The sequence below is a fragment of the Vulpes vulpes genome, chromosome 8 (genome assembly GCF_048418805.1).
Source record: "Vulpes vulpes isolate BD-2025 chromosome 8, VulVul3, whole genome shotgun sequence".
NCBI lineage: Eukaryota > Metazoa > Chordata > Mammalia > Carnivora > Canidae > Vulpes > Vulpes vulpes.
The window spans coordinates 57,206,183-57,267,130 of NC_132787.1; the positions used below are offsets into that span (position 1 = coordinate 57,206,183).

The window sequence follows — 60,948 nt, forward strand, 5'->3', positions numbered from 1 at the left end:
CCCCAGCCCCCCTCATGGTGGGTGGGCTCCTCCGGCCAGCCCGCAAACATTGGTCTCTTTCTGGCTCCCACAGGAGCATGTCAGGGGGTCGTCTTGGGTTTTCCTCCAGGGCCTACTGAGCCCATCCTGTAGTGATGATGAATGACTGACGGACATAGACTCACTGGCCCTGCTCCAGGGTATTTGAGGTGAAGCCGCTCTTTTTAAGGCTTTTTGAGGAGTTGGGCAGAAACCTTGTGCCTCTGGGGTGGGGTCAGCTGTATAGGAACTGTGGAAATCCCTGCTCCTGCTCCCACTTACCCAGCCTCCCAGACCTGGGGAAGTCCAGTTAGCGCAAACACTCCATAGGTTCCCGGTGTTCCCTTTATTCAAGCCTGGGGAAAGGAAGGCACGTGGACTCCCCTCTCATGGACCCCTCACTTCAATCAAGATGCCTTGAAGAAAGGTAATTCGCCCAGAGTTGCAGTTCTTAATTAAGAACTTACGATGTGGGGGAGCCTGGCTGGATCAGCGTGAGTTCCTTGATCTTGATCTTGAGCTCATGAGACCCCTGAGATCTTGATCTCAGGGCCATGAGTTCAAGCCTCACGTTGGGTGTAGAGATTAGCAAAAATAAACTAAAAAAAAAAAAAAAAAAAAGAATCCAAGGTGTGGGCCTGGCTCTGGGTGACTAAAGATCTCAACATTGTTAAATGCCCGTCTCCCCTGTGGTCTCCCTGGTTCTGCCTTCCTGTCCCGCATCCTCCATGCCTATCCCAGCCGCCCACAAGCCAACACTGAAATCATGCGGCTGAAACAACAGGGTGCGAGCGAGAGAGCTTTTTTTTTTTTTTTTTTTTTAATTTATTATTTTTTTTTTTTTTTGCGAGAGAGCTTTATGCCTTAAGAACTTCTGCCTCCTTGGAAATCTGAGTGCTGGGTAACATGTCAGAGATCGGTCCTTCTAGCCCACTCACCCTGCGGCAAGAGCTCCTGGGCAGTGTCCCTGGGGTGTGAAGGTGCCTGTGAGGCGGGCAGGGCCCAGCCTCTCCCCCTTGCTCCGAGAAGAAGCCTCAAGAGGTCTGAGGTCTGCCCACCCGGCCGGGCTGTCTCAGGGGCCCGGGGCCAGCTCAGCCCTCGGTGACAGACTCAGCGCCCGGGCCTCCCGGCCTCCTGGCCTCCCGGCCACAGAGGTGAGGCCCTCGGCGTGAGTCCACACCAGCGGGGGCCGCCTGTGTGTGAGCATCACCTGCCCCGGGGCTGGGGACTGGGCCTCCCCGCCTCCTGGCGGGCCCTGACACTCTGAGCCGTTCCAGTCCTTTCTCAGGTGGAGATCAATGGCCATCCCCGAGCTCCCTTCCAGAGTCGGAGGCGAAGACGTGCCCTGCACGCAGGGGCCCGGGCGGCTGTGCCCCCCCCCCCCCCAGCAGGTGCAGGCTCCGGAGGCAGCCCCGCGGCCGGCCTCCCCGCGGCTGGGAGCGGGCCAGCTGTGCCTGCGGGGACTTGTGCCCGGCAGGGCAGCCGCTTCCTCATACCTGGGCCGGCCCCGCCGCCCCACTCCCGGCCGAGCGCTATTTAAGGCGGTCACCGCGGAGCGGAGCCGAGCCCAGCCGAGCCGCGGAGCCGGAGCCGGAGCTGCGGGGAGTCACGGCCCAGCAGCGCGGCGGCGGCTCCTCGCACCCCAGCGCCCCCCACGCCGCGAGGGCGCTTCCCCTGGCCATGGCTTCCCCGGGGCAGATCATCTTCTGGAGGTAGCGTTGCTTGTCCGGCTTCACAGTCGGGGGGAGGTCTTTGGGGGCGCTGAGGACTGCCGGGCTGCAAGAAGCCTAGCCAGACCAGAGCCTCGCCAGATTGCACCAGCAGCACACCCCGGCCGCTCAGGGCCCTATGCAGGGTTGGGCTGGTTTCCACCAGCGGGGGCTGGCACCTGCCGGGGCAGCTCCGGATCGGGCAGTGTGTGGGGGGGCTGAGAGCATCCCGAGCCGCGGAGGCTCTTGTGGGGCACCCAGCATGGTGGCCTGGAGCTGCTGCTGGGGCGGAAGGGAACCGGTGACCGATGATGGGTAGGATGCAGCAAGTGCGCTGTTGTCCCCAGGATGAAGCAGGTGAGCAGCTCTGACCCTTCTGTGCGGGTGTGACTTCCCGGTACTGCTGCCTACCCCAGCCAACACCCTCCCACCACCCCCAACTCCAGGATGGGGTCCCTAGTTCTCCCTGGAGACGAGAGCCCTGCTGCTGGCTGCTGCTGCTGCTGCTGAGGCCTGAGTCTGCCCACCCTGGGGTCTAGGCCAGGGGAGGAAAGGACGCAGGAAGAAAGAACAGGGAAGGCGCAAATGGCAGGAAGCTAGTAGAGCTGAGAGGATGGAGAGCCCAGAGCTGAGAGGAGGGGTGAGCCTAACCCCCCTGCAGGAGGAAAGAAGAAAGCCTAAGCCTTACATTTTGCTCCTCCCACTTAGCTACCTCTAGTTGCTTATTCTTCCCTCAGGACATCACTTCCCTTTACAGAAAGAGATGGAGGGTGAAGGAAGGGTTTTCCCCGAGAGGGCTGGTGATTCAATGTCTGACACAACTGATGACGGTTTTAGGAAGACGGGTACCTGTCAGGTCTCAGGGTTGTTTGAGAGATCAGTCCTCTAATTTCTAGATATCTTTTCCAGGGAGAGGAAAAGAAGGGAGTGATGGAGGAAAGCTCAGGTTAACAGTGAAGTTTGTGAAGAGGCTGAGGGGATATGACTTCCCAGCAGCAGCCTAGAATATTCTCTCCCTTAAAACAAAATAGCCGCTCCCTCACTTGTGTCCATCTGCAATAGCTAGTCCTGCAGCAGGGGTTGGCAGGGACAGGGTGAGGGGTGGTTTCTGGTGGCCAGTAAGGGTGTTGGGCAGCACTCCCCTTCCTGTGGCTCGTGAGGACACTGCTCCCAGGAGCAGCAGCAGGTAGGGCTTCCACTGGGGCTTTTCTGCCCTGCAAGAACGCCCAAGGAAGCACCGACGTCAGAGGAACTGGTGTGCCAGCACCTTCTATCTCCATGCCCTGGGCTAGGTAGGTGCTTTACAGAAGTCTCCTTTAATCCTCACGGTAGCCTGTGAGAGTTCATTATCACCTCAGAGAAGTTAAGTCACATGCTCAAGGCCACACACTGTGCAAGCAGGGCAGCATTTAAATCCATTCTATCTCTGAAACCCAAGCTCTCTCCTCTGGGGCATGCTCGCCCCCACTCCCCTCCTTGACCTAGACTCCCCCTCCCCCAGCCCCCATTCCTCCATTCTGGTTCCATAGATGGGAAACACTCCTCAAGCAACAAGTGGCTCTGTTGTTCCAAGGATGGATGTGTGGGCTTTCTAATAATACATTATAACCAGCCTGACTGGTTTGGTGGGAGGATTAGCAGGAAGTGGGTGTTCAAAACGCATATTCCCCCACCCTTTAGAGACCAAATGGAATCAACAGAGGCTCTTCTTGTTGGCCCTAGCATGCCTCATTAGCTATTCATACTCTGCAATTGCAAAAGCAATGACAAGCCACAAGGGCGGCAGATCTTTTGTGCAAAGAGGCCACCAGGAAGAGGGTCAATGGGCAGGCTTGGTGGGAAGCAGGTCTGGAGAATTCATCCCAGAGAGCCACGAGAGCCCACCTAGGGGAACCTAGTATCCACTCTTGGCCCTAACAAACCCTCTTTATTTGCCATAATTTTCCCAATTCACAATAATTCCTTTTATTGAGGTGATCATTACCGTTGGTGATGCAGGAGAGCTTATGAGAGGGCCTGCCATGCTTCACAGACCCGCTAGTGCATTTACTCTCTTAATTACCAGAGAGCTTAATACCTTCAAGTCTCATGCTCAAAAATGTATGCCACTCAGACGTGGAATACTGTTTCTACTGTGCCTGACCTTCTTGGTATATTTAAGTACCATGTGATCAGAATTCTCCTCCCCTCTTCCTATTATGGCTGTCAACGAGAACAGCATTTGCCCATGGAACATTTGTTGAGTACCTGCTAGGAGTGCAAGTCATGATCCCTGCTCAAAGAGGTTATATTCTGCTCAACACTAACTGAGTATCTACTATATGAAGGGCATTAGACCAGGCACTGGGGCAAAGGCAGCTATGATATTGATGAAATTATAGCCTAGTGGAGGAGAAGGCCTCCCAAACAGATAATTCCAACCTGTTGTTCATTAAGTCAAGAGATAGTAAGGGCAGGAGGCAACAGCAGCCTTCCCTAACCTGAGGCTTTGAGGAAGGTTTTCTGAGCCGGGTGATGGCTGGGCTAAGTCTGGAAGGATGAGTTAGTGTGATCCAGGTGAAGAAGGGTAGGAAGGACAGACACTCTATGCAAAGAATAGAATAGAATAGAATAGAATAGAATAGAATAGAATAGAATAGAACTCATGAACCAGCATCGGGTGTTGGAAAGCTACAAGCTACTCTCCTATCATCATTAAATTATGAGCATGAGGCAGGGAGTGCTAGGATGAAGCCGGATAGGCCGAGTCAGGTCATGCTGGGTCTCATCTGCCAGGCTCGAAGTTAGGGATTTGTTGTTGTGATGAGGAGCCAAAGAAGGCTCTCAACCAGGGGGATCTTGGTGGTTTTCATCTTAGGTGGGTAACTCCAAAGGTAGCATGAGGATAAATCCACTCTATCCCTGAAACTCCAGGGCATTGAGCCTGGAGGTCAGGAGAAATAGTAGGGAAATAGTTGCCATCAGAAGGGTAGAGAATAATGAGGACTTGAAGTAGAGAATGATAGCAGGGATCTAAAGGGGAAAATAAATTCCAGAAACGTTTAGAACTTAAAATCAGTAATATATGATAACTGGATGGAGGGGCAGGTAGGGTGGTGCAGAGTAGGACTAGATGAGGCAAAAGGCAGAGCCTGGAATGATCCCCTTGTTTCTGGATTGGACAGAATGAGTTGGGGAAGAATGAGGAGAGATGAGAGCTAGCTAACTCTCATACATGACGAATTTGAGATTCCCCTGGGACCTCTAGTTGGAGATGCTCAACAAGGAGTGGAAAGCATGAGGCTGAAACTAGAAGAAGTCAGGGCTGGAGATAGCAATTGAGTGTCAATGACTCACAGGCAGGAAACAGTCACCTCAGACGTCTTCTGAGGAAAGCACATAGAGAGGAGCAAGGAGCAAGGAATGGGAAGCTAAAGGAAATCAACTTTTCAAGGTGGGCAGAGGAAGATGAGTCAAAGAAAGAGCTGGGAGTACGTGGTGGGAGAGGTAGGAAGAGACCAGGATGGACAAGTCTCAGGGATGTCAACAGAGCAAAGTTTCATAGAGGTCACAGGGCTGGAGGAGGTGTCATTCAGGCTCAGTAAGGTCTGGTGCTGATAGAGAAATCCAACCCAGGTGAAAATAAGGCCTATGCAGCATTTCAGGAAACTCACATGGCTTTGCCCAGAAAATGAAGGCCAAGTAGATCCTGTACCCAAATGAGGCCAAGAAGGGACAGGGGTGTCTCTGAGTCTAGCTCATGAGTGCCTCGAGTGCACACAGTCGGCAGAGAACACCAGATAGCTAAAACATCTGGTAGCTCCTCTTCCTGAAAGCAAAGACACAACTGTAGCAGAAGTGAAGCCCAGCTGGCACAGATTTCAAATTATTATTCTGCGTTCCTTCCCTCCATCCTTCTCTCCCTCCCTCCCTTCTTTCCTTCCTTCTTTTTCCCTGGGTTCTTCATCTATCTTATTCTGACTCTTCTATCTGAGGTGAGTTCTTTGGAGCATTAGCATTTAAGACTGGGAGGAGGTCACCAGCAACAACGGGATGCATGAAGACCTGTCAAAGGAAGGAAGTTACTGGGTGGAGAGGGAGCAGGAATCTTTTTACCAGAAGAAGGTGCATGAAACACAAAACGAGGGAGGCTAGAACATGAGCAGTTCAAGGAGCTTTGCTCCACAGTCCTGGTTCCTCAGGAAGGAACCTTCCTTGCCCCTGAGTTTTCAAGCTGCGGCTGGCTCAAACACCCCAGACATCAGTGGCCAGAGCAAACAGGGCTTGGCAACGCACAATGAAAGTTTGCCTGAAAATCATGAAAGGCCTGGCTTGGGGTGGATCTCAGCACAGGCTACAATGATGCTTGAAACCCCACTGAGATAGGAGATGGGCCTAACTTTTGGATTCTCTCAGCCTATCAGATCTAAGACTTCGGGGCCTCTGGGGCCCATCCTCATGAACAGGACAGGAAGTTTAGAAAATGAGATACAACTGCACCTTGGAAGAAAGACTTAAACAGGTTGTACTTGTGTTCCTGCCCCTATCAGAGGTACATCATCTTCTGAGCCTGGCCCTGTTTCCCCATTTCTACCTCTTCCAATGCCACCCCTCTCTCTCAACCTTCAGCTTGAATGGCATTTCCACTTTGAAGTCTTCCTGGATCTTTCTGGTTGCAGTTAATTGCTCCTTTTATGTTCATAGTTGGCCACGTTGGTGGATTTCTGTTCCTGGTGCCCATCTATTTTCCTCAGTAGGGTTAGCCTTTTGGGGTTCTGGCCTTTGTCCCATTCACTGTTGTATGGAGGCAGTGTAGCACCACGGCTACAATCTGGGCTCTGGAATCAGACTATCTGGTTCAAATCCTTCTGCCGTCTTGAACACTTACCCTCCATGAGCCCCAATTTCCCTATCTGTACAATGGGGACAACAGTACCTAACTCCTAGGGTTATGTGAATGACATGGGATGATTATGTGCCTGGCACATCCTAAGACCTCTATACATGTTAGCTATTGCTAGAGTCATTATTTGCAATTCTACAATGCCCAACACATGACTAGCTCTCTGCAAGAACTTATTAACCTCAACTCTATGACCCCACTGGCCCTCCCATCCCTTGAATAGATGTTCTCGTGAAACTATACTTTGGATAATTGCCAATGGGGTCACCTAAAGATAGTTAACTCTAACAACACTCTGGAGAATAGTCAGAGTTTTCTAGATTCTTGTTTTGGAAAAAAAAAATCACCTCTATTGTTTATGAGTCTGACACTAATCCATCTCTCAACCCGAGAATGACTATAGTTTAGAATAAATGTCTGGCTCTGCCAGTATCAAGCATGAAATCAGATGAAGTGAGTCAGGAAGATCCTTGTGTGTATAAGTTCAGCATCTCGATCTTTCTGATGAGGCACTTGTGGCATCAAGAGCCACAACCTCCAGGGGGCAGTTGGAGCTATGGAGATCTGACCAAGCACTAGGTAATGGCTTAATTAGCTAAACCACCCCACACTCCTAATTATCTCCATTTCCCAGATGCAAATATTTAGGCAAGACGACTTGCTCAATGTCTCCCAGCCGGCCAATGGTAGGAACCCGCTAGCTCCCACCTAGACCTTCATACTGACTATTACTAGAAAAGAATCTTTCTAATCAGCTCTCTTTCCTCTCCTGTCACTTGAAGCAAAACCCATCTCATTGCTGGCAAAATTCACTTCCTCTGGGACAAGTGACTGCCCGGGTTCTTAACCACTAAGGAAGGAGCTGTCCCCAGAACAGGCTAGAGCCTTTGGATTATTGGCCCCTGGTTTGCAGTATTTCAAGTAGCAAACAGCTACTTGAGCTCTAGATAAGTGAGCTCAGGAGGAAAAAGTGACTGAAACTCAGAATTACATACTTTCAGAACTTGAAAATTCAGATAGTACACCCCCTCATTTTTATTGCTGAGACAATGAAAATAAATTGTGTGCCTTGCCCAAGGGTCATGCAGCTTAAAAATGAGTACAACAGAGCTCTTTCAATAATTCTATGTTGCTCAGTGTCCCCAGCTAAACAGTGTGCTGGATCACAGCCAACCACGATTTACCCAACAGCAAGGGCCCCTACATTGGAGGGACTGAAGCTTCCTTTATATTTGCCTTTGACACATGAAGAAGTAGAAATAATGTTGGTCCTGGAATTAATCTGACCTGTGTTCATATTCTAGGTCTTTACTTCCTAGCTGGGTATTTTACTCGACTCCTCTGTGTCTTCATTTCTTCCCCAGGAAACTGGGATTAATAACAGTACCTACTTTATAGAGCTGTTGTCAAGACTAAATGAGTTAACCCACAGGAGATGTTGAGAGAAGCACCTGGCACCCATAGCACTTCATGTAGGAGTTACTCTTATTCAGTTACTCCCACCCGCTGTTTTTACAGAATAACAAAGTGATTTGGAGGGAGGGAGGGGAAGGACGAGTCCCACAGTGGCAGCGGGGGCTGAAGGGAGCTCAGCGTTGAATTGTTCTGGGGCTTCATTCAACTGGAGATACCTTCTTTTCTAGTCCGTGTTGCAAGAGATCTGGGAACATCCCTGGCCCCCTAAAGTGGCAATACCATCTACAACACTTCAGAGTTCAATCTGACAGCAGCACCAGTAGCACCACCTGGGGCTGTTAGAAATGCAAATTATCACAGGTACCCCTCCCCCGAAGACCCACTGAATCACAACAGGAGGCAGGGCCCAGCAACGCATTTTGGCAAGCCGTCCAGGTGATGCTGACGTCTCTCAGGCTCCAGGAGCTCCGTGTTAGCATTCTCTCCGCGCTCCTTGGTTCCTTGTGGAAAGCATGAGGATTTCATCCAGACAGAGATAAATTTCACTTGGGATCATTTATCATCCCACATTTCTCCTTAAGAAATGTTCTAAAGAGGGACAGATGGGCCTTGATGAAAACAAAGAGAAAAACATGAAGTTGCTGCAGGTAAGAGGCCCAGGTCATATTTCTCTTTATATTAGTTTTCCGCAATCCCAAGCCATCTGCCTGGAACGGTTCAGATTTACTAGCCCATCACTTCCAAATGTATTCCTACTACTCCCAGCACAGCAGTAATGGGAGAAAGGGCAGACGGTTTCCCCTCTTTTTCTGCAGGTTTAGAATGAAAAATTTCATCAAATAAAAACCATGAAAGATTTGAGAAAGGGAGAGAGCATCCATAAAATTTAGGGGTATTGTCTCTTTTAGCTTCCTATGCGCTCCTCATTGTGCTCTCTCACCCCCACCCCCACCACGAAACAGCCATTTCCTACCTCTTCAGTCCTCTTGCAAGGCTGCCCGTCCTCACCTCCCACCCCAGCCTCAGATGATTATCTTGCTGTATCCTTCGCTGAGAAAATGAGTCTGCAGACAGGTACTCCTTCATCTTTCCACTTCCAAAACTACCTGCTACACTCACTTGCGCCCTTTTTCTTTGCCTTCTTTCCTGGTATGGAGGCAACCCCTCTGTGCCCTGGATCCATGGGATCCATCCAATCTTGCCTGCTGTTCCAGAACACCTCTGCCAGCCAGCATCCACAATCCTCCCTCTGCTCTTCTTTCGTCCCCGTCACCATGCAGCCCACAGTCAGTATTTGCTATCTGCAAGGGAAAACCCTCTCTCAGCCTTCATGCTTCTCCAGCTTCCACCTCATGTGTCTTTTCCCTTCTCAACAAACTTGCCAAAAGAGCTGTCTGGAGTTATGATCTGAGATTTGCAGCATCATGGAGGGAGTAGGATGTGGTTCCTAGCACAGACTGGAGCCAGGCTGCCACTTTCTAGCCTTTTGGACTTGGGCAGATTATTTATTCTCTTTGTGCCTGGATTCCTCATCTACAAAGTGAACATGATATTAGAATCTGCATAATAAGACTGTGAGAATTATGTGAATTCATACACGTAAAACACTTAGCAGACGCTTATTGTAAACCATGATTTTGTCCCCACTATGCCAAGGTATTGCTCCTGTCAATGCCAAACCTAATGTGGACTTCTCTGTTTCTATTTTCACAACAGCATTCAGCACAGCTGTCCCACTATCTACTTCTTGATTTCTTTTCTTGGTTCCCATGATACTAGACTCTCCTGATTCTGCCCTCTGCCCCTGTGACACTGGTATGGTCTCTTGGGGTTCACCTCTGCTTCTCTATGCCTGGTCCTGGTCTGGATATAGCTACCCGCTCCCCACTCCCCACCCCCGCCTCTGCTGCCCCACATAATTGGAAGTGAACCAGGATCTTCCTCCGGGAACCTGCTCTGGTATGAGGACTTTGATTCATTTCCTCCTATATTTGATGGTTTGCTCTACTCTGCTAAAAAGCCTCAGGATCCAGAAACAAAATATAACAGTAGAGGGACAATTATCCTTTAAAGGGGCTGGCATAAGCTTCAGGGTTGGGATATAGTTCCATAAGGATGCTAGGGTAAGTCACGAACTAGCAAGTGCTGTGTAGGAGGATGGCCTCATTGGGCCACCCTTCGTGGAAACAGCCTCAGTGCCTAGCAGGATTCTCCCATCTGCCTGCTTCTTATTCTACTCAACCCATTATCCTGTTGCATCAAAGCATCATGGAGTCCAAGTGACATGCATGATTCCAACACCTTATAATCTCTGTATTTAAGTACCTAAGACAGTGGTTCCCAAAGTGAGTCCAAAGGACACTGATACTGCAACAAAATTTTCCCCAGATGAGTTCTGTAGTCAAGCAAGTTTGGAAGTGTTGAATATTATTGTGTTGGACCATATGAAATTGTCAATGTTCAATTGTTTCTGACCTACAGAAATGGTCATTTCAAATGGCCCAACCTAAAATGTACTCTTCTGGGACATTCACTTAGGCAAATTAGCATATTAAAGTCCTAAAGGTAAAGAAATCCGTTTGATTGTGATGGATGCAATGTTATGCAAATGTAATCCTTTTAAAAATTATTAATTTAATGCTTATTAATAAACATCAGGACACACTTCAGAAGACTATGGGCCAGAGTAATTAGGAAAGAACAGAAGTCATGCATAGAATAAAGCACATTAACGTGGGAGCCTGGGAACAGGATCAAGGGCTGAGCAAATGCATGGGAGGGAAAGAACAGGCTGGTATTTTCCATCCTGAGAATGCACACCCATCTTTGATACCCAAAGTCATATTCTTCAGACCTTCTCTTTGTACTGTAATTCTTCCTTGATCAACCTTCTTCCAAATAGACTTTTTTTTTTTTTTTGTAACTGACTTCTGCCCTTTTTTCCCTTCAAAAGCATAGGGAGGATTCATGAGGTGACATCAGTGACTTACCCCATATTCCTCAAATGACAGATACTAAATAAACAGGAGTATTATTTTGACTGCCCTTTCATTAGTATCATTATTAATTAGTTCATCTTTTCTGGGAATTATCATCAACCCAGTTCATAGGTGTTCATCTAATTTGCTTACAACTCGGAAATAAGTTCAGCTAATCTGGATGCGGTGCCTCAGGGAGCATCTCACATATGCTCTATAAAGATGTGGGCACATGGCCAGATTTGAATTTGTTGCTCTGCAGGCACCAGAGTCAAATGTCCATGACAGAGCATGAAATTGGATGGGGTAGAATCAGGTGGAGGAGAGTGAGACAGGGGCTTGGGCAGGACTAAATCCTCAGTGCTTCCACCCCCCCCACCCCCCACCCCCCACCATCCCACTGTCTGGAGTTCTTCCCACAAGAGAGCCTTTAACAGGTTTCTCTGTCATTCACATGCTGGCTAATGGCCATCACTGTGACAGACCCTCTGTGGAGTGACTAAACATTTTGACATCATTCAGCCCCTCTGGTCACCTAGCAGGTGTTAGGTGCGGGTAGGTATTATCTAGTACTCTGGGGAAGTGGAGGATGAGGATTGATAGGTACAGTTTGCTTCCCCCTGAGAGCACAGAGTTAATTAAAGTTGTTAATAGTAGTCTGGTGGGACTTAAGTGACATTAAATGGGGCCTTGACCATTTTGTGTCCTGCAATGAAAGACACTGCCCAGAGTGAGCATGCTTGCAAAAGAAATTCTTAGCCTTTCAGGGGCATTGCTACAAACATTCAGTTGCCAGGAAGAGTAAAAACAAGCCCTTTCTTTCTTTCTTTCTTTCTTTCTTTCTTTCTTTCTTTCTTTCTTTTTAGAATTTATAGTCCACTTTATTTTTTTTTGTATTTTTTATTGGAGTTTGATTTGCCAACATATAGTATAACACCCAGTGTTCATCCCATCAAGTGCCCTGCCCAGTGCCCATCACCCAGTCACCCCATCCCCCCACCCACCTCCCCTTCCACTACCCCTTGTTCGCACCTTTCTGATTTCTTATGATGTAAATGAAAATAAAGCCTTTGACTTAGGGATGCTGAAAGAGCAAACACAGATAAGCCTTGAACACACCACATCATCTTTCACATCTCATTTGTCTTCTCCGTGTTAAAGTCAAATAATCTTCATAATACTTGGAGAGCTCTGAGAGCAGCAGGAAGGGAAGAGGGCATGGATATTGCCCTGTCTATTCAGCTGCAAGATAGCTGGGGGAGAGGGTAGGATTTGGCACCAGAGGAGCCTGCCTTGACTTCCCCTTCCAAATTTATATTATATAATATGCCAGTCACTTAATTTCTCCTGTTTAAGTAAGGACAATAATGGACCCAAAACTGCCCTGAGGTGTGAAAGGCACAATAGATAATCATGACAGTGACATTAACGGCAACACATAACTCTCTTACATTACTTGGTATGTCTACATCTTTAATTGAGAAGCTGTCTCACCCATTTGAAGAAAATAACTTTTAAAAAGCACCAAGACCCATATACTGTGGACTTTAAAATAGAAGTATTAAAAGCATTAAATATATGGCCATATATGTCCTATTTTCCATTTCCCTTTGAGTCTAGCTTTCAGAGGGTCTGCCCATATCAGAGATGTAGCCCCACATTTTGGATCTCTCAGACAACTTATGTCAATTCTGGTGTTGGCTCTCTTGTGGGATCACTTACAGTCATACATGGCCTTATATATTGTGGGACTGTATTGTAGAACAGTTCTACAAGTTCTGCATACAGTATTGATTTATTTAACACATATTTACTGTTTTGTTTTGTACCTGGCAACCGAGATCCTAGGGTTGCAGTCCAGGGATAGAGCTTAACATTGTTCAGAGTACAGATGAGAAGAAGAGATAGATAAGTAAGAACACAATTATAATACAGTAGGCTACATGCCACTGCAGGCCAGTTTCAGAATGCTTTGACATCAGTCTCTAATCCAGTGTTAGTAGTAGTGATGGTAGTAGTTGTGTTGGTAGTAGTTGTGGCAGGTGATTAGAGAGTCTTTTTGAAGGAGATGGCTTCTGAATGGAGATTAGTAAAGCAAGAATAAATGGGAAGAACATCTAGCAAAGTACAAAGTCTATGAGGCGGGCAGGATGGGAAGACGAGTGGGAAGGCAGAGCAGAAACCAGAGTGGTATCTGGAGAGATCAGCATGCTGGATTTAATCTTCTCAACTACGGAAGAAGTTGGGTTTTATCTTCCCATTTTGCAGCTGAGTTAAGACTTCGGTGCTGTGAGAAAGTGAAGGGAAATGTCTGGGAAAGATTAGAAGATGTGCAAAACTAGCGGAGGAGATCAAATCACTTTTGAGAACGATTTTCAAATGAGTGAGGAGAGATGAGGTCAGGAAGCCTTTGGTTAATGGCAGGATGCTGTGAGGCCTGTTATTTGATACTTTCTGCAAGGGATTATAAATTTCACTACTTAACCCTTACCACAACTGTTGAATATAATAAATGCAAAGGGAATCAAAATAGAGTTTAGATATATCTACCTTCAAAGTCTATACCCTTTCCTAGTTTAGAAAGAAATTTATTTTATTTTTAATACTAAGATTAAGTGGTTGAAGCATTGGGGAAGTCAGAGTGCCTGGGCTGGTGTCAAGGTGGCTCTTTATGAGGCCAGTGCCTTTAGGTCCAAGGGCTTGATGGCTATACTTTGCCAAGAGCCCAGCTCCCTACGAACCCCAGTACCAAAACCCCAAATGCCCTGTTCCACTGCCTTTCTTTAAAAGCTCTTACAAGTATGGGGCAGCCTGGGTGGCTCAGCGGTTTAGCCCTGCCTTCAGCCCAGGGCGTGATCCTGGAGACCCGGACTCAATCCCATATCGGCTCTCTGCATGGGGCCTGCTTCTCCCTCTGCCTGTGTCTCTGCCTCTCTCTCTCTCTCTCTCTCTCTCATGAATAAATAAATAAAATCTTTAAAAAATAAAATAAAAAATAAAAGCCCTTAGAAGTGAAACTGTAAGTGTCTGCAAAGAGGGATGTTGGTATAAGAAGGAGGTATTTTGATATTGCAAAGCTATCAGGTTCTTGGCCCTTTTGAGGCACCAAAAGAACTTTTTTCCTTAAAGAGTTCCCCCCAAAACTTCTGTGCTTAAACTGTAGGAGAAAACTAAAATTTTGAAAGCTTTTGGGGTACCTGGCTGGCTCCATTGTTGGACCACGCAACTCTTGATCTTGGGGTTGTGGGTTCAAGTCAAACCCTGAGTGTAGAGTTATAGAGATTACTTAAAAATAAAATCTTGAAAACAAACAAACTTTGAAAGCTTTTGACCATGACCAAAACTGGAAAAAAAAAAAAAAAAAAAAGATAAATCTGGCTGTTTTCTCACCTTTCCAGGTTGACATTTTCTCATAGACAAGTTCCTAGATCAATAAAATGCTCGAGTTTCATAGATTTAGCAAATAGGTAATTATAGTTTCCCTAATACTGACCCCAACATATTCTATTTATTCTAATAAAGGTGTTAGCTGAATGTAAATACTAATTATCCGAAGCAGAAAATAGGGGGCCTGCTAGAGAATCTGTTAAATATGTGTGTAGAGGATCCTGCCAGTTTCCCTATTTCCTACCCTTAAGGTAAGTACAATTGTAAAAAAGTGAGTTGTAAGATGGTGGGCTTTCACTGGCATTCCCCAAAGTGCCAAACTGTGAAGTGTTCTTCATTTACTGAAAATTCTGGGAACTCCTGGTGCTGCCCACCTGGGCTTCCTAGAACTGAGGATTTTTGGAACCATCATGTAGGGCAGGTGTGACCAGCCTATTACATTATGAAGAACACGTCTGGTCACTTAAATGAAGGCAAACCAGTTATGTGTAACTTCTAGCACATATGCACTGGATCCTGGTTCTGACTCTCACAGTCCAAACCATAGACCCAGGAAACTGTTTTAACTGTTTCAGTTCTAACTGCATCCCATTGAAAGAAGCCTATTCGCCCACCATCCAAAAGACAGGTCAGATCTATGGGACACCTGGGTGGCTCAGCTGTTGAGCATCTGCCTTTGGTTCAGGGCATGGTCCTGGGGTCCTGGGATCAAGTCTTGCATCGGGCTCCCCACAGGGAGCCTGCTTCTCCCTCTGCCTGTGTCTCTGCCTCTCTCTCTGTGTTTTTTATGAATGAATGGGTAAAATCTTAAAAAAAGAAAAAAAAGGTCAAACCTAAAGAAAATAGTGTTTTCTTTTGCAAAATGTATTTTCCAAAATTTGTTTTGCAAATATAATGTGAGGTTAGTGTGGAAACTTTGGAAAATACAGAAAAGCATAAGAGAGAAAAATATTAAAATCTATATCATTCCTGATGGAGGTATAACCGCATTATGTCTTTCCAGTCTTTTCCCTCAGTATTTATATAATAAATGATATCCTACAGTGCATATTATTTTAAATACTTTGAGGACATCTGGCTGGCTCAGTCCATGGAGTGTCCAACTCTTGATTTTGGGGTCATGAGTTCAAGCCCTACCTTGGATGTGGAGATCACACACACAAAAAACCTACTTTCTACTTACTGGTTTGGGGGACATGTCTCATATAAATAAATATTCTTGGGTGATGTCTTTACAACTACATAGTACTGCCTCTGATAATGAACCTTGATTCACTCATTCAGTTTTCTGATCTTGGACATGTATGTGCTTTCAATGATTTGCTCACAACTACTAGGTTAATTTTAACCTCTTAGTTGCCATCCTTGGAAATGCATCTCGTTCATTCCTTAGAATGAATTCTTAGAAGTAGAATAACTGGACGGAGGCTCAGTAGGTACATCACAAGCCTTCTGATTCTCTTGGACAAATCTCTGCAAACCCTAAAGTTTGCACCAACTCACACCCCTACCAGCCATCCAGACTTCCCCAAAATAATAGTTTCTGCTTAGGCCTATTCTAGGACCAGCAAAAACCCCTTGTCAAAATTTTGAAAAAGAAAATAGCAAATTTTACATCTAATGTTCCCACTTTTTCCTATTTCTGAGGCTTTCTTTGTCATGCCTTAGCCTCCTTAATTTACTTTCCAACCCTACTCTTAGTGAAATAACTAATACACTCATTTATACCCAGGTCTCCATGACTGAAGGGATAAAATACTATACTGTACATTTTGATCAGTAACAAAACCAAAGAGCTAAATTTTTTATAGGGTTTTATTTTTATAAAGCTGAAGATGGGAGTGATTGTGGAGTAGAGAAAGCCCCGGAGGTAGTAAAACAGAGGGCCAGTTGGTCCTCTTACTCCTAGAGTTGCCTTTTGCCGAGTCTCTCCTACAGAGTGACAGAGGAAACAATGAAATATTCACAGCCTCTTCCTTCTCTGCTCAATCCCTCTGGAAAATCTTGGTGTTTTCTACTAAGTCTCCCCATCTTCCAGCTCATAATTATTAATTCAATGGAGTAAGCCCTACAGAGAAAACTGAGAGAGGTCTAATAGAGAGGAGAGAGGATTTGCTGATGAGAATAGACTTAAAGCTATGAGGGAGAAGAGACCAGGGAGTGGACTTCAGAGAGAGTCTGGGAGAGATTTCAAGAAGTGAAGTTTGGGTATGCTAAATGGAAGGATAGAAGTTGCAAAAGAGGATTTTTTTTTTTAAAGCAGTTTTGCTGGGCAGCCCTGGTGGCCCAGCGGTTTAGTGCCGCATTCAGCTCAGGGCGTGATCCTGGAGACCCGGGATCGAGTCCCACGTCAGGTTCCCTGCATGGAGCCTGCTTCTCCCTCTGCCTGTGTCTCTGCCTCTCTCTCTTTCTCTGTGTCTCTATGAATAAATAATCTTTAAAAAAATAAATAAAGCAGTTTTGCTGTGCGTTGTCCATGTAATGCTTTTGATGTTTTCCTAGATGTCCAATGGTTTCAGTGAAAGTTTTCCATTGGGTTGGTATTTGTTTGACTGTGACATTGTGAAAAATGGACCACAGGATATTTTGGTTTTCTATAGGTTATAATAAGATCATGTCTTTAGGGGTGCCTAGGTGGCTCAGTCAGTAAAGTGTCCGACTCTTGATCTTGGCTCAGGTCTTGATCTCAGAGTCATGAGATCAAGACTTATGTGAAGCTATATGGAGCCTACTTAAAAAAAAAAAAAAAAAGAAAGAAAGAAAGAAAAAAGATCATGTCTCTGGAGCTAGACAGTACTTATGTATAATAATTAAGAGCTGATTTCTAAATGTGTATTTATATTTAGCTACTAATTTTAATTATTCATATAAAATCTTTCTGAAAAGGTTATTCAAGGGGAGATAACCCTGAAATAAATATATGGACTGCCATTCAGTTGGGCTGTCTCATGGACATATTTTGGTTCACTAGAAGAATATGTTCCAAAATCACATCAGCTCAGTTTGGTATTTATCAAATGCCTAGGATGAGTCAGGCACTATGTCTGACACTTAAGGGAATAAATGTGACTGATAAATCAATTCAGCATGACCAATAGGTTATAATCAAAGCAAAATTTTATTTTTATCTCTTTCTGACCTTTTAAAGTGCATTCAGTAGGGAACTACATGATAAAACTTCTGAAGGCTCCGATGAAAACTTGGCCTCTCCATCAGTGAGCTGATGTTCCCTCCGCCCCTGGTTCCTGGAAGGTCCACTTGTCACATGACTCTCGATACTCAAGTCCCCTCTCCCCAGTGTTTCTTTTTTCTTTTTTTTTTTTTTAAAGATTTTATTTATTTATTCATGAGACACACACACACACAGAGAGAGAGAGAGAGAGAGAGAGAGAGACACACACACACACACACAGGCAGAGGGAGAAGCAGGCTCCATGCAGGGAGCCCCATGTGGGACTCCATCCCTGGTCTCCAGGATCAGGCCCTGGGCTGAAGGTGGCGCTAAACCTCTGAGCCACCCGGGCTGCCCCTCCCCAGGATTTCGATGGGTGAGCACTCATCAAGACTCAAGGATCTCTGGCCTGTTGGACAAACTCACATTTTCTTTGCTTTGTACAAGGGCAAATGACCTCCAAATGCAGCTCTGTGTTCCTTCTGCCCCCACCTGAACCCCTGCCTCTGTCTTTCTCTCTCACTGACCTGTTCTAGACTACATTAAATTTCTCAGGTATGATTTAGGGTCTAGCTCATGGTGTCACCACCACATGCCAACTTTGTGCTTTGTGCTTCGAGAAAGGGGAGGAGTTATGTCCTCAGGAACAGCTGCACAAATCTTCTCTCCCTACTCTGAGGCCCCTTTATATCCTTCATCTTACTGAAGTGTCTTGGGATTATGGAGCTGGCTGTCAAAGATCCCCCTTTCAAAATCTGTACAGCAGTGTGGGATCTTGCTTAGGTATGCAGCATCTATTGTATCTTGGAACTTCAGCTGAAACTTGAAACTTAATATCCTATTACACAAAAATAAAAAGATACAGTGCCTGTTATTGAGTAGATTAGAAGAGAGCAAAGGAGACACGAATGTGTAAACCACTCATTTTGATTTGATGTGACAAGCATCGTGCTAGAAACAGGTACCAGGGACAAGAAGGACATGGAGACAGCTTCTAATACGTATTGTTGCCACTTTCCTTCAAACATTATCTAGAAGAAGGCCATGGGCAAAAGGATGAGGAGGCCGGGTGGCTTACCAGGAGTTCAAAGAATGTGGTGTCTTCCCAGGAACCTCATGCCTGGGGAAATGATAAGATTACAAATTTAGGATAAAACTGTATAATTGGGTACAGTGGATAGGAAAAGGATCCTTTTCTAAGTATTTTAAAGGAGCCCTGGAAATCTTGGCAGCCAAATGTAAAAATAGCAAGCTTCTCTGAATCTGCCTTGAGGTATTGTAGAAACAGGGCAGGTTCCGGAGGCAAGGCCACTGTGATGTGTGTCACGGCTGTGCTGCCAGCATCATGACATGGCATCCATGACCACATAGAAGACATCTGCACAAACACAGTCCCGGATAAGAAGAGTGGAGAGGGAAAATAAGGAACCCTGTCCACAAAAGCTACCTTCTCATTCTCTGCATGTTATCTCCCATCCAATTCCTTCTGTTGCCTTTGCAATAAATAGCTTATTGCATTTTCTCAGCCTCCCACCTCACCCCGAAACATGGCGTTACAAAATTATAAGGAAAATCCTGAACATCTAAGAATGAGCTTGCTCCTCTAAGGCTGCTGAGGCGGGGGGAAAGAGTGTGTCCAGTTAGGGCCTCAGCTGAAGTTTATGCTGCTGAGCCCAGAACCCCAGAGATGTCCCATCCGGCTGTCCAAACAGGTACAATCCACTTCGCACACAGAGAGAGCCCTACCATGGCCACACGTCCACAGGGCCTGTTATACTTTTAGTTATTTTACCTATTGTCTGTCTGAGCCATCGAAGGGGCCCAGAAATTCAAGTAACTACCCCTTTCAGACCTCTCACACATGTCAAACTACAGTTCCCATTTTTGGAAGGATCGCTCCCGCAACCAGAGACCATTTTGGAGCAATGAAGCAGCATTTCATGCCCAAAGTATCGACAACCCTGTTAAATTCTGACCCCTCTGGCAGCCTTTGGAAGCTTCCTCTGGGAGGGTGTGGCTGGCCCTCACTGGGCAGCAGGAAAACTGGCCGGATGGAGGAGTTCCAACATCCCCACCTGTCATTCCTGCCTCTTGTCTTCTGGGTCCCCTGTCAGTGTTGCCACATCCCCACAGTCATCCTGGGTTTCTCGGCTCTGGTGGCCACTGGAATAGTCATGTTTGACTGAAATGTGAGAGATTATTTCTGTCTTTGGTCTGGATAAGATCCATGTAGGAAGAGGAAAGAAACTAGGAAGCCATTGTAAATATGAAACTGAGAAGACCATTTTTTTTTTAAGATTTTTATTTATTTATTCATGAGAGACACAGAGAGAGAGAGAGGCAGAGACACAGGCAGAGGGAGCAGCAGGCTCCATGCAGGGAGCCCGATGTGGGATTCGATCCCGGGTCTCCAGGATCGCGCCCTGGGCTGAAGGTGGCGCTAAACCGCTGAGCCACCCGGGCTGCCCAGAAGGCTAGTTTTTTATCCTAATTTCTGAAATCTGGGTAAAGATAGATGTGGCTGGTGCGGTTTTAAGGGCACTGACATCACTCCCTTTTCTCATCTCTAGCTAACTTAGATACAAAACTAATCAGTTTCTAGACCAAGGGAAAATTGGGGAGGCATTTCTCCCAGGCCTGGCAGCGTTCTTGGTCCTCAACAGAATGTGCTTCTAATTGTCTCTGAAGGAGCCCCTCCTCTCCTGACTTCACCCTCCACCCCTTGGCCTGGAAAACAACACAGTTTGTATCCACAGCTATCCTGCTTCTTCACATGGGCCTTGGCCTCTTGGGAGAGCAAAGGAATATAACATTTTTAGTGACCTTGCTACATGCCAGGCACTATCCTACAGGTGTTATTTATATGATGAAGAAAGGCACCAGGTGAAGAAGGTAGTTCCCTTCCTGGCCTTCAAATATTTCTCTCTTGAGTTCAGAGCATTAAAAAGATGGGGATGCCTGGGTACTCAGTGGTTGAGCATCTGCCTTCGGCACAGGTCATGATCCTAGGGTTCTGGGATCCAGTCCCACATCAGTCTCCTCACAGGGAGCCTGCTTCTCCCTTTGCCTATGTCTCTGTCACTCTCCATGTGTCTCTCATGAGTAAATAAGTAAAAATCTTAAAAAAACAAAAAACACTGCTACACTTTCCAATAGTAAAAAAAAAAAAAAGATGGTAATGGTACCCACTAATGCCCCATCAACTAGCCCGTAATTCAAAGTACAAAAAACACAAGACCTTAACACACAAAAAAAGTATACACGAGTTAAAATTAAAAACACTTCCTTCCAGTTTTCCTGATTGTAAGACAAACTGAAACTTAACTTTGATCTCCAGTCCTATTGTGAGTGTTGGTCAGGGGTGGGAGGGACAGGTTGCCGTGCCTGCTGTGCTAATGCCACAAGGTCATACTTGGTTGGCCTCATGAAGAGCCCGGTGCGGCCCAGTAAAGTCTGCTTTGTCCCATCTCTTGCAGTTCTGAAAGCTTAGACCCCTGGACAGCAAAGCTTTGTCTGTCACTTGTTTCTCTAACTTGCACAAAATTGCCTGAAATGAATTATCTGGATGACCATTAAGAGCGATTCTGCCCTGGGGTGGAGGTACAAATCTTGCGTTTCAGTTTTTGTAGCATCTTCTAGTAGCCTGTCAATTGGGCATGAAGCTTCATGTTGGGTGCCATATTCTCTCCGTATTTTTTTTTTAAAGACTTTACTATTTTTTTTAAATTTTATTTTATGATAGTCACAGAGAGAGAGAGAGAGAGAGAGGCAGAGGCACAGGCAGAGGGAGAAGCAGGCTCCATGCAGGGAGCCCGACGTGGGACTCGATCCCGGGTCTCCAGGATCACGCCCTGGGCCAAAGGCAGGCGCCAAACCGCTGCACCACCCAGGGATCCCCTTCTCTCCGTATCATATCTGTGTCTGTAATACCTGCTGAGCCCTGTAGCCAGACTTCATATCTCTCATTTCCTGTTCTTGTAGCACTTTGGAGATATAATCCCATCATTTCTCCAGCATCCCTTGTGACTTTTAGTTGTCATTCCTTTCTAGGTAACCTGTCTTCTCTCTCTCTCTCTCTCTCTTTTTTTTTTTTTTTTTTTTTTTGTCTTCTCTCTTTTAAGATCGTTTTGGTCTTTGCTCATTGGTTGCATTATGAAGTGTCTTGGAGCTTTCATTTCCCTTACTTGAGATTCACTGAGCTTCCTGAATCTGAAAATTGGGATCTTTCATAAATACCAAAAAACACTCAGTCTTTTTCTCTTCAGATATCGCGTCTCCCTCTCTCTCTCATTCTTTACTTCTGATGAGATATATACTAAAATTTCTCATTTTGGTCTTGGTGTGTCTTTTCATATTTTTCATCTCTGTTTCTCTATACTGCATCTTGTGTAATCAGTCAACTCTTACTTCTGCTTGACTGATTGTCCCTTCCAGTTGTGCACAGTTGTAACTTAACTTGTTCTAGAGCTTTAAGCTCAATGATTTATTTTTCGCTTCTAGACGTTATGTTTTGTTGTTTTTCAAACCTTTATCCTGTCAGACTTAGTCTCTTGCTCCTTCCTCAGGCTTCTCATTCCCTCCTACTTTCATTTGAACACATTGAAAAGCCTTATTTTATATGCTGGGCTCTGTGGTTTCAGTATTTGAAGTCTACCTTCCAAATCTGCTTCTCTTTTCTACCGGTTCTTATTCATGGTAGTTTTTTCCTTGTGATTTTTTAATTATGAGCTTATATATTTTGGGGAATTTAATCTGCTGATATCCTTTGAGGCTTGGATTGAGAGCGCATGTCTTCAAAGAAGGTTTGCTTTTTTTTATTTTTTAAGATTTTATTTATTTATTTATTCATGAGAGATACACACGCAGAGGGAGAAGCAGGCTCCATGCAGGGAGCCTGATGTGGGACTCAATCCTGAGACTCCAGGATCACGCCCTGGGCCAAAGACAAGCGCTCAACCGCTGAGCCACCCAGGCATTCCAAAGAAGGTTTGCTTTTGCTTCTATGAGGCATTGGCACATTAGCAACTAGGAAGCCTTTACACTTGATTCTTAGTTTAGGTTTTTTTGGAACTGGAGGACTTGTGAAATCAGGCCTCAAGCCTGCAGGACAACTGTTTGGTACACACACCATCTCAGGTAGTCCTGCTTTTCTTCCACTGAAACCAAGACCAAATGAGGTGGTCACCTTTGGGTGAGTGGAGGATCCTGGATTATGTGAGTCTCCAATTAAGAGTCTCTAGCTTGGAGACACCTGGGTGGCCAGTGGCTGAGCATCTGCCTTTGGCTCAGGTCATGATGCTGGGGTTCTGGGATCAAGTCCCACATAGGGCTCCCTGCTCAGAGAAGGAGCTTCTTTCCTCTGCCTATGTCTCTGCCTTTCTCTCTCTGTCTCTCATGAATAATAAAATCTTTAAAAAAAAAAAAAAAGAGTCCCCAGCTTGTGCAGCATGGTAGCTTTGTCTCTGTCTTCTTCAGCATGGCTCTTAAGATTGAAGCTTTTGGCCACTAGAATGCATAGACAGCCACTGTGTGTAGCACTCTCCTCTCTGTCTGGATTCATGAGTCTCCTTTGCTTTAGCCTCTGCTAATCTCTCCTACTCTCTTACCAGCAAAACCAAGTGTTCAAAAACGTGTATGGGGGTTTTTTGTTTGATTCAGCATGTAAAGCGTTTTTAAGTACGACTGTTATTTTTTAAAGAATATTTATATTCACTATTGCTGGAAATTTAAATTTTCATTCTGCAACAAGTTCCTTTTTTTTTTTTTTTTTTAGAGGGGCACCTCTATTTTGTAAGTCATCTGCAGAGAGAGATGACTGAAAAGACCCAGATTTAACAAATGATCAAGCATGGCTGTTATCAGTTAATTCCATTTCCAGGTTTGCTTCCTGCCCCCGCCCCCACCAGCCAACTAGGTCTTCTATTTCCAGCCCTCCGAGGCGGTGTGTTAGAATTCAGGCACCAGCAAGATTTCATAGACCCTAATTTTTTAAAAGATTATCTTCCTTTAGAGAGGAATATAAATGATAATTTCTCCCATAAAAGGCTGCTCAAAAGTTAAGACTGCATTAGTTTCCCTTAGTAACACAGCATGGATATTTGATTTATTCATTAATTCAACAACTTTTAAATACTATGTGCTAGATACTCTGAGGGAAGACTTCTCTAAGGTGAAGCATTTATTCAGCAAACATTTATTAAGTTCCTACCATGGTCGAAGAACAGGAAAAACAGCTTGAATAAAACACAGAGGGAAGAGACAGCCTGGCATCTTTAGGGGCCCAGAGTAGGTTAGAGGGAGGGGCCAGAAATGGGGCAAGAAATGGAATGAAGGATCCACACATTTATTTACATCTTCTTGAGCTTATATTTGTGTTCAAACTGCTGAAACTTTCAGAATTCATATACATTCTTTACTTTTTAATGCTCAAATCAATATTTTAGATTTAGATTCAAATTTTAAGCTTTCACTAAAATACAGTATTTAAATATGTTGAGGTCTAAATCAGAAGATAAAACAGAAATTTTGTGTTTCATAGTAGCCCAGTAACCCATTAATCCCTGGGTTAGTGCCAAACTCTGGGCCTGCCATGGGTTAGGGTGGCCCATGGGGTCTCAGATGGTGGGTTGGGAGCAAATACAGGAGAACACAGCAGAACCTTCTTGCATATAGTATCAGGCTGGGAGTCCCTGCCTTTGGGAATGCAGCAACCAGGAGTCTACATGAGAAAGTTAAGACTGTGCCCCAGAAGTCAGGCTGGACCAGAGGGAAAAGACCGGGTGGCAGCGTCTGAAATCACAAGGAGGACTTGGGTTCAAAGCCAGCTCCAGGGCACAAGCAGGGTGCAGATTCTAGGTTGGAAGGCCAGGGAAACTTTCTCTGTGTCTGTTACAGATGAACAGATCCACAGAGGAGTTTAACTCAAGGATGACTGTGGATCCTAGGACAGGGTATGTCTCCTCAAGCATCCTTGGAATAAGCAGCCAAGGCCTGTCATATAGAGAGAGTAGCCCCAGGGTCTGTGGCTAGGAGCTCAGCTCCAGCAGGCCAGGCCCTCAAGGATTGGGACAGGCTGTCTAATTGCCACACGTTCATCCCCACCCCTGCAGAGCTGTACCCATGTCTACACAATGAGAATGTGGGGCCTGGCAGATGAGGGTTTGTGGGGGGACTCTGGGTAGGACTTTGGGAAGATTGAACGACATATCCCTATTGATTTCTGGGATCCAGTGGTCTGCTTATCAATGGGGAGATTTCATGGCATGACTGAAATAGAGTCAATGACAGAAGCCTCAGGGGGTGTACAAATATGACACTGCATCCCGTTTCAGAACATAGAGGTATCAGACTGCCTGTGACAGGTATATGTGCTTGAGTCAAGTTCTTAGGGGGACAGATATACTTGGTTCTGGGTTTATTAATGAATAAACAGTGAACCAATCCCAGGACTAGGCCTTCTGAGAGAAGACAGCCCAAGTACTTCTCTAAATCTCTCCCGTGATACCATGGGTTTCTTGAAGGCAAGAAAGGAACGAAACATCACCACTGTCCCTGGGGCTTTCGGGTGTTGCAGGGTAATCTAGACTATAGATCATCCGCTCCGTGGGCCACCCCTCGGCCTGAGGCCCAGATTGCCATGACCGACAGAGAGAAAGGGTAGAGGGGAATGTACACGGCCCAGAGTGGTTGAGACTGTCCTGTCCTCCCCCATCAACCTTCTCAGTGGCCCTCCTGTCTCCCTCAGGCCCTGCCCTATAAGGTTCCCCTTCCTGCCTCACCCCCTTAAACCCACTAATGAAAGGGAAAGGAGAGCATCCTCTGGGTGAGGCCTTCTGGAAGGTGTCAGAGGCGAGGCAGAGCCACCCTGGGCTTTGAGTGGGGCCCACCTTTCAAAGCCAGAGAAGTGGTGGAAGAATGTTCTAGTCAGGGAGCAACAGGAGGCAATGCACAGATTGGTTTGCTAAGATTTCACAGCTCCAGAGGGAGAACAGGGTCACATCAATCATATGGAGCATTTTACGATCGTCTTCAATGCTAAGCAAAATGTAAACCTTGATCTATAAGCCATGAGAAATCACTTACATTGGAGGGAGAAGGGTTAAAAATAAGAATTAGCCTTAATAATTTAGAAATAATAACTGATACCGATACAAAGCACAGTTGTTTCTCTGACCCTGACAGTGATCCTGGGGTGATAGTGGTGCTTAGTCTGGACGTAGATATAGAATGAATTGCAGCATGGCTCCATTATACGAGCCCCCTGCTCCCATCAAGGCTTCATTAGGAAAAGGCTGCCAGGTTCTCCGTGCAGGTGATAAGCAGAGAAGGATAGAAGCACCCCCTTTGTTCCATCCATTCCAGAGATGACCAGGCTGCCACTGAGCAGTGCCCCTGCCCTCATCTGGACTGGGCTCAGCAGGAGGGGTGAGGAGGGCAAGGTGATCTGGGACAAGGTGGGAAGGAGGCCGTGCATGCTAGAAGAGCAGCCCCCAAATCACCGCTAGTCATGAGAAGGATGTGCTTATTAGTGGCCAAATTTCACTCCAGGTACTGTGAACGCCTCTGGAAATCTCTCCCAGGCTTTGGTCTGGAAAACTTAACAACTAGACTGTCTCGGTTCAGACCACACAGACTGCTTCGGGGATCCCTGGCTTTTCTGACAGTTCAGACACTTCATGGGAGGTTCATAAACGTTCTGAAGTATATTTGTTATTAAACACAACGGGACCAGTTTATACTGCTGGAGAAGTCTTCTGGAAATGCATTTTTGCTCTCCAGTGAGAATAAGGAGGAATGGGAAACACAGGTATGATTAGGGAAAGACTGGCAATCAACCTTAGATTGACTTTTGTCTCATTCCGTTTGTGCCACTGGAAAACAGTGTGCACAAGGTTGATGAAATGCTAATATGTGCTTCACGGGCAATCAGCGGACAGGTATAAATAGAGTGGCCAAAGAATAAAAAGAATGGCTTGCTGCAAACTCAGATACTGTTTAGGGAGAGGTATCTGTCTGCTAACATTTTGTATTTTTCCATCTGTTACTACTCCCTCCTTTCGATTTTCCTTCCAGAGGCTCAAACCAGAGATACCACATGAGAGAGGTGGACTTCTTCAATCTGTGCAAGATTGGGGAGCATCTGGGTGTCTCAGTGGTTGAACATGTCTTTGGCTCAGGGCGCGATCCCGGGGTTCTGGGATCAAGTTCCATATTGGGCTCCCTCCACGGAGCCTGCTTCTCCCTCTGCCTATGTCTCTGCCTCTCTCTGTGTCTCTCATGAATAAATAAAATCTTTAAAAAAAATCTGTGCAAGATCGGGCACGTTGTCCTTCCGTCAGTTACAACTATACAAAACATGAGCCTGGAAACTGATTTGAACTCTGGGATTTAGAAAACTTTGGATTTGTATAACATACAGTATATTAAGGCCATGGGTGATGGGAAATTAGACCAAAGTCTAATCCTGCTCTAATTTAATAATCTTAGGGTGAGCACTTGGATGAGGGTGGCTTCAGTTTCCCTATCTGAAAAGAAAGATAACAGTACCCATCTCATAGGGTTGTTGTGGAAATTAAATGCGATAAATGACAACATGCACTCAGGAAATACCAGCTATCATCATTATGTTATTAATATAGGTTTTGGGAAGCAGATACAGAATAGGTAACTGTGGCAAGGGCAAGGCGAGAGCAAATCCCAAGGAATATCAAATTATGGTATCTTTTAACTATCTGAAAGGGACTTCCAAAACTCTTCTAACCCCTCTCTGGTGCCCCAAAGTAGTTACTCAGTCCCTGCTTGTAGGCACAGTTCCCGTGACAGGAAACTGCAGTATCAAGCCAATACCAGAGAGCACCCTTGGAAAGTTTCTCTATATACAGAATCTAAATCTAACCTCCTACAATTCTCACCTATTGGCTTCGTTTCTTCCAGAGTGATAGAGAACAAGCCTATACGGCACCTTTCAGTTTTTAAAATGATCGTCACTATATTTAGACTCCTCTAAATTAAACTACCCCTGTTCCTTCAAGTCTTCTTCAAAAGAAATGTCTTCTAATCACATCGCCATGCTGGTCCCACTTAGATCAATGGTTCTCAACTGGAGCAACATGTCTAGAGACCTTTTAAGTTCTCACCAGAGGGGCAGAGCTACTGCTGGCATCTAAAGATAGAAGCCAGCTGCTAAAGATCCTACAAGGCACAGGACAGCCCCCAGCAGCAAGGAATTATCTGGCCCAAATAGCCAATAGTGCTGAGCCTGAGAAACCCTGTCCTAAACAAATATGTTAATCCATGTTCTTCTTAAAGCATCGGCCAAAAATGTGCACAGATGAGTGTCCTCTAATGTCGCCATTTTACTGTCATTACTTTGCTATTAAATTAGCCTAAGACCCTGGTAGTTTGTGGCCAGTGGTCAGTTCGAGCCCCTTTCATGTTTTGCTGCTAGCCCAGAGATGGCACTCGGGGCCACACGCCCACTCAGAAATCACTCATCGGTGGTGGCATTCTCTCCTGCCAGAGGCGGTCTTGCAATCTTCTCCGAAACAATATCCAAGGCCATCACTATCAATCATTCAGAAGAAGTTGGCGTGCAAGATGCAATCTATTTCCTGGTCATGTCTTCCTGGTTTTGTGGCATTGAGGCCCAGGCAGGATGTAATCCTGAGGCCTGTGCTTTGGAGGACTCCCCATAAGACTGTGTCATGATTCTCAGCTTGAAGGAAGATGGGATGCCTCAACCTGATACTCAAAAGCACCCAAGTCTCTTCTGTGCAATTTTCTCAAACGTCTTCCCCAAACAGAAAGCCATGCTGTCCACTACCATGAAAGCAGTGTGGACAGGGCAAGGCTTCCCAGGAGGCCCGCCCTCCCACACACACTGCTAAAGCTCCACAAAACAGTGTCCTTTTTGCCAATTGCTTCCTGACCCTCCATTTACCACTTCAAATGCTCATGCTCTCAGTTCCCCGGATCAATACTGGCCCTGATTGTACCAATACAAAGAGATAAAGCAGGGGACTATAGAGATGGGGAAAACGTGTTGAGGAGACAACAATCTAAGCCCCTCAGAAACCTAAAACCGGTAGTAATCAATATCTAGAAAATAGATCATTTTACCTTGAAGCCCAACACTCTCTTCCACGTGGTATTTAAAAATAATTCCTTTTCTCCTTTTATGGGGGGGATGGAGAGAAGAGAAATGTTTTGGATAGGCTAAAATGTCTTCAATTTCAGTATTCTTTATAAACTCAGTCACTCGGTTAGTTTCTGAACAAAGTAATGTATTTGATTTATTCAAATATTTACTTGATTTACTCAAATACTCTGCTTGATATATTTAATTTAAAAGTATAATTTATTCAGATTAATCATACGTGTGCTAACTTAATTGACTTTTCAGAGTTTTAATCATTTATCATTTATTCAAGTGGAGGAAAGCTGACGATCTGAAGGAATGTGGTATCTCTCGGTTCCATTCGTATTTGGGAAGGAGGCAGAAACCAGAAAACATAGAAACCACTAATGTTTGGATCAAACAGAGAGCGCTTTGTCAGAATGTGTGCCCTATACACTGTGTGGCAGATCCAGAAAGCCCTTGTTTTGGGAACCGGAGCTAGAGGAGCTATTACAGGGGTGGGGATGAACTTGTGGCCTCCTGCCACATGGAACTTTGTGGCTTGGTGTGGCTTTCAGGTTCGTGATTTCCTCAAAAAATTTTAAATAGACACCTGTACTTGGGGCTCCCTCCCCAGAGAAACACATCTTAGGCTCACCTCTCCAGGTACCCTCTGTTCCAGAAAACTCACTTGCTCATGGTACCTTCAGTCAGTGTCTCCTCAATAGTGTCTGTGCATTTTTACTTTTTTTTTAAGATTCTATTTATTTATTCATGAAAGACACAGAGAGGCAGAGACACAGGCAGAGGGAGAGGCAGGCTCCCCAGAGGAACCTGGGATCATGACCTGAGCGAAAGGCAGATGTGCAACTACTGAGCCACCCAGGTGCCCATTTCTGGGCATTTTTAATATCCCTGGAAGCTTCTGGCCCTACTGAGCTGTCTGCTTTGGCTGTCCGAGTCATCTCCCGATGTTCCAAGTGTTGTTTCTGTTAGTAGACTGATTACAAAGTCATGTAGGTTTTGAGTGCTCTGCCCTGAACCCTTTTTCTCCCCACAAGCCTGGCTCCTCTACTGTGCGACTTTGTACAGCATGAGGCCTTTCTGGAACACACATAGCATGTCATCACAGAAATGCCTAATTTCTTTCAAGGCAACAGCGGCAGAAGCAAAGACGTGGGAGGGAACCGAACAAGGCCATCTTCAGGTGGTATAGACGTGTTTGGTGGAATCCGATTACCCACCCCATCCCCCTGCAAGGCTCTGAGTCCTGCAGCCCCTGAAAGCCCCTTCTCCCAGCCCAGAGCTCTGAGTAGGATGCTTGTGTCCTGACCCTGTGCAGGCAGCAGAAATACCACTTTTCTTTGGGTTTCGGCCTTAGAGAGACAGTCTGTAGCAGCATGAATTGGCTAAATATATTTCTCAATGAAGCCTTTCTCTTAACCTTCTCTGAAATTTGTTAATGGAAATACACTTTGAATTCCCCTATTTCACTCAGATTTAAAATACTTCCTACTCCCTGGGATTCCTGTGAGAATATGTTCCTCTCTTTACCGACGCCCTGCCCATATGTGTCTAGTGTTATTGCAGTGCACAGGTGTGCATGTGCATGCATGTCTGTGCATGTTGTGTGTGCATGTTTGCATGTGTGCCTCTGTGTGTTGCATTGCATGTGCGTGTGTCTGCATGTTGTGTGTGCATGCGTGTCTGTGTATGCTGTGTGCATGTGTGTGTGTCTGTGAATGTTATATGCCCATGAATGCGTCCATGTCTGTTTATGTTGTGTGTGTCTGTGTATGTTGCATGTGCGTGCGTGTGTGTTTTATCTCAGCTATACTGTAAGCTCCTTGAGGGCAGACCCTTCATCCCTATATGTCCTCCCTATTGCCTAGGAATGTCATTCACACAATAAATACTTAATCAATGCTTCCTAAACAGATCCTCCAAAAGCACTGATTTTCCACCTGGGCCCTTTCATAAGGTGTGTCTAATAAGTGTGCACTGTGAATTCCAATGCAGCGGTTAAAAGACAGTTTTTGCATTAAAAATGTCCCCGCAGCATCGTTATTGGAAATTATTCTGGAAAAGTAAGAACCAAAAAGCAATGTCAGAACACCTTATGCGAATATTTTATTCAACATCTTAAAAAATTAATAAGCAGCAGACGGGAATTATTTAATTTGGCTGCTCTGGGCTCCTGCTTCCTTTTCCAAGGCTCTAGAGGTTGAGCCGTTTCCCACGGGAATGGCAGTGCCGCGCCAAGCTCAAGGTGATGCCTGCTTAGAGAAATTGCTGAGAGACAATCAGAGAAACATGCGGGGCTGCACTCCGCCTGGTCCCTTACCTCCACTGTCGCCTGCCTTCTTGTCCCCGGAGTGGCCAGGTATCTGTTCGGAGCCTTTGCTCTTCCTGAGAGAGAGGACAGCATATGCGAAGGCCAGCGGCAGGAGGATGCGCAATTCTTCAGGGCAGCTAGAGTGCAGAAACCCCGGGGAAGTGAGGGGAGGCAGAGGCTGGAAAGAAAGCAACGTACCCCCTTTGAGAGGCCATCGAGGGACACATCAAAGAGTGAATCATTGGGACTTCTGAATGGTTCAGCAGTTGACCATCTGCCTTCGGCCCAGGGCCTGACTCTGGGGTCCCAGGATCGAGTCCTGCATCGGGCCTCCTGCGGGGAGCCTGCTTCTCCCTCTGCCTGTGTCTCTGCCTTTCTTTCTGTGTCTCTCATGAATAAATAAATACAATCTTAAAAAAAAAAAAAAGAAAGAAACAGTGAATTGTTATCACAGAGGAGAGGAGAAGACACTCAAAGTCTTAAGCAGAGGACGATTATGACTATAGTTCAGTTTTGAAATCATTCTTACAAAGAGCTCAGTAGTGGAGTGGGGAGGGGAGGGGGACGGTGTTAATCCCCAAACAGCACCACCAAGGAGACACATACTCTAACTTAGAAGCATGTGCTTGTTATGTAACCACAGCCGAGAAATAAGAAAGGGAAGAGCTGATATTTATGGAAGCTTCCCACATTCCGGGTACTATTCCAAGTGATTTTTACAAACCACTTCACTCGTGTTAGCATTGTGTTAACTCATTTAATCTGAACAAGAAGGAACGGGAAGTCACTCGACTGGAAGCGGTAGTGCCGTGGCTCGAACCTGCAGGCCTGGCCCAGAAGCCATGCTTGGGGCCTCAGCATTATCTACCACTGATCCTCTGATCCCTCCGGCTCCCACTTCCCACTAGGTTGTCTCCCCTCACCACTGTTGTATAGAAACTCTGAAGTCACCATGAGGCTGGCAGTGTGAAGAGTGGGTAGGAGAGGTCCAGCCTGGGAACAAGGGAAACCGTTAGGAGAACACTGTAAAAATGCTGGGGAGACATGGTGGTGAGTGGGGGGAGGGCAGTGAAGACAGAAAGGAAGGGATGTCAGAGAAATTAAGGAGCTACTCAACGGTGCTTGATAATACAAAGGAGAAAATGCTCATTGGACACCAGCACTGAGCCTGGTGCAGGGTATTTTTGATGTATCAAAATACTATTATGTTGCCATTATTACCAGATGGACTACTCCCCAGGGTTAAGGCATAGCTTTTTTTTTTTTTTTTTTAAGATTTTATTTATTTATTCGTGAGAGACACAGAGAGAGGCAGAGACATAGGCAGAGGGAGAAGCAGGCTCCCTGTGGGGAAGCCAATGTAGGACTCGATCCCAGCACCTTGGGTTCAGTCCCTGAGCCAATGGTAGACTCTCAACCACGGAGCTACCCAGGTGCCCCTAAGCCATAGCTTTTAATAACAAACTTAAAGCCAACAGCTGCAGGTAGACTTGTTTATAGTAAAAAGCAATATATGAACAGCCCTTTATGGATATGCCACAACCACTGTCTAATTTGATCTTAAAACAACCCTTTTACATAAGTTTGCTAGGGCCATTGTGACAAAAAACCACCGACCAGGTGGCTTAACCTGCAGAAATATGTTCTCTCGCCGCTCTAGAGACTAGCAGCCCACTTGTCAGCAGGGTCGGTTCCTTTGCAGCGTCAGGAAGAGTCTGCTCCAGGTCCCCCACCAGCCTCTGGTGGTTTGTGGGCCATCTTGGTTGTTCCTTGGTTTGTAGATCTCTGCTTTCATCTTCATGAGTGTTTTCCCTGGGCATGTGAGTTTGTGAGTGTGAATGTGTGTGTGTGTAGGTAAATTTCCCCTTTTTATAAGGTCCCCAATCATATGGGACTAGGGGCCCACCCTACTTTATTAGGACCTCATTCAACGAATTATATCCTCAAAGACCCTATTCCTCAGTCAAGTGACCTTCTGAAGTCCTTGGGGTTGGCGCTTCAAAATACAAACTTTGGGCCACGGGGGACACACTTCAATCCCTAACGACCTAAGAGCGGGTAAAGCAGAAATTACTCCTATTGCCATTTTCAAGATGAAGAACCTGAGTCTCAGAGAGAAGTAGTTGGTCCACGGTAAGCAAGACACTGGTTCACAAATGCAAGTCCGCCCTCTGGCCCAGGAGTCAGAGGGAGACAGATGGTGCCTCTTGCTGAACTTGTGTCGCTGTTCTCACCCACTTGGAGCAGTGAGAACCGAGGCTGCATCGACGTAGGGAGGGTGGTCAGATGTGTCTCCCCTTGGAATCAATGGCAGACACCCGATTGCTAAAAGCCTCGTTGGGCTTATTCCATTGCCGTCTCTCCAGCTGCACCTCGTGATGGCTGGACCTGCAGGGAAACTGTTGACTCAAAATTGTTTCTCCTAAGTCTGTTGTCTCTGTCCGGTGGGCCCTTCCCTGAGCCCAGGGCGGGGGGCGGGGGGCCAGTATGTGGTGTGCAGGTACAATGAGCCCATTCAGGGCAGAAAGTAAAAACTTCCTGGCTTCCCTTTGCTCTCTGTGGCATCATTCTTTGCCTCCCTGTGCGTCTCTTTTGTCTTGCTCTTGAGTAACATCGGTGTGGGTGTGGGGACTGTGTGAGTTGCCAGCAGTGAGCGAGTGTGGCCAAGGACACCTGCCTGGTGACTATGCACAAGGGCGGGCAGCGATGGGCCAGCTCCCGGGAACCCCTCTGCTGGGCACAGCAGCTCTGACCTTCTGTCCTGCCCAAGTCACTCTCAGCAGCTAAACCTGGTGCCCCTCGAGGAGCCCAGGCCCACCTGGAGGCAGCGGGCAGAGCTGGGCATAGAATCCGTCTCCGGCGTCTGCACTCATCTACTCCCTCCCCGACCAGCGCTGCGAATTAAGGGAAGATGCTTAATCTCCCTGTGTCATTTCCTCATCAGTAAAATGGAGATGATAAATTTGCTTGCCTCGCAAGGTTATTGAATAGATAAATGATATAATCCATAAATGGTGCCTAGAACAACATGTCTGCCAAGTAATTCTAGCATTTAGCAAATACAAACAATACTTTCTCCCCCCCCCCCCAAATGTTATTTGTTACTTGGTTCATTGAAAACGGGCAGGATACATCTCCAGAAGCTAACCATGGTTGTGTCCGGATGATGGCATTGCAGGTTATTTTGTTGTCTTTTTTTTTTAACTTCTTTGTATCTTCTAAATTTTCTGTAATAGATATGCATTCGTTTAATTTTTATTTATTTTTTAAAAGATTTTATTTATTTGATAGAGAGCACGTAAGCAAGGAGCATGGCAGGCTGAGGGAGAGGGAAAAGCAGACTCCCTGCTGAGCAGGGAGCCTGATGCGGGACTCAATTCCAGGACCCTAGGATCATGACCTGGACTGAAGGTAGACACTTACCCAACTCAGCCACATTATAATTAAGCCAGGTGCCCTATTACTTTTTAAATAAGAGAAAACAAACTGCCACTGAGAATCTACAGGGTTGAGAGGGAACTAGGGATGAGAAGAAGGTACAGGCAAAAACATGACTGTCGTCCTTAGTGGAGTGTAAAGTCGGTGGAAGGAGACAAGACAGGTAGATCATTGATGGACATTAATGCTTTGTGTGGGCTGAGTACCTGGAACCCCTCCAGTGGCACCTGGCACTACAGAGATGTCATCAGTAGTGCCCCAACGATTTTGGTACATGGTCTCTCCCAACTTGGAAATAGGACAGTCAGATGACACACGAACTCAGGTAAAAGGGTCACTCCTCTCATCGTTCCCAGCATCCCAGGGGGAAAGGGACTGTTGACAATTCCTTTCTGTGGCACCTCTTAATAGGAATGGGCTTCTGGTGAAGACAGGCTGAGATGCTCCCTGTAGACCTCTGACAAATGACAGACACAAACCCTAGTCACAAAGTGGCATGTCAAGTGAAATGAAGAGTAATTTCCTGTTTCTCTATCTCTCCATAGCATTATTAGCGTCATCATTATTTTGGCTGGAGCCATTGCCCTTATCATCGGTTTTGGTATTTCAGGTATGTGATTTCTCGTGTTACCGTGACCCACTCACCCCTCACCATTACATTCCCGACTACTCCATGGGGTCAAATGGAAAGAGTGTGCTTGGACTCAGGAAACCCCAGAGCAAACTGGTTCTTCTGCTTATTGACTCTGCTCTCTTCCTCCGGTATAGGTGGGGAAATGTCTACGTCACCAGGTAGTTGAGAGAACCAAATGGGATGATTATCAGAGTGTTCTCTCTACCAGTCAGTGTAGAAGAGGCCACTCTGGCATGGTGGGAAAGGGCTGTGGCTGAGCCATTCTATCAGTGGTTGGGCAGATGATTCCTGTGCAATGAAGCTTCCTCTGACACATCGAAGAGTTATCAGGTCTTTGCACACAGGGGTCTTAGGCAAAGAGAACACTGGTTATGATCGCTGTTCATGTAGGGAACAGATGCCACCATGTGTGGATGGTGAGTTTCTGAGTGCAGCTGATGTCAGTGGCAGGAATACTCTTGTCTTTCCTCTTCTGTATGGACCATGTCTTGGAATCATCCATCATGGACATCACTTAATTAAGACATTAAGTGAGTTAGGCCAGCAGCTGTCTTCTCTGAGGCAAACTGGTTGCTCCATTTCCCCTAAACTGCCTGGCTTGGGCCAACATTTCTATTTTAACTTAGTCTGCAGCCAAAGTTGTCACATTATAACTTTAGTTTTTACAGTTCCACCTGCCTTTTCTCTCTGTCCCTCTCCTCTGATGTGAGTGTACTGCCACCATATAGTGGCCACCGGCCTAAATGAAGAAAACTTATGATAGATGTGTTTGGCTAGAAGAGGCATTATCACTTTTCCTCACTTTATCAAAAATAGCTATTTTGGAGCACCTGGCTGCCTTAGTATAGCACATGACTCTTGATCTTGGTATGGTAAGATTGAGCGCCATGTTGGATGTGGAGATTACTTAAAAAATAAGATAAAATATATGTTTTTAAAAGGGTATTTTTGTCTTTAATCCATTTTTCAATGGGATTACCTTTTTCTTTTTGATTTGTAGGAATTCTTTATATATTTTGAGTGCAATTTGGTTTATATGCATTGTAAAATCGTGTCTTCTACTCTATGGTTTGCTTTTTCACTCTATTTTTTTTTAATTTTTAAAAAATAATTATTCATTTGAAAGAGAGAGAGAGCATGAGCAGAGGGGAGGAGAGGAGCAGAGGGAGAGGGAGAAGCAGACTCCTAATGAACAGAGAGCCCAAAGCAGGGCTCGATCCCAGGACCCCAGGATTATGACCTGAGTCAGGGGCATACACTTAACTGACTGAGCCACCCAGGCACCCCACTTTTTCACTCTCTCAGTGATGTCTTTCAATGAGCAGAAGCGCATAATTTTAACCTTGTCCACTTTATCCATCTTTTCCTTTATACTGGATCTTCTCATAATCTGACTAAGAAGCATTTGCCTATCACAAGGTTATGAAGGTTTTTTCCAGATTATCTTATAGAATCTTCACTGTTTTACCATTCACATTTATATCTTATATTAAGCATCCAGAATTCGTTTTGCGTATAGTGCAAGATAGTGGTCAAGATTCACATGTTCCACGTGGCTCTCTAGTTGACCCAGCACCATTTGTTAAAAACACTGTCCCTCTCCCACTTCTCACCAAGTGCCATTTTTGTCATAAATCAGGTATGTAAATGTGTATGGATCTGTTTCTGAATGTACTAGCCTGTTTCATTCTAATATCCCTTTATAATTCATTTTCTTTTTTACGTTATCTCTTTATTCCTAATCTTGGGCATTTTGTCTGTGTGTGTGTGTGTGTGTGTGTGTGTGTGTCTCAAAGGTTTATGAGGTCAACAGTAGCTTTGAAAGAACCAGGTTTACGTTTGATTTTTACTTTCTCTGATTGTTTTCCTACTAATTTTGGCTTTTGTCTTTACCAATGTCCCTCTTTCTGCTTTGTTTTGCCTTTGTCTTTTAACCCTTTCTTCTAAAATCTTAAAATAAGCACTTTGTAAAAGAGTATGTCCAAGAAAGCCAATAAATAGCTTTTAGTAGATACTGTCATTCAGTTTTCCAAAATGATTGACCAATTTACTCTTCACCAGAAGTGTATGAACGATCCAGTGCTCCATGTCCTCACCAACACTCAATATGGTTGAATCTTGTTGTTCCTATTTCCCAATGACAGAGGAGACTGAGTACATGTTCATATGAGAAACATAACATTGATTGACAGAGCCAGACACTAAGCAGTACATTCTGGAGGATTCCATGTACGTATAGTTCAAAAACAGGCAAATGAATCTGTGCTATTAGAAAGGCAGGGGAAGAGGGAGGAGGTAACCATTAGGAGGAACATGAGGGGACTTTGGGGGATAGTAAAGTTCTAGTTCTTGGTGTAGGTTGTAGTTACATGGAATGAAATTATGATAATTCTTCAAACTGCACAGTTATGTGTACATTTTTATGTATGGATGCTATACTTGAATACACTCATATATATACAGATATATTACAAATATATATATACAGATATATTACAAATATATATTATAAAATATGTGTATATATGTTTGTGGAAATAAAATATTGACTGATAAAGCAAATATTTTGGGCTAACTTTTAAAGATATCAATGCATACATTTTGGTGCCTTCCTCGTTAATGCTTAATTAACTTTTCCTTAGTTATAATTTACCCTATTCTGGATCTTATATATCACTTTGAATTAAAAGAGTTTGGGATCCCTGGGTGGCTCAGTGGTTTAGCGCCTGCCTTTGGCCGGGGGCGTGATCCTGGAGTCCTGGGATCGAGTCTCACATTGGGCTCCCTGCATGGAGCCTGCTTCTCCCTCTGCCCATGTCTCTGCCTCTCTCTCTCTCTGTCTCTCATGAGTAAATACATAAAATCTTAAGAAAAAAAAAAAGCCTACTGTTTGTCTTTCCCTCTGAATCTTAATAACTGACCTTTTTTGGGCTTAGGGCTAAATGGCTTGGCATCAGAGCCCGAAAGTATCTTTTGCTTGTCAGTGGCTTTGACTACCCTAGCAAGACTTTTCATATTGTCCCAGCTTCCCCATGAAAGTCAATGTTTTGGGATGCCTGGGCAGCTCTGTGGTTAAGCGTCTGCCTTCAGCTCAGGGCGTGATCCTGGGGTCCCGGGATCGAGTCCCACATCGGGCTCCCTGCATGGAGCCTGCTTCTCCCTGTGTCTCTCATGGACAAATAAATAAAATCTTAAGAAAAAAAGTCAACATTTTGCCACTCACACTTTTTCCTGTTACGTAACTATAGGGACCTTGAGTATGTAACTCAGCTCCCAGAAGAGGATGTTCAAAGTGTACTCCCTAAGTGCTTTTTCAATGGACAAGTGAATGGATGCTTGGAGAGGCAAATACATAAATAAAAACAAGTCTACTCAGTTCAGCAATATTCCACCAATAATATTAAAACCCTACTACCAATGAAGAGGTTTTCTGCCTCCTTCCTATTTCACGGGATAAAAGCTGATTATGGATAAATTGAGCTGTTTGGATAAAATGAACTATTAATTCAACACTCTTTAGTTGGATTTTTCTCAATTGCTTTTATTAAAAAGACAATAACCCTTACCTGAGAGCATCATATTATCACACTTCAGATAAATTCAAAAAATGTTACTGGCTTAGTACACAAGGTAGTGAAATTAAGGAAATGGCATTACAAAGGTGATGATGATATCTTTTGAATCCTTCCTATGTGCACCTCACTGTACTAAATAACTCTACATAATTATCTGATTTACTATTCACAACAAATAAGAGATAAGTATTATTACTACATCCTGATAAGTACTCACCCAAGGTTGCACACAGCTAACAGGTGGGACAGTTGTTTCAAGCCCTGCTAATTTGCTTCAGAACCCACACTCCTCCCTGCCAACCTGTGCCAATAATAACATTCCTACAGAGTAGTGGCAGAGAGGGTTGTTTTCTGATTTGCCTTGAAGGCATTATTCCTGAGACTATAGCTTTTAAAGACAGAGATATTTCTAAGTACAGAAAAAAATTATATTTCTTGAAACTCTCCTTGGGCCATTTATGCCACCTCCTCATAGCCATCCTACTCCTTATATGTACCAAATATGGACACTACAAAACATAAAATGCGTTTGAGGTAGACTGTTTGGAACAGAGGTGGTGAGGCACCCATTAACCCCTGGGCATAGGACAGCCTTTGTGGATGACACCCTTTGAGGAAGAGGGAGATAGGTAGAAAGGACCCTGACCCTATTTAGCCCAGTCCTGTGCTATCACTCCCTCCCTGGATGACTTCAACAAGCTCTGTGTAATGGAAGAGTTTAGGAATCAGACAGAGACATTCTAATCTCAGGCCTGACACTAACTGTATGTCCTTTGGGACATAACTTCCCAAAAATAGTTTCCTCACTGGTAAAATAGTCAGAGCCACTGTGGGAATTAAATGAGAAAAGTGTTTGTGAAGTTCCTGGCACATGAGATAGTAAATGGCTAGTATTGTTTTTTATATGAATGGCATCGGTGCTTAATAATCATTTGTTATGATTAATGCATGTATATAGCACTTCCTAAAACTTGCACAATTTCCTGGCCACACCAGGGCTGGCTTCCTCTGAAGTTAGAGAGGCTGGGGCAGGAAGCCACAGGACACTGCCTCCTAATAAATGCTGCTGCATCTTTGGACATTGGATAAGCCAAGGAGGCATGTGCTTATGGCACCCAAACAGGAGACTTAACAAATTGTTTGAAAAGTATTTGAGAGAAAGAGCAAGATTTTTGTTTTAATTGTAGTCATCTCAGAAACGGCTGTTGGCCTTTCTTATTTTTATTTTGTGGTTTTCAATTGCTTTTATTTTTACATAAGGTGGGGATACCAACCTCTGCCTATCTCAGTCTGGCCACTGAGATCAGCAAGACATTGTAGAAAGAGGACAGGCTTAGTTCCAGACGAGATTGCTTTTGATACTATCTTCACTGCTTGCTAGATATGGGGCTGTAGGCAGCCATTTACTCCCATGGAGCCTCTTCCTCCTCATTTATAAAATGGGCATAATGGTAATTCTTACCTTTCATGGTTCTTGGCAGGCTTAAAACAAGTCACTATACCTGAAGCACTTAGTATAAAGTGTTTCCTTTCCTCCTGGTGCTCTGATCTGCAGTCTTTCCAAAGGATTCTAGTTCATAACAGCCATCGATAACATTAAGACTTAACATAGGGCAGGGCAGGTACTGTTAAGCTCTTTACCTACCTTGCATCATCTGTCCTTTCAGGGATCAACAGAGGGGGCTGCTACTATCATTAACATCTTCATTTTACAGATGAAAAACGATTTGCCCAAGGTCACATATCCAGAAAGTGGCACAGCTATAACTTGAACCCAGACAGCCTGATACCCATTCTCAAATACCAGCTGCTTCCCACATTGTTCCTTCATCTAGCCTGGCCCAGCATCCTTCCTAATTTCTTCTCATGGAAACAACTGTTATCTCCAAACCTTTTCTCTTCTCGGGCAAGAGCGGTGCTAAAGTTGGTGTCAGTTTAAACCTACCTGTTACCACCTTTAAGCCCTGTGCTGTGATGTCCTTCTAGATGGCTGGGTTCCAGCCCACGCTGAGCGAGCGACCATTGTTTGAAAGGCTCTAGGATGCTCTCTGTGCTGCTGGAATGTATAGCACTTGCCTTCCTGAGCCATTTCAGAAGATAGTTCATTTTCCAGGTTTTATCCAGTGGTACTGGGACATCCCAGATTCATAGTTTCTGTAAAGAATCCTTGCCTTGACAGAATTACCTGTAATCTCACATTCCAAGAAATTTCTGCTCCTATGGCACTGGGCAATGAAATAGTACTCCCACTGTGTGGAAAAAAAAAAAAAAACACTCAGATTTTGGTTTGCTCCTCTTTTATGGCGCCTCTTTTCCCATGCAAGTCAGAGCTGTCATAGTGATTAAACCTCAAGGCCTAGAGAGTACATTTTCAGTAAGTAGCTGGGTCTTCCAACTTCAAAGTACAAATCTGTGACTGTTTCAATTAACAGAATTCTCTATCAACAGATAGCTGCTTCAAACCCACCTCCTAGAGCCCTTTTATCCTTTGGCTCACCAAATTACACAAGAGCCACTGGTGGTTAAGAGATTGGAGAATCCTACCAGGCCAGATTATGTTTCCTAGAACATAGCTTTTTGAGCTAGTATTTGTTTGCGAGTTTGAATACAGATTTCTTTCTTTCCTTTCTTTCTTTCTTTCTTTCTTTCTTTCTTTCTTTCTTTCTTCGTTTCTTTTTCTTTCTTTCTTTTTTTTCTTTTTTGAGAAGAAATATGTATATGGTGTTGCTTGTTAATTAAATTTCATTGAATAACTTTTGATCATTGTTTATTCACCTAAAAAGTGTTTATTGATTGCTTTTTGGGTGCAATGGCTAGGTCCTCCTGGTTTTTTAAGTTCTAGCTAGTTTTTTATTCCTCTTTTTGATTTGATGATGGGAGGATTTAATCATTATACTCCTTTCAGCTGTCACATCTTTAATGCAACCTTAAATGGGCTAGAGCCTGTAGCAGGTCCCTGGGGTACTCCACACTTGCCTACTTTCAATCATTAAATTCTCTAAGAGATATTCCAGCAAATTCTCTACCTTTGGGCTCAGGGCCAACACATTAAAATTAATTCGGTAGCAAAATTACCAAACTAAGATATGTCATTACCATTTCATTCCCCCCATAAACTGTGTTAATCATGTATGTTTTCTGAAAAGTAATTTTTCAATTCCACTTTAATGGCACTTTATAAACTACCATCAGATTTATTCTTGTTCTAACATAGTTACATTTACTCCAAGATTTTATTGAGAATCTCTGCATTTTTATTGCCGCCTTTTTCACTGGCTCCCATTTCTCCAAAATTTAGATGTGATAATCCTGCTGAATGTTTCTTACTCCCACAATCCTTTTGGATAGAACCATTATCTCAAACAGTGTCTTGGTTTCTAATGATTTCCATTCATTCATTTATTCATTCACTCAACAAGTGCTATTTTTCTTTGTAGAAATGTGGCACTAAACGCTCGTCTTACTTGACTCAGGCTGCCATAACAAAATGTTATAGACTGGGTGGCTTAAAAAAAAAAAAAACAGAAATTTATTTTCTCACAGTTTTGGAGGCTGGAAAATCCTCCCCAGGCTTCAGGTGGCCTCACCTCTAAGGCACCATCTGTGGCCTTCTGTCTGGCCTGTTGAAACAGAGGCAATGGACCCATCCTTTGAAACCAAGGACATTTCAAGGAGCCCTAAGGATCTCTCAACCACCTTTAGGGTTATTCTTCCCTTTTCTGGAAGAATAGCACACATTTATGGCTAGATAGCTCTATTGTCCTGTCCTGCAGGATCTAAGAAATCTGACAGCCTTCCATCATTTTGCCTCATTTTTTCTATCCCCTTTAATTTCTCTGTTCCCGTTTGGTAGTGCTGCTGATGGTATTCCTCTATTCCTGGCTTCTGCTGAGGTGGCTGATTAAGCCTAGGAGTAGCACCTATGTTCCTCTTTATCAAATGGCTGAGCAGCCACACTCTTCGTGTTCTCTTCCGAACAGAGTTCTCATTTTTTGCAATTTGGATAGGTTGAGAATTTTCCAAATCTTTAAGTTATGGTTCTTTTTTTTTTTTTTTTTTTTAGATTTACTTATTTAGAGAGAGAGAGAGAGAGAACATGTGGGTACCCATGAAGGGTGGGAAGCAAAGGGGGGAGGGAGAGAAATCCTCAAGTAGACTCCCTGCTCCCTACTGAACAGAGAGCCCGACACAGGGCTCAATCCCAGGACCCTGAGATCATGACCTGAGTGGAAACCAAGAGTCAGCTGCCTAACTGAGCCACTCAGGTCTCCCTGGTTCTTCTTTACTTAACAATCTCTTCTTCAATCCATCTCTCTTCTTTCCCACACTTTATATAAGCAGTCAGGAGTAACCAAGATACTCCTTCAAACCTTTGCTAGGCATCTTAGCTAAATATCGAATTCCATCACTTGTAATTTCAACCCTCCACAAAACACTAGAACATAGCTCAGCCAAGTTCTTTGCCACTTTATAACAGGATGGCCTTTCCTCTAGTTTCCAATGACCTGTTCCTTGTTTCCATCTAAGCCCTCACCAGAATCTCCCTTAACGTCCCTATTTCTGGCATATACCTTAAAACGTTTCCAGCCCCTACCCATTACCCAGTTCCAAAGCCTCTTCTTAGGTATCACTTCTCAGTACCAAAATTTGTATTAGTCAGGGTTATCCAGAGAAACAGAATCAATAGGTTTCTGTGTGTGTGTGTGTGTGTGTGTGTGTGTGTGTGTGTGTGTGATGAGAGAGAGAGAAAAAGAGAGAGAGAGATTTAGAAGGAATTGGCTCACATGATTATGGAGGCCGAGAAATCCCAAGATCTGTTATCAGCAAGCTGAGATGCAGATGGTTTAGTTCCAATCTGAGTCCAGAGGCTTGAGAATCAGGAAAGCCAATGGTGTAGTTCCAGTCCCAAAACTGGCAGGCTCAAGATCCAAGAAGACAGTGTGTTTCAGTTCTAGTCCAAAGGCAGGATAAGACTAATGTCCCAGCTGAAAGCAGTTATGCGGTAGGAGTTCCCTCTTAGGCTTTTTATTCTATTCAGGTCTTCCACTGATTGGATGAGCCCCGCCCCCCATATTAGGGAGGGTGATCTACTTTACTCAGCCTACTGATTAAATGTTAATCTTACCCAGAAACATCCTCACAGATACCTCAGAATGTTTGACCAAATGTCTGGGCACCCCATGGCCCAGTCAAGTTGACACATAAAATCAACCATCATAGCACTATAGGATTTTCAAAAATCATTAAGACAGTTTCTGTCCTTGGAAAGCTTACAAATTTGTTCTGGGGACAGACGACACACAAGGTAGAAGGAGACAGCTGCTATAATAAAGGCAAGGGAAAGTGTTATGGGAGAGTAGAGAAGATATTAATTTTGTCTTGGCAGATCAAAAGAGGGTTTCATGCAAGGGCTGCCATCTGAATAGCCTTGAATATAAGTAGAATTTGGATAACTGGTGATGAAGGAGAGGAGGAAACTATAAATTGTAGGTGCAAGATGAACAGGGGTGTGAAAATGCATAGTATAATTGTATAACCAGTACTAGCCTGGAATGTTTTAGATATTAGTCTGTCAAGTAAAAATAATTGAAAAGCAAATTAAATCTTTAAAGCAGTGTTCAAGAAAATGCCAAGACAGGGGATGGGATGTGTTGCATTCATATTATACAGCAAAACTTCATACTATCCTCCTCTTTGATAATTCCTCTCCCAAATCTCCCACATGAATGGCCACCATGCATGGCAGCTGCTCCAAAGTCTCTCTTCTCCCACACTCTAAAGCCCTCATAACATCCTCCTATAATTTTCCTGCCATCAGTAACTCTCTGTTTTTTCTAATATAAATCCATCTGGCTCAGCTTCTCCAGGGCTGTCCCTCATCCATTACCTTCACCTACTTTCCAAAGGACTAGGAGCCAATTAGTTCCAATCCCTGAGGGGCAAGAAGAGGTGAAATGCTAAGGATATCCTTATGTTCATAATGTTTCTTTCTGAAATCTGAAAAATATTATGTATACTTTGCTTATGTATTTTTCCAGCGAAGGCAGAAAATAAATAAATCACTTGATATACATAAACAGTAGAGACTATGAAAGGATGTAGCAGGAAATGAGACTGGAAAGGTGGCAAGAAGAGCTAATATGGGGCAATCACCGTGTGCCATGCAGTATTTATACCATGTAGCATTTAGCTTTGAAAGCCATGCTGGTCCATCTGAACTTTAGTCCACAGCCCTTGGGAACCATGGAGGATTAGTGATTATAAAACTGACATGTCCAAATTGTGTTTTAAGGTCTACCTGTAGGATTAATGCAATTTTACAAAATAGAGTGGATGGAGGCAAGAATGAGAGGCAGGAATACCAATAAGGAAGCTAAGAAGTACAGTTGAGAAGTACCCAAGACTCATCAGTTTGGACTTCTGGGGTTGTAAGAAGGAGAGATTTGTGCAGACTGTTTTAAGATAAAGTGTTGTTTAAAGGTTATTCAGTGGAAACTAGACTTGAAAACTCTCAGGATCTAAGACAGCTCTAGGGATGGAGGACTCTCTTCATCTTTCTCTCTCATGTCCTCTCCCGCACACTTCTTTGCAACTGTTCCACTCTCCTCTTGGACTCAGATACCTTCACTTCACATCCAATCACAGGAGGAGCCTCTCACGAAGATTCAGTTAATTAAATCACCCCTCTAGACATTCCCAGTCAGCAGCCTTCAATGAGGAAAGAACAGTTGGCTAATTCCTCACAGTCTGCTCAAGCCATCCGCTGGGCAAGTCAGGAAGAGGCCGTGGACATGGCTGGCATAATTTATATTTCTGTTGCTGGTATGTTTGGAGAGGAGAGGCTGGCTTCTATCTTAAGCCAAAAATCAATTTAATTAATTCTTCATTATACCATTGCTTGCACTATAACCTTAACCACATCATTTATCTCGTCTTTGCTTTGGTTTCTTCACTCATTCAAATGGAATACAAGTAACCGCACTTTAGAATTTAGCATTTTTCGAACTGCTGGCCACATTTAGTTAACATGAGGTTTCACTTCTGTGCCACTTCTGGTTAACTAAGAATAACAATACCTTATGTGTGTAATTACAGTTTGCAAATCAAGTTCACATCCATTTGATTTGACCCACACAAGGACCCTTCCTTTAAGGTAGGTAAGACAGATATCATTACCTCCATTTTTTGAGACCCAGAGAGGTTACATGACTTATTCAAGGTCACACAGCTATCAAGTGACAAAGCCAGGACTTGAATTCTCATCTTCAAACTCAAAATTCAATGTGTTCTCCCCTTGTTTCCTCTCAAGGCTTGGGTTGCTTGTTCTCAAAGAGCAGATCTCCTCTAGATATCAAGGCTGCCGTCTTCTTGTTCTTTCTATCCTTATTTCTTCTTCTTTTTTTTTTATGCCTCTCCTGTTCTTCTGTATTTCTAATATAATACAGTATAATACAGAAGTCTCTGTTCGGAATTTAGTAATGAAGGGTTTGGTTGTCAACATTCCGAAATTTCCTTTGGCATTGACCCTTGCTTCCTGAATTACAGGGAGACACTCCATTACAGTCACCACTCTCACCTCAGCTGGAAACATTGGGGAGGATGGAATCCTGAGCTGCACTTTTGAGCCTGACATCAAACTTTCTGATATCGTGATACAGTGGCTGAAGGAAGGTGTTATGGGCTTGGTGCATGAGTTCAAAGAAGGCAAAGACGACCTGTCAGACCAAGACGAAATGTTCAGAGGCCGGACAGCAGTGTTTGCTGATCAAGTGATAGGTGGCAATGCCTCTCTGAGGCTGAAAAACGTGCAACTCACAGATGCTGGCACCTATAAATGTTACATCATCACCTCCAAAGGCAAAGGGAATGCTAACCTTGAGTATAAAACTGGAGGTGAGTTACTTTTGGAAAGAGGGAAAGAGAGTACCCAAAGGTAATTGGGGCTAGAGACCATGGGTTGCTGCTGAAATATGTTATGGTTATGACTGATCCATAAGACAAAGACCATTCTGGCAGCAGCCATTCTTGCCATCCAACACCTGCACCAACTCCAAAAATAGCTCCCTATAAGATTAGGTCTTCTCTTCTGGATTTTCAGGTATAGTCTTTTCTGGATTTTCAGGTATATTCCCTGAAATATTTTGCCAAAATAAACGTGGTCTCTTTTATGGTAACCCTGGTTATTGCTAGTAAGAGAAAACTGATCTGGCCTGAGACTTTTCTATGCTAAGTGGACCCTGGCCCAAGTCTGAAATCAGTACCTCCAGGGACTCATGTGAGTGGAACCCATTTTAGGAGAAGTTCAAAAGGAACTAACCAAAAACAATATTGTTCTATAAACTTACTAATCCTCTTCCAGTGAAATCCACCCTTCCCTATTAACTCAGCTTGGTGAATTTATGTATACGGAACTCAGATAGGTATTGAGAGGAGTAAAAAGATGATTAAGAAAACTAGGTGACTGTCCCACTTCTTGCAGAGCTCACAGTATACAGCTTATAGAGTTGCGGGCTGGGGCAGAGATAAGAAAAATAGGTAATAATAGGTAATAATAGGTAATAATAATTGGTCAAGTCCATCAAATGCTTTTAAAAGAAATATAGAGTGATTTGGGGATTCAGAGAGATTCACCCAAATGCATCAGGAAGGAAGGGATAGGAGAGTCCCCATGAAGAATTCAGCATTTGAGAAAGGCCTTTGCAAGATAGGCAGAAAGTATCCTGAGGCCTCCTGCCCTACACTAGTCTGCAGAGGCCTTTCTTGGACACTTCATAACGTGTGTTTCTATGATGGAAAGCACAGACCTAGAGCCAGAACTAGGCAAGTACTAGGGCCTTGGCAAAGCAACCTCACCAAGACTCAGTTTCTTCACCTTAAAACGGGGACTAGCAGGGTCAGGTCAAAGGGACACTGGAGCCATCTGAAAGAGCTTCCAGTGGCAAAGATAGAACAATTCGAGCAACAAAATAAACTGCATAGTATTAAATGAAAACTGCAGGTATAAAATACACATGAATCCATACTTCCATAAATACAAGCAAGCTGATACAAAGCGTCTTCACAGATGAACTCCAAATAATGCACTCAGATCTCCCTACTCCAGGAGGTGGAGCTTAGTACTTCCTCCCTCCCCCATGATCACACTCTGGGTGTGTTTTTCTTAGTGAAGTCCAGCTTCCAGAGAAACCTGGCAAGCACTGCCTCAGCCAGGTGATCAAAGTTAACATTATCAGTGATAAGTCATGTTGACAGTATGCATTCTGATGTGATATGATGAGAAGGGCACTTTTTCTCCTATGCCTTCCTCTTCAAAACCCATAGCATCAATCTAATCATGAGAAAAACCTCAGACAAATTCCAATAGAGGGGCACTCTACAAAATACCTGACCTGTACCACTCAAACTATCAAGATCATGGAAAGGACGGAAAGATCGAGAAACTCTCACAGATCAGAGGGACCCAAGAGGACATGCCAACTCAATGCAATACAGGATCCTGGGACAGATAAAGGACATTAGTGGAAAAACTGCTAAAATACAGATAAAGTTTGGAGATGAGTTAATAATTATATACCAACGATGGTTTCTCAGTTTTGACAAATGTGCCATGGTTGTTTAAGATGTTCATATTAGGGAAAGCTGTGAGATGTTTATAAGAACTCTCTGTTCTATCTTGGCAACGTTTCTATAAATCTAAAATTATTCCAAAATTAAAAGCTTATTTTTTATTTTATTATTTATTATTTATTTATTTATTCATGAGAGACACATACAGAGAGAGAGAGAGAGGCAGACACATGCAGAGGGAGAAGCAGGCTCCCTGCAAGGAGCTCGACATGGGACTCTATCCCTGGTCTCCAGGATCACACCCTGGGCCGAAGGCAGGCACTAAACCGCTGAGCCCCCCGGGCTGCCCAAAAGCTTATTTTTTAAATGGTGATTATAATAGATATCCCTAGAACTGCTCTGAGGATCAAATGAAATAATGTCTGGAATTTAGTACCTGGCACGGAGTCCACGCTCAATAAATGGTGGTTCATTGTCACGTAAAGGTAATTCCTTACATCATCTCCTAGGAGCTCATTCCCTGCCTGCATGAGTCTCATCTCCTCTGCTAGGGCAAAGCAAAGGCTTTCCTTTCACCACTCACGCCATTCCAGCACAGTCCCAGGCAAAAGAAAGTGCTAAATAAATTAATTAATTGGATCTTGCCATTTGTCATAGTAAGCATTTTATAGTCAAAAGTCCAGGCCTTAACATTTTCCCACAAATATCTCATTGCCTGGATATTAGAGGAAGTAGTCTTAAATTCATTTAGTCTTAAAGTTCATTTACCTCCCCAATAAGAAGGATTATCTTAGAAGAAAACAAATGACTGTCTCTACTCCTGGATACCAGGGCTGGAGTCTCCACCCAACCAAAATCCAAACCCTGTGATGATAAGGCCTGTGTATGGAATTTCTGTGGGTGACGGGTGAATGCTGTTTGTTTTTTCTTTCTACCTCTCCCTCCCCACCCTAACTTTATCCTCCAGGCAGAAAAATAACATAAAATCCAAGAGACTTCACAGGTGCCTGAGAAAATGCCCAATTTCCTTAAAGAATAAACATTTTATGATCAACTTTATCCTTTAAGGGATGAACTGGCACTCCTCTTAGTTGGAGAAATCTATCTGTTATAACAATTCCAGCCACATGGGCCTGGACTTTTCTTTGTGGGAAGGTTTTTAAGTACAAAGTAGTTTCTTTATTTGATATATTTGATAACAGTATACAATATAGAGCTAATCAGGTTATCATTTATTATTGAATGAACTTCACTTATACCTAGAACTTAGGTCTTTGGAATTTGTGATTTTGGCCAAAGGGTTGCACAAATCATTATTTGTATCTATAATAAAATGGGCCATACACAGAGGGCCCACTGGGGAAGTACTGAGTCATTTCTTTCTTTCTTTTTTTTTTTTTTTAAGAATTTATTTATTTATTCATGAGAGACATAGAGAGAGAGAGAGAATGGCAGAGACACAGGCAGAGGGAGAAGCAGGCTCCATGCAGGTACCCCAATGCGAAACTCAATCCTGGGACTCCAGGATCACGCCCTGGGCCGAAGGCAGGCGCTAAACCACCGAGCCACCCAGGCGTCCCAACTGAGTCATTTCAATGGTGGAAATGACTGTTTTTAAGACCTAGCACTTCAAAGGCAATATTGTTTTATTTGTATGATCTTGACATCTGCCCTTTTGACCTCCAACCCTGCAGCCTTCAGCATCCCAGAGGTGAATGTAGATTATAATGCCAGTTCTGAGAACCTACGGTGTGAGGCTCCTCGATGGTTCCCACAGCCTACAGTGGTCTGGGCATCCCAGGCTGACCAGGGAGCCAACTTCTCAGAAGTCTTCAATACCAGCTTTGAGCTGAACTCTGAGAATGTGACCATGAAGGTTGTGTCTGTACTCTACAATGTCACAATCAACAACACATACTCCTGTATGATTGAGAACGACATTGCCAAAGCTACAGGAGATATCAAAGTGACAGGTGAGTTTCTCCATGCTTTTGGTATGGGTTTATTGGGGCGAAAATCGAATCTAAATTAAAATCTAATTTGTTTTAACAGATACATTATGTATTGGGGCATAGAAAGCTCTAGAGTCCTCTTCATGGAGATCTTGACCACAATTATATTTGGGATTGCATTACATAAGAAGACTAACACAAAACAATATTTATGGAATATAGGTCAAAAATCACAATGAGGCTTCATCTTATATGCCTTCTCATTGACTGTGGGTAGTTGTCTGGAGAGCAAGTATTTAGGATTCTATGGCCCTGTCTAACTCAATAGGACTGCTTTGGGGAAGCAATGGGGAAAATGACAATCATCTGACATATTTGTTATATTCAGCTCATAGTCTACATCCCACGCCAACCAAAACTGATTTGGTTCTAGCCTGCCTTTGAGATGACTTTTGATCTGAAGATTAAAAGTCTTAGGGTCTAACTCTGACTTAGTCTTATTCAGTCCATCTAGGACTGGCTCACGATCCCACCAATATTGGCCCAGGATTAATTGAAGAGCTCTAGGTTGAACTGGCCTCACAGGCTCAAAACACTAAGTAGGACTCAGAGAGGCCCAACACCCTAGCTTCCCCACCTTACTGCATAAAAAGCTAAGGTTGAGCTAGTATCAAGAATATACACAGACTGGATTGTGACTTTTAAGACCATCTTCACTGCAGCTGAATTAAATTAAATCTATCATGGAGGGAGTATGTCAGAAGAACCACTGTCTTATATCAAGACCAGAACCAGGTGGAATACCTTGCACATTTAAGCACCCTATAAATGTTTGCTGAATTTAACTGAATAAATCATAATTTTGTCAGCTTACTTTTTAATTTAAAATTATATATATGAAAAGGCAATCTATGAAATGGGAGAAAGCATTTGCAAATCATATATCTGATATACAGAATACATAAAAAATTCCTACAGCTCAACAACAAAAAAATCTAATAACCCAATTTAAAAATGGACAAAGGCCTCAAATAGATAGTTCTCCCAGAAAATAAACAAATGGCCAACAAACATATGAAAAGACGCTCGATATCACTAATCATCAGAGAAATGCAAATCAAAATCACAGATCACCTCACAACCATTAGGATAGCTAGCATTAAAAAAAAAAAAAAAAAAAAAAAAAAAACCTGGAGGGCAGCCCTGGTGGCTCAGCGGTTTAGCGCCACCTTCAGCCCAGGGCCTGATCCTGGAGACCTGGAATCGAGTCCCACGTGGGGCTCCCTGCATGGAGCCTGCTTCTCCCTCTGCCTATGTCTCTGCTTCTCTCTCTCTCTCTCTCTCTGTGTGTGTCTCTCGTGAATAAATAAATAAAATTTTAAAAAAACTGGAAAATAACAAGTGTTGGTGAGGATATGAAGAAATTGGAATACTACACATGTTGATGAGATTGTAAAATGGTGCAACTGCTATGGAAAGCAGTATGGAGATTCCTCAAAAAATTAAAAATAGAATTACCATATGATCTAACAATACCATTTCTGTGTATATATCCCAAAGAATTGAAAGCAGGTTCTCAAAGAGATATTTGTACATCCATGTTCATAGCAGCATGATTCACAATAGACAAGGGATGGAAGCAACCCAAAATGTCCATAGTAGATGAATGAACAAACAAAATGTGGTACATTAGGGCACCGAGGTGTCTCAGTCGATTAAGTATCTAACCCTCAATTTCGGCTCAGGTCATGATCTCGGGGCCCTGAGATCTAGCCCTGTGTCAGGCTAAGTGCTAGGTGTGGAACCTGCTTAAGATTTTCTCTTTCTCCCTCTCTCCTCTCTCTCCCTTTATTCCTCTGCTTCTCCTGACCCCCTCACTCACCTGCACTCACTCTCTCTCTTAAAAAAAAAAAAGTGGTATATACATACAATGGAATATTATTTACCCTTAAAAAGGAAGAAGATTCTTTCACATGCTACAACAATGAATAAATTTTCAGGATATCATGCTAAGTGAAATAAGCCCATCCAATAATTAGTCTATGATTCTATTTACATGAGATATCTAAAGTAGTAGTCAAATTCACAGAAACAGAAAGTAGAATGGTGGTTACCAGAAGCTTGTGAGGGGTGGGGAAAATAAAAGGAGTTGTTTAATGAGTACAGAGTTTCAGATTTTCAAGATGAACATGTTTTGGAAAACTGTTTCATAATAATGTGAATACACTTAAAACTGCTGAATGGTACGCTAACAAAATGGTAAAGACGGTAAATTTTATGTTTTTTACCACAATAAATAAGCAACAACAACAAAAAAGCATACATAGGAGGAAAAGAGAGCTCTTCCACCATCCTAAGGAACAAATTGGTGACTACTGAAAAGAATGCTCTTAGTTGACTCTAACAGAAAACCAACTCAAATAAGCCTAAGTAAATGGAGAATTTAATAAAAGAATATTAGGATTATCTCATGGAACCAGGAACAGGAAGTGCAATTTGGCTTCAGGAACTACTGGAACCAGGAATTTAAAACTCCATTGGGATTTTCAACTATTTTCTTGTTACTCTCTAATTTACTTTCTTTTGTTTTAGTCTATAGGGCAGAATGTGATTCCCGAGAGTTCCTACCTTTAAAAGTCTTTCTCACTCAGTAGAGTAACCAGAATGAGCCTTAATCCCACAGTCTTATTCCACATTCCCAGAAAGGCTCAACTTGGGTCAGTTGCCCACACATAGACCAATAAGGCAGTACCTGGGAAGGCCTTCCCAGAAGAAAAAGAGGGAATGAAGGATTGGGCATTTAGAACAATGGGTGGTAATGATAGTATCTCATTTAGATCTCAATAAATATCTCCAAACTGTATAAATAATGGCTTCTAAAAGAAAAGACAATAACTGAAGAAACTACAGAAATTGAGCACACCTTTTATTCAGTGAGCAGATTCTTTTTTCCATCTATGCTTATTGAATACATCAGGATAAGTGTCCCATGTATGAGTACTAGGACTAAATACAATATGGTAGTAGGATATAGCTCAAAATTCAGAAAATAACACAATCGCTTCTTGCCATGTACAAAATAAGTACTCCATACATGTTTTTAAACAATTGGATGAGACAGCAGAGTTTACATCTCATATTCTCTGACTATACTGCTAATTTACATCATTCATCAATAAGGATCTATTGTGCACCAAATACGTACAAAGCAATTTTTTAAGTCCCATGAAATACTGAGGTGAATAGCATAAATGTTGTAAGAGCAGCTAATCACAGTGTAGATACGGTGTCTAGTTGTTAATTATGACTGTGGCTCAGTAGTTGAGGCAGAGTTCAAGTTGGGCTCTGAAGAAGAATGGTTTCAATAGAATAGGAAGGTATGAAGTCAGGAGCCTATGTCAGTGGTTCAGAGGAGAAATTATGAGGGCTTTAACTGGGGCAGAGGCAATGGAAAAGAAGGGAGAAGAATCAAAAGCTAATGAAAAAAAAGCATCTTGGTGACACAAATACTAAGGACAAGAAAAAAAAGCAATCAAAATGGGTCTGATCTTTCTACCAGGTTGCTTAGGAAGTTAGGAATACCATCAACCACAGACTAAAACGTAGGAGAAGCAATATGGAGATGAGGGTTTTGGAGATGTTGAATTGAAAGTGCCTGTTGTCCACATAGGTAGAGATGTCCAATGCTTAGCACATTACCCAGCATGTGATAGTATTCTCCCCAAAACTTTCCAACCTACTCTATATATTTCCCCCTGTGAGAAGAGACCCCACCAATATAACCCTTCTAGTCTCCTTCTTCATCCTTCTCCTCCTCCTCCCCAGAGGAAGAGGAATTAATTTGATTAGTGACTTTACTAGGAGAAACTGGACACAAATAGTTTAGCTCCTTCTTTTCCTTTTCTCTCTAGCTAACCCTCAATTTCTCAGAAACAGAACCTAGCCCTTGCAGCAGGAAGCCTGCCCCAATCTGGTGCTACCTATCACTGGGAAAGTCTGGGCTGCAGCCCATCTGCCTACAGGCAAAGCTTCATCTTCTATTATCAGACTTACCAATGATAGAGATGATATTTTGGTCTTCCAGTTACCTTACTCTGTCTTACTCTTTAATTGATTCAGAACTCAACTGGGGAAGAGGATATTACTTACTAAACTCCTTTGAGCCCCAAAAGCATGTGCTCCAAAATATTTACTGAGTAATTAAATTTTTAACAAACATATATAGTAGCAACTAAAGATCCAGACGTAGAACTCAGGACAGAATTCAGACTAAGATGGTGGGTTTGGAAATGGTCAGTTTATTGGGCTTGAGTGGGGTCCCTCTTATTGTTGTTACAGGTGATATTTGTTGAGTGCTTATTACATGCCAGGTCCTGTTGTCCTGTTCTAAGTGCTTTACATGTATTAACTGATTAATCCTCATAAGAACTCTGTGAAGTCCATTATTATTTTAGCCTTATTTTCCAGGCAAAGAAAATGAGGCACATATAGGTTGAATAACTTGCCTAAAGTCACACAGCTAGTAAGTGTGAAAGCTGAAATGAACTAAATGAGATTGTATTGTCCGGGAAGAAAACAAAATAAAAGAAGAGTAATCTCATTTCTTCACTTCTACCTTTCTCTTCAAAATGAGAATAATACTTTTGAATCACTTTGTAGTGGTGTGATGAAGCAAATGACATAGAACCTGTAAAGGTCACTGCCTACAGGCAAAAATGTGTCTGAAACCAAGCACTGGCCATGACCACTTATCCTATTCTTTATTTGGTAAGCAATAACAATGTTTTTATTGGTCTAGTTTTTCATGTGGCTGAGTGTTCACTGGAATGGACAACAGAAGGGAACTTTCTTTGAAGAAAGAGAAAGCTCTAATATTAAGCCAGTTACAGAGAAGTAGAGAAAAGGGTACAAAATTGCCTCCAAACTGGGGTATAAGTTGTATTAGAAACAACTTAATTCTGTTTTTCAGGTGCTTTTCTTTGCTAAACCGGCCATGTGAAGAAGACATCCAGCTTCTCCTCTGTGACCCTGAACCTTTTTCTCTCCCTTTGCAGACTCTGAGATTAAAAGGCGGAGTCACCTACAGCTGCTGAACTCAAAGGCTTCCCTGGGTGTCTCTTCTTTCTTTGCCATCAGCTGGGTACTCCTGCCTCTCTCCTCTTACCTGATGCTAAAATAAGCTGCCCTGGCCACACAGAAACATGCAAAGTCATTGGTATGACAGGTGAGATGAATCACGAATGGTGTGGAGATCGGATCTGTGTGTGCTTGTGTTCCTAATAAGAGTCAAGCAACCTGGGATCCCTGGGTGGCGCAGCGGTTTGGCTCCTGCCTTTGGCCCAGGGCACGATCCTGGAGACCGGGATCGAGTCCCACATAGGGCTCCCGGTGCATGGAGCCTGCTTCTCCCTCTGCCTCTCGTTCTCATTCTCTCTCTCTGTGTGACTATCATAAAAAAAAAAAAAAAAAGTCAAGCAACCTCCAGCATCAGCGTCAGAAAGAAACACTTGACAATGCCAGGGCAGTGGATAGTATTCCTCCTGGTCTTGTGAAATGTGAACAAAGAGTGTAGATCTCATGGATACACTTACAGCAAAAACAACTACGTGATGCAAATATTTGTGTAAATTCAAACCTCTTTTCATTTATTGAGTCATCCATCCACAAGGTGAAAAGAGAAAGAGAAAGAGATGTTTAGTCCCCATAGTTCCTCTGGATTTCAGTGCTATTTTACAAAGCATCATGCTGTGCACATAATCTCTCACACGAGTGACCTCCTCCAGGTACCTCAAGAAAGCTCCCATTGACCAGCAGTTTGACAAATGACTCACCAACTAGCCCCTCCTGCTGAGACTTCTCCCTGTCACTCGAGCATCCAATTATTGGTAGGATGCTGTTTTCTGAATATTGGTCTTGTGTGGAATTTGTATACAGCTGAGCTCATGAAGCCCCAGGCAGCAATGCCACATCATTCGGTGGCATCACCACCACACCCTCAGGCTTACAAGCTTAGAACTATTTTTGTGCCCTTCTGTCCTTCATGTCCATTTGTTACCAAGCCCTATAGCATTTCCCTGTGCTGTCTCTCAGACTCACCCTAATCCAGCCTTCATTGTTTCATCTGCCAGACTAGTTCTAAAACCTTATACTTGCCCCTTCCTCTCCCTGTGTCCAGTGATAGGAAATAAGATGCCAAAATAAAATTATTCAAATGCTATTCTCATCACAGCATTCCTTTGCTCCAGAACCTAAGGTGACTCCCTGGGTACTATCACATCAAAATTAAAGTCCTCAGCCATGACGTCACAGCTCTCTGATAGTTTCTTTTCCTGAGCTTCCTACTTCTCTCAACTGCCTGCTGCACTCTCTGGCCTTGCTCCCTCTCATACTGCTCCTTTCTGGAAGTCTCCTCTACTCTATGACAATTCAAATCCACACTTCCTTCACCCATTTCAATCCAGTGCTTCCCAGCTTCTATAGCCCACTTTCCTGATGGTCCCTTTGGCCCACATCCCCTTGGCATGCATGAATAATGCACATATATTCCTTGCCTAGATTGTTAAGCAGGGCAGGCAGATCTGTTGATCTGCTTTTCCTTCTTTCTCCTGTTCTCCAAACACAACAGTGCGGTGCACAAAATGGACTTTTTGTAAAGAAACCCGCCCGTTCCCACCTCCATGGTTGTCACTGGAAGAAAATTTCCCTGAGGAAGCTCTCTCTTGAGGATTTCACTGGTAGAAAAGGAACTCTTTCTTCTTTCCTTGATTCCCCACAACACTGTAAATGAATTTTTAATATCCTGCAACTAGATAATCTGACCTATAGGGAGTATAGCTTATTCATCTTCATCTTGTATTCCCTTCGAGCGGTAATTTGCAGCCTTGTTTAAAAGCCATGACATACAAGTAAGAGATGATGTTCACATGCAGTATGCATAGGTTATATACTGTTGCCTGATTAGCTACAGCTCTCCACCTCTTTCTCCCTAGAACTACAGAGAACCCTGGAACCTTAAATCATTTTTTTAAAATAAATAGATCATTACTTGGGAAACACATGAGTGACTGTTGTGGAAGGCCATTGAAAAGGCATAACTATCAGTTGACCCATGAGCTACACCCAGGTGATCAGAGGCTCCTCACCTCCACCCCTGTCCTTGGAACAAGGGTACCACTTGCCTGTCTCACTCCCAGAGGCTGCTGCAAGGACATGGCCTTCAGATAATAATGTGGTGTCGAGAACACCTTGCACGGTATACATGACTGAACCTAGTAAAGGCCCCTATAAAAATTTTTAAGACCTGTGGGGATCCACTCATCTTCTTGCTGCCCAAGACAAGCCTCATATGTAAATGCCCTTTGCTACTTGAAACTGCCAACCCACCAATCTGGAGTACCCTGCTTCTTTCTTCTGAGTCTTCCTGCCCTACAAGTAAGGGGTGTAGGGGTGCCGTCTCAGACTACACATGGGGAGCTCCTGGGAGAGTTGCAAACCAAAGCTAATCACAATATTTGGGTCACACACATTCCTTGGTTGGAAACTCAGGCAGAAGTCATCTTTCTACTTCCACCTGGGAGTCTGCTCAGAGTTCATCTCTCAGTTCCTGTTTATTCTCAGCATGATCCCCTTCCTTAAGAAGAGACTCAAGCCATCTCCTTTCCCCCAGCAACCCATAGTACCATGTGGTCTCAATAGGACATCCTCAAAATACTGGAAAACAAGCCCATTTCTAAACAAGAGATACCCTCATACGGTGGCAGAGACAACCGGTTCTCAATAAGTGCTGAACGGTTGTAATGATATCCTATTTCTGTTATTTTCAGAATCCTGGGAAATCTGCAGAACTATTTTACCACAAGATATGACCTAGTTTTGTATTTCTAGGGGGAAATGAATTCATGTCTAGAAGTTTGGAGTGAACAAATAAGATCAAGAAGCAAAAAGAAGCCAAAAGCAACCCACAGAAGACTCCAATATAAACAAGATAAATCTATCTTCAAAGACATATATTAAAAGCTGGGAACATAATGCATCTTAACTGGATTAAGTAAAATGCACATGGAGATAAGTGGATCTCCATATCTCAGGGACCTTCTCTTAGCTGCCACCCCACCACCACCATCCAGGGAATGACAGGATGAGATTGTGCCTCTCCCTTATCTCTAAATCTTTATATTGTTATAATGTTGCTCTGAGTTCCAAGAAAGTTTTGACTGCAATACCTCCACTTCTTATAATGCATAAACTATAGTGAATATAGTAAGAAGCTGCTAATTAGCTGCCACTTCATAGTTCAGAGGTGGCTAAGTTTTAGTTTGGGTCAAAGAATTCATTTTTCTTTAGGATGCTTCCAAAAATGCCTTGGAATTGCCTCCTATCTGACAAATGCTAAAGAAATATGGAAAAGGTCCTAATTTTAACATAAAACATGTAGTTTGGAGACATTGGTTTTCTCAATTATGTCAGCATCTTCTTTTTAAAATAAACAAATGTCATTTTATTCCTCAGATGACATGCATCCTTGAATGGCCCAGGAAAGGACCTCTCATCATCACTGTATATGGCATTATGTCATCACAAGGTTTGAGGTTTCAGCTTTCTGTCTTGCATGGACAGCGATAACCTCAGCCTTCAACAGCATCTAGAGCAGTGGGACTTAGCTGGGGTGATTTTTCCCACCCCTTCCCCTCAATACAGGACACATGTCTGGAAATGTTTGGAGACAATTTTAGTTGTCACAACTTGGGGGAGAGGGGAGGGTGCTAATGTTATAGACAGAACCTAATGCTGCTCAACATGCAAAGCAGGATAGCCACCCACAATAAAGAATTATCCAGCCCCAAATGTCAGTCGTGCTGATACAAGAAACCCTGATGTAGAGTAGAAAAGATCTAGAAAAGAGGGGAGCAACCAAACCTGTTTGCTTCCTACAAATATACACTATCCTCTGTTCCTTTGGCTGCTGTGTCAGCACAGAGAGCCAGAGCTCAGTTTCAGGCAACCAGGAATTCCTGATGGGGTTATCTCCAGCTGGTTCCTTTCCCTTCGTTCTACAGTACAAATCAGGTTCTGTGAAAACTTCCTGCGTTTTATCTCAAGCTCTCTCACTATGAATTCAGGTCTCAGGATCCTGTCTAGTCCCACTCAAATTAAGGCAGCAAAAACATGTCCCTTCCTTGAAATACATGGAGACTTCTGAAAGCAGGGGCAATGAACCTTCAAAATGAGACCCTGAGGAATAAAGCTTTGATTAAGAATGTTCTGTTCACATCCCCCTTTTCCATACTTTTCATGTGTTGACGTCTGCCTCCCTTTGGACCCACCATGTCTGTATTCCATCTTGTTATAGAAAACTTAATTTTTGAGTTCTGACCCTTCATGAAGATTAAATACATATTTCCTATACTGTTGTCTGCCTGGTTTGTCAAAGGAAGTGAACATAAGGGAAGATGGATAAAAAGCCATGGATCAAGTTCTAAAAATTAGCACATAACAGGCCTTCAATAAATGTTTGTTGAATGAAGAGATAAATGAATAGGAGCCTATGAGTATGGGCCAAGTGGCTGAGCCTAGTTTTTTAAGGAAACTCCATAGACTTTCCCAGCCTGCAACATGTTCATCTGGGAAAGGTCTTAGTGGCTTGAGGCAGTTAAATTTGGGAGAATACAAAAAAGCTGGACAAACCCATTGTTCTAGTGTCAAAAAATCTGATTTTTACTATTAACTATCAACTTCTCACATCTTAGAGGTGGAGGACCTCAAAATCATCTTTCCTAGTCCTTTCACTTTTCAGATGAAGACCCAGAGGCCCAGGGTGAAGTGTATATAATTGTCTGCCCTCAGGGTATGTGACTTGCCAAAAACTGCACTGATAGTTGGAAGAGGGATAATATTTATATAAATTTAGTTGCCAAAGGGCAAATTCTCAAGGGACTTCCAGAACAACTCTTCCCTGCTATATTTTCAGCTTGGTTCCAATCTGGAAAATTTGGTTTTCCAATCTGGTTCCAATCGGCTTTTTGCAAGAAGAGACCAATGCTGAACCAAATTGAAAAAGCAAACGGTAAGAGAAGAAACACTCCCAACCCAGGTTAATTCTTTGGCTTTGTCCATGAGCGCATGGCAGATGCGTTAAGACAACAGACATAATCATATCAGCTGAACACAAGAACCAGAATGTGATGCACACCACAAACATGTGGGGAAGCTCAAATTTGGATGCCAAAGGCTAAAACATTTCAGAAGTATTAACATATTTGACTGAACACATCAAACTTCAAGGTGAGGCATCAGCTCCCAACTATACCCGTCATTTGAAGATTAAATGCATAGTGTATAGTGACCTCATGCTGTGCATTATTAATTGGGGGAAAGGGTTTACAGGGTGCATTATTGCATAATAAAGCTTCCGCTTGATGGCATATGTGGTATGCTTCAGGTCTATTGAGGAAGCATAATTCCCAATCTCCCTCTGGCTGGGGAAGCCTCCACGCTTCCAACTGGCTGCCCTAATTCAGATGTCTTCCTATGTGCCTGAGCTCCCGCTCCTTCTGACTTGGTCTTATGGCCTCTTTCATGTCAGTCATCTCCAGGAGTCTCAGTATGAAAGCCATGAGTGAGAATTAACTGTCACAAAAACAGAGCATAAGCTATGCCTGCTCTCTCCTGTCTTTCTTTAAATTCTACCTACCCTCAGCAAAAATGCTTTCCCCATGAAGCTGTTTCTGAGCAGTTCTACACAACATGATTTTACTCTTGTCTTTGGTCTA

At 43.7% G+C, this 60,948-nt stretch overlaps 1 protein-coding gene across 6 annotated transcripts; it reads left to right on the forward strand.

The window, feature by feature from the left end:
* Positions 1 to 1,444: 1,444 nt before the first annotated feature.
* Positions 1,445 to 59,582, forward strand: VTCN1 (V-set domain containing T cell activation inhibitor 1). 6 transcript variants are annotated; one of them, XM_025994644.2, is made up of 6 exons: positions 1,445 to 1,730; positions 34,997 to 35,061; positions 46,206 to 46,553; positions 49,922 to 50,200; positions 55,234 to 55,403; positions 58,064 to 59,582. In XM_025994644.2, exons 1-5 carry the CDS (start codon positions 1,699 to 1,701, stop codon positions 55,356 to 55,358), a joined length of 849 nt encoding a protein of 282 aa, XP_025850429.1. In that variant the 5' UTR covers positions 1,445 to 1,698; the 3' UTR covers positions 55,359 to 55,403; positions 58,064 to 59,582. The 6 variants fall into 6 exon arrangements, with proteins under 6 accessions (XP_025850429.1, XP_072622889.1, XP_025850431.1 ...); XM_025994646.2 differs by having other exon boundaries at positions 1,581 to 1,730; positions 58,003 to 59,582; XM_072766786.1 differs by lacking the exon at positions 1,445 to 1,730 and adding an exon at positions 1,828 to 2,084 and having other exon boundaries at positions 58,003 to 59,582.
* The last annotated feature ends 1,366 nt before the right edge of the window (positions 59,583 to 60,948 follow it).

Bases quoted from the DNA above. Each gene is read 5' to 3' on its own strand.
- VTCN1 (XM_025994644.2), top strand. From the start codon at position 1,699: ATGGCTTCCCCGGGGCAGATCATCTTCTGGAG. The intron at 35,062-46,205 runs GTATGTGATTTC...CCTGAATTACAG, and splicing joins CATCGGTTTTGGTATTTCAG to GGAGACACTCCATTACAGTC. The intron at 50,201-55,233 runs GTGAGTTTCTCC...CTCCCTTTGCAG, and splicing joins AGGAGATATCAAAGTGACAG to ACTCTGAGATTAAAAGGCGG.